The sequence below is a fragment of the Ovis canadensis genome, chromosome 1 (genome assembly GCF_042477335.2).
Source record: "Ovis canadensis isolate MfBH-ARS-UI-01 breed Bighorn chromosome 1, ARS-UI_OviCan_v2, whole genome shotgun sequence".
NCBI lineage: Eukaryota > Metazoa > Chordata > Mammalia > Artiodactyla > Bovidae > Ovis > Ovis canadensis.
Genome location: NC_091245.1, coordinates 102,115,458 through 102,183,937, shown reverse-complemented (window position 1 = coordinate 102,183,937; position 68,480 = coordinate 102,115,458). Strand labels below are relative to the sequence as shown.

Sequence of the window (68,480 nt, the reverse complement as noted above, 5' to 3'; positions counted from 1 at the left end):
TGCAGGTACCTTATTTTCAGTCTTCCACAAAGATGTCTTTGTTCTAAATACTGGACCCCCAAGATGGCCAGGCTGCCCTCTTTCCCCCTGAGGTCTCTCTGGTTTTGTTTCGTTTTGCCCATGCCATGCAGCATGTGGGACCTTAGTTCCCCAACGATTGGAGGCACTGAGTCTTACCCACTGGACCATCAGGGAAATTCCCTTTCCCTGAGGTCTTTAAACATGCTCCTTGAAACATCCACCTCAACTTGAGTGTTGATTCCCTCTCACTGCCTTACCTGCCACCTGGGCTAGGTTGTCATATCCCTGGGAAAACCTCCTTCCCTAATGGCTCCAGGTCAGTGACATCCTACACTTTACCTCTGGTGGCTCAGTGGGAAAGAATCCATCTGCCAGTGCAGGAGCCACGAGTTCAGTCCTTGGGTCAGGAAGATCCTCTGCGGGAAGAAATGGGAACCCACTCCAGTATCCTTGCCTGGGAAATTCCGTGGACCGAGGAGCCTGGCAGGCTACAGTCCATGGTAGTCACAAAAGAGTCAGGCATGACTTAGCGACTAAACAATAACAACAAACACTTCATCTCAGCTCGAATATATGCCACGTTATACTGAGAAGTCCTGCCTACTCTCAGCATCCAGCTTCTGCCTTAATCAACAAGTGACTGTAAAGGATGATCAAGTTTCAGGGAGCCTTGGGATTTACTGGGTCTTAACAGAGTTCAACGAAGAGCCTGCCAGGCTATAGTCCATGAGGCCTCAAAGAGTCAGACAAGCCTGAGCAGCTTAGCAAATAGCATGTACCAGAAGTCTCAGGCTTCCCAGGTGGTGCTGGTGGTTAAGAACCTGCCTGACAGTGTAGGAGACACAAGAGACATTCAACCCCTGGGCTGGGAAGAGATGGGCATGGCACCCCACTCCAGTATTCTTGCCTGGAGAATCCCATGGACAGAGGAGACTGGTGGGCTATAGTTCATGGGGTTGCAAAGAGTCAGTCAGACACGATTGAAGCGACTTAGCACTCAAACCCAGACAACACAAGTCTCTCCTAGGTTTCTACCCAAGGAGAAACTGTCCTTTTCGATAACCAAACTTCTTCGGAAAGAACTTGCCTTGGGGTAAGCAAATAGTTGATGAGGAAAAGTCCCTTACAAAGTCCTTTACAAAATGTCAGCTGGTAGGCAGGATGTGGTCCTGGTGAGTCACCACCTAGCACCCCAAGGTGGTCAGGCTCCAGGTGTCCTGACCTGTGGGGCGGGGTAGCCACCAGCTCGCCCAATGCATGACAGCCTTTAGGGGCTGGATTCCATGTCCCATCAGTCCCTGGGACATCAAATGCTGCCCCTAAATTGATGCCTCCAACTCCAAAGCCTCCCAACTCCCAGGCAAAAATAAAATGAAGAAAACAACCAACCAAACAACAGCAACAAAAAATTTTAGCTAGTAAATTCAGAAGGAGTGATAGAATTTGGATAGTACCAATGTGTAACCTCTAATGACAACTGGATCCAGGCAATAATCATCAGTGACTGCTAAAACCATTCAGTGAAAGACCAAAATGGGGTTTCATAATGGCTAGATCAGATGATGAAACCCGAATACACTATTCAACCTTTATATCACAAAAAGAGTACGTCCTAATGTGATGCAGAAGGAAGTACACAGCACCACCTATAAAGTATTCTTGCCAAAAAGTCAAAATTAAACTGATCAAGACTGAAGAGACATGGTCAGTTTACAGGAAACAAAAGAGACAGAGGAACAAGTTTTAAAAGTTTAAAAACAGGACCTCCCTGGTGGTCCAGTGGTTAAGAATCCACTTGCCAATGTAGGGGACATGGGTATGATCCCTGGTCTGGGAAGATCCCACATTCTGTCAGGAAGTTAAGCCCATGCACCACAACAACTGAGCCTAAATGCTCTGGAGTTGGTGAGCCCCAGCTACTGAGCGTTCTTGCCTACAGCCAGCGCTCTGCCACAAGAGAAGCCCCTGCGATGAGGACTGCCACTGGAGAAAGCTTGCGCAGCAACAAAGACTCAGAGCTGCCAAAAAAAAAAAACCATACAAATAAATAAAATTTTAAATAATAAAAGGTTATTATACTATAAAGGTGCAGTTATAAAAATGGGGAATGTGGGAAATTCTATAGAGCAAAGACCAGTTTCCTCAACAAATAAACTGAGAGAATATAGATTAGAAATATTTAAGAAACATCAACCAAAACCAAATGTAATGCAGTGTGTGGACCTTGCTGTTATTGTTTTGAACATATCACAGAAAAGTACATTTTCTTTCAGAAAATTGGAAAAATTTGGACACCCAATGGCTATTTGATGATAATAACAGATTATTTTTTAGGTGTGATTATGGCATTAGGACTGTGTTAAAAAGAGTCCTTATTTTTAATCATACTGAAGTATTTACATAAATCCTTAACTATTTGATATATGATATATTATTTGATATATATATATAACAGCTATAATGATACAATGAATATCTATATTAAATAATCTAGAGTGAGTGAGTTGGAGAGTGGAGGAGGTCTAGATAAAACAAGATTGGCCAAATGTTGATAATTCTTAAAGCAAGATGATGGGTAAGTGTATATGGGGGTTATAGTTTTCCTTCCTTTTTTCTATATTTGAAATGTTTTCATAATAAACATTGTATTTTTTTAAAGAAGTCTCTTCACCTACATCCTAATCCTGGCCTCATCTCACTATTTCTGCCCTTATATCACTGGAACAGACACTCCAAATACAAGAGAGGCCCTCCTGTCACCAGCAGTCTATGACCCAGTCTCCCCTAATCCCTGATATATCCACCATGACAAGACCTCTCTCTTCATGAAGATTCCACCCCATGCTCCACCGCTGGGCTACTGAGCAATAGCAAAGCTGAGCTTGCTACGTGAAAACTCTGGTCTATCACCCGGCATCTCCTGCCAGCACCACGGTCAGCTCCACAAGTCGGCCTAGGAAACCATCTGGAAGGTTCTGGAGAGTTTGCTAAGCCCAGGGACACCCTTCCACCCTGAGAAAAGCTGTAGCCTCAGTCTACCATGACAAAAGATGTGAGAGTACTGGAAAGTGTTCACCCCACTGCCATTCCATCAAGCATGATCAGCCCTCCCACACACTGTGGTTGGGTCCCAGGCAACTGCACTCATCTCAGGGACTAATGAGGATAATCCTCCTTCTTGCATCTTCCATGTGTTTGATTGCCTGGTTCCATGCTCTAAATATCTGCTCTTGGCCATTCTCCAGCATGCTCTTAGGAGTCCCTTCCCTGCCTTACTGGTTTTGATGCTTAGCAGGCTTTCTGCTCTAAATACTACCTGACAGACGAATATGTACAATATTTTGTAAGGTTAAAAAAAGTAAGTTGCAGGGACTTCCTGGTGGTCCAGTGGCTAAGACTCTGCACTCCCCATGCAGGGGGCCCAGGTTCAATTCTTGGTTGGGGAAATAGATCCCACGTATTGCAATTAAGAGTTCACATGCCGCAGTGAAGATTGAAGATCCCGTGTGCCACAACTGAGATCTGGCTCAGCCAAATAAATAAATAAAAACAAGTATTATTTTTAAAGTTAAGTTGCAGATATATGTGTGCGTGTGTATATACTTTACATATATATAGTAAAATTCCCACTTTTAAGAAGAAATTCAACGAAAACTTCCATTTAGTTAGACTTAAGTTTGTAAGGACAGGGTAATGCGTGTGGGATGCTACTGAGCAGAACATGTTACCTCAGAGGAGTGAAGGTTTTATAGTGAAACTTGACAAGATATTTCTAAAACTAATCTAGAAATTTAAATGCACTGTTTCAGTTATCTATTGCTGTGTAACAAATGACCTCCAAAACTTAGCAGATTAATATTTTCACTCACAAACCTGTAATTTAGAAAGGGCTCTCTGGGAACAACTTGTTTCTGTTCCACTCTGTGTCAGTGGGAGCAAATTAAAGGCTAGAGGCTAGAGCCGTTTGCTGGCTCACTCACTCACATGTCTGATGAGTGATGTTGGCTGTCACCTGGGACCCCAGCTGGGGCTACGACCTACACAGGGCCTTTCCATCTGGCTGCGTGGCTTCCTCACAACGTGGTGGCTGGTTTCCAAGGGCATGTCCCAGGAGACAGGAAAGAAGAAACGCTATTACCTGTTCTAACCCAGACTTGGACGTCATACAGTGTCACTTCCACCACAGGCATTTATTGAGACACTCACAAAGGCTAAATTAAGGGGACAAGAAACAAATTCGACCTCTTGATGGGAAAGTGGCAAGGTTCTCGAATACCACGTGGAACCAGAACTGTTATTGTGCCCATATTTGAAAAATATAATCTTCCCTATGTAGGAATAATTTTTTTCAAAACTAATTTATTTTAACAAAATTAATAATGGAAAACTTTCAGCATTAGACATCAAAACACACTGTTGCTGTTGTTGTTTAGTCACTAAGTCATTTCTGACTCTTTTTCAACCCCATGGACTATATAGCCTGCCAGGTTCCTCTGCCCATGGGATTTTTCCAGGCAAGAATACTGAAGTGGGTTGCCATTTCCTTCTCCAGGAGAGAGGGCTTCCCTGGTGGCTCAGACAGTTAAGAATCTGCCTGCAATGCAGGAGAGCCAGGTTAGATCCCTGGGTCAGAAAGATCCCCTGGATGAGAACCCAGGATTCCCTCATTCTTGCATCTCTTCATTCCCACTCCAGCATTCTTGCCTGGAGAATTCCACAGACAGAGGAGACTCGTGGGCTACAGTCCGTGGAGTCACACAAAAAGTCAGACACAACTCAGCAACATTTTCACTTTCTCCAGGGGATCCTCCCAATCCTGGAATGAAACCCAGGGATGAAACACATTACTTGCATTGGCAGGTGAATTCTTTACCACTGAGTTACCAGGGAGGTCCCCAAACATACTATATAATTACATTAATTAAAATAGAGTGTTATGGATAGACTATTAGACAAATAAAATCAACAAAAGAGAAAAAGGCCCAGAAATAGGCCCAACTATAAAAGGGAACTTAGCATAGGATAAAAGAATAACATTATAAAAGGAAATCACTATAATAAGAAGGAAATGATAAATATTTTGAAATGACTGGCCATCCATTTAGGAAACAAATGAATTAAATTAGGTCCTATGGAAGACATTATTGATTGAGTGGCTGCTGAACAATTATTCCCAAACCTTTTTCCCTTGCATACCAGAGGTAACTTATATCCTTAACTTTATGATATGATATTATTACTTTTCATTTATTTTTTTACCAGATATATAAATCCATAAATCATACATTATTCAGTTTTGCCTTCCATTAAATAGCTATTCATTGCATTGTACTGTATATTTTCTTTTGCGTTCTTTCACTGTTTCTAAAATTCATCCATGTGGACATGTGTAGCCATGGCTCATTCATTTATACTGCTCTCTGACATTCCATCATATGAATGTACTACAATTCATCACTCCACTGCAGGTGGGCATTTGGGTGTTTCCAGTTTTGCTAATGCAATCAATGGGACTATAAACCTTACTCCTGTTTTTAGGGCATATCTGTAGGGGTAGGATTGCAGAATCATAAGATATTAACACATTCGACATTACCAAGTAATACAAAATAGTTATACAAAAACACATGATTTCTCAAAATAGTTATACCAAGTTATACTTTTCACCAGCAGTAGATGAGAGCTCCTGTTGATCCACAGCCATGTCAAATCTCAGTATTGCTAGACTTTTAAATTTTTGCCAGTTTATTAAATGATATCTTCATGTGGTTTTACTTTATATTTTCTTGATTACTATAGAGAATGAATAACTTTCCATATTTATGAGCCATTTCTGCTTCTTTTATAAAATTCCTGTTCATTTTCTCTGCCCTTTACTCTATTTGGTGGTTCATCTTTTTATTTGTAGGAGGTCTTTATAAATTCCAGATAACAATCCTTTTCAGTTATGTCTTGAAAACATCTTCTCCAAGTTTGTAGCTTGACTTTGCATTCTTTTTATAGTAGTTTTAAAAATAAATTTGTTTTTAATATTAATGTATCTAAATTGATCCGTATTTTCCTTTACGGTTTACATTCTTATGTTTGTTTAAGAAATTCCCTCCTAGGACTTCCCTGGTAACCCAGTGGCTGGGACTCTGAGCTCTCAATGTGGGGGGCCCAGGTTTGATCCCTGGTGGGGGAACTAGAGCCCAGAAGCCACAACTGTTAGGGGAAGCACACTGATTGAAACCGCCCACCCTGGCCAGCACCATAGTAACCATTTGCATGAGCTGTTTTACCACAGGAGGTCCTGGTAAGGAACAGGGAACTAATAAGCCTCCACCAACCAGAAGAATTCCGGAAAGGTCAAAAGGAGACACCACATGTCCCGCCACCTCCCAGAATCCTTCTCTCTAGCATCCATCTTGGCTGAACAAGGCATGCACCACCAGGAAGGACTCTGAGTCAGAATGATTGGCTAAAGACAACCCAGAAACTAATCCCATCACCATAAAACCCGAGACTGCGAACCACGCGGCAGAGCAGTTCTCCTGGGTTTCCTTACCCTGCTGCTCTCCACCCAGGTGCCCTTTCCCAATAAAATTTCTTGCTTTGTCAGCACCTGTGTCTCCTCGGACAATTCATTTCCGAGTGTCAGACAAGAGCCCAGTTTCGGGCCCTGGAAGGGGTCCCCCCTTCCTGTAACACAACTAGAGATTCTGCATGCCAAAACTAAAAAAAGATCACATGCAAGGGAGATTGGAGATTGCATGTGCCATACCCAAACACATAAGTAAAAGTAAATATTAAAGAAAAAGGAAATTCCTTCCCAATTTTAGTAAGCAATGTACAACAGTGCCTAAGAGCAAACTCTGAATCCAGACAGCCCAGTTCAGATCCTAGGTCCATCACTTACTGTGTAATCTTGGGCAAAGTATTAATCTCTCATTACCTCAGTCTCCTCGTCTGTAAAATAGGAATAATCATTGTATCTATCTGATAGAGTTGCTATGAGATTAAAAATATAACATATATGAGGCCCTAGAACAACCCTCAGCACATATTAATGTTAATAAATATTTGCTGTTATTATAATGATGCTTATCAGACAATTTTTATTGTTACTTCTCAGGGCAAGGACCATCATACTGTTACCAAGTCCAATCTCACTCTGCTCGCTGCACAATAGACCAATGAATCCAAGAGACAAGGCTAGCGCCTCAAAATCACCATCTTATTGGGGTCTGGATGCCAGGTTGTTTTATAGATTAGAGAGAAAGAAGCAATGAGGAACTGAAGTCAAAAGGCAGAATAGAGATGGAGATGCAGTGGGGAAATAAAATGAAAGGCTCTTCAGTCTTGCAAAACATCTTCAGGGGAATGTCCAGCCTTCAGAAGGGGTGTGTTAGTCTCTTCTATTCACAGGTGGGCAGGGACAAACTAAACAAAGGCACTTTTAGTTTACAGTCAAGCAGAGGAGCAGGGTCCTCCAGGCAAGCCATGGAGTATAATTATAATAATAAAAGCAAGTCAAAGAAACAGTTTTCAACATGGAGTCAGAATTGGCTTCCTTCCTGCAACAATACCTTATTATACCTTATTCAGCTTTGTATCCTCAGCTCTTAGGCAGAAATTTGGCATAAATATTTAGCTGCCTGTTTTCCCCATCTCTAGCCTTCCCACCTCCCAACCCAACCTGGCCTTTCTACAGTGCTGTCAAAATAATTTCCCTTTCACAGCTATGATACTTTTCCTCCCTTTCCTAAAGCTTCTGATTATTCTCTGCCACCTTCAAATTCCTAAGCCAGGGCTTCTGCGGTGGTTCAGTGATATAGAATCCAGCTGCCAATGCGGGAGACACAGGTTCAATCCCTGATCTACATGCATCAGAGCACCTAAGTTTGTGCACTAGAACTACTGAGCCTGTGCTCTCGAGCCTGGGAACCTCAGCTACTGAGCCCACATGCCCTAGAGCCCCTGCTCAGCAACAAGAGAAGCCTCAGCAATGAGAAGCCCACGAAGCAACAAAGACCCAGTGCAGCCAAAAATAAATAAATAAGATTACTTTTTCAAAAAAAAGAATGAAATTCGTAAGCCAGTATAATTAACCCCAAATTCTTTTTCCATTTAAAGTGCTTTACATTCCACTTTGTATCAAACTGGTGTTTGGGGTATCTTTCCATCAGTCTATACCCATATTTGTACATGAGCACCTGAAAATCTGGATAAATGCAATCTAGGGCAGTATTCAAGAGAATGGCCTCGGAAGGCAGAGGGACTGACTTTGGATCCTGATTCCAGCACTTACTACAATGTAACTCTGGACAAGTCCCTTCACCTCTCCAAGTCTGCTTCCTTGTGTGTAAAATGGAGGAAACAATAGTTCCTTCTTCAAAATAAGGTATTTAACGTTTGGTCTGGTATCTGGCACGCAATAAACAAATAAATTTTAGCTGTTGCTAGAAAACCTTCTAGGCAGTATATTTGTATTTCTAGGCAGTATATTTGTATTTCCCCAACTCCACAATCCCCTGGGTTTGTTCCCCCAGGACCCACCAAAGCTGGTAGTAGGGAAATGCAGGCTGCAAAGGGCGATGATCACAAAATCAGGCTTCCCAGATGGCTCAGTGGTAAAGAATTTGCCTGCCAATGCAGGAGACCCCAGAGACATGGGTTCTGTCCCTCGGTTGGGAAGATCCCATGGAGAAGGGAATGGCAACCAACTCCAGTATTCTTGCCTGGAAAATTCCCTGGACAGAGGAGACTGGTGGGCTACTGTCCAGGGGGTCACAAAGAGTCAAAATGACTGAGCTGCATGAACACATGAGGAGGCAACACTGCTCTCCTCTTTACAAAAACACAATGATGATGAGACTGGAGAACTGCAGGTCAGGACTACAAACACAGTTTTGGGTGTAATGTATCTGCTGCGCAAAACAAAAAACTGTACATCCATTCAAAGGGTGGTTAACCTTGAGTCCCTGACCTCTTAAATTAGATGCACCATTTGGCCTGTACCTGTGTTTTCATGGCAGAAGGTTCATTGTTCTCATTAGACTCATGACCTTAAAAAGCCTTAACCAAAAGGGAGAGGGACGCTTGACCGTTCAGTACAATGTTTTCTGAAACGAAAAAGTCCAGGTGGGAATTCAGCACTCCTTGGGGAAGTCAGTCAAAATTCCATTGTTCACTGACTGCAGAATTGCTGCTGCTGCTGCTGCTTCAGTCGTGTCCGACTCTGTGCGACCCCATAGACGGCAGCCCACCAGGCTCCTCTGGCCATGGGATTTTCCAGGCAAGAGTACTGGAGTGGGGTGCCATTGTCAGTCAAAATTCCATTGTTCACTGACTGCAGAACTAAGGGGATGCAAAAGCAGCAGCGACTCTTTGGAAGGAAGGTACTTGCGGGAAACTAGGAAGACTAAGGGCACTTTAGCTTTATGTGGTACAGCTGCTGAGGTTAAGAGGCCTGCATCAACTGAGGAATGTAAGCTTGTGCTTGCGGGTTTCTTCAGAGTCTCTGCAAGCACGTGTTGGGTGGTGGGGATTAGGGGGAATAGTTCAACTTGTTTTTCATCAAAAGCTGGTAATGTGAGTTTCCAGCGACTTCCATCACTACTACCTATAATTTTCTAGCTATTTTATCATCCATTGAATCTTTTCTTCCAGTAGCTCTGACTCCCGAAGGCAAAACTGAAACACGGAAGGAGAAAGCAAAGAAAGCTTCAAAAGGAGGAGAGCGTCCGGTCTTTCGTCCTGCGGTCCCTTTAAGAGAAGAACCTCTTGGGACCGGCAGTCCCAACCGACCCCAGTTTTAACCGAAACCTAACCCGGACTTCCCCCTCTTGACTCAAATAAGCCCAACTTTGGATTTTCCCTCCCCTATTGACCAATCAGATTCTGTTACCAGGCAGATTTTAGCGGCCGCCGGTGCGAGCCCGGCGCCTTCTGTCTCCGGGTGGCAGCAACGACCAATCGTAGAGCAGGCCGTCCGAGTATCTAGGCAGATCGGGGCCGTTCCAGCCATTCAGAAAAAAGGAAATAAAGCAACGCACGAGCCCGCTGGGCCAGGATCGTGGGGCTGGGCTGGAGTGAAGGTGGCTACGAGGTAGTTTCTCTTTCTCCCTTACCTTTATTGTTGCTTGTTTTGGAAGGTGACTGTTCAAAGGTAGGGAGGGGGCAATATGAGTTGGGAGGAGAGCAGAGAAGATTCTGGCTGTTTTTTCAACTGCTTCTTCACCCATGTGCACGTGCCCCGAATCTAGGACCCCTTTCCCGCAACCGGGTTTTCTACGCCCAGCACAGGAGTTCCGCTACCCTGAACCCCCTACTTTGCAGCAACGCGGGATTGAATGGAGGGGGAAGGGAGGGAGTGGGGGCGCGCGTCGGGAGGGGAGGTGAGGGCGATGACGTAGGGGCCGGCGACGTGGGGAGGGGGAGCTGCGGGGGAAGCCGTGGCGAGATTAAGTAATGAGAAGTTGGGCCCAGTTTTTTCCAAGCCTGGATGGGCAGAAAATGTTCGTATCCTTTCTGACCTCCCAGGCAAATTCAGTGGTGAGGAGTGTGTTAGAGAATTAGACAACTTTATCTTGTGGTGGTTGTTGAGGGAAAGGAGGGCAGTATGGGGTCAGAGGCAGGAATGAAAATTTCTCTCTAACGTGGATTTCCAATCCCCCGTTTCTCTTCCTTTTCAGTTTTCCACATTTAGGTGGGGCAGACAGAATGGAGATGGTAAAGATCTCTTTGGGTATATATGGGCCTGGAGAAGTAATGGAATAATTTCTAATTTTTGGAGAAGGCAAATTATAGAAAAAGACCACTGGGGAAATTCGGAGGCTTTCTTTCTGTTTTTCTGTCTTTCTGGGTAGAGAGGTGAGGAGTGCCCTGGGACTTCCAGCGGGGAAGGGAAATCTTGTTAAATCTTCTTGTCCTGTCTTCTCTCAACTCTAGCCCTCATGCCAGGATGGCAGAAGATGAACCTGATGCGAAGAGCCCAAAGACTGGGGGAAGGACTTCCTCAGGCAGTGCTGAGGCGGGGGAACCGACCACCCTTCTTCAGAGGCTCCGAGGTACCATTTCGTAAGTACTCATCACCATCTCCAAACCTTGTTTCAGACCTGGGTATAGATGCCTATAGCACTTCCCTTCCTCTGTATTAGATGACCTGCACCTCCCCAAGCGAGTGCATCTGACCAGGGGAGATTTTCATCATGGTAGCAGTTCTTGAGCACCTGCTAGGCTGTTCAGACCCCTTCCTCTCCCTGGCAGTCATCCACAGGGATGGGAGAAATCTTTTGTATGACCTCCAGCTTTTTCCTCTTCTCTACAGCAAGGCCGTGCAGAACAAAGTAGAGGGGATCCTGGTGAGTATTTTGGGGAAGAAGGCAAGAGAGATGGCATTGGTGGGGGGGATGAAGATGGTACGGATATGGGTTAGAAAGGTTTATGCAAGGGAGTCAGTGCTGTCTACCCTGTCAGAAGATAAATGGCTTTACAACTTGTTATCGCTTTGACATTGAGCATCTCACTTCATCTCTGTGACCTCTTGTGGAGAAGCCCAGTAGGAATCAGAGCTGATCCCCGCCACTCCCCTTCTCACCTTGGTAATCCTTAAGGGCTCCTCAGGGCACGTTGAGCACCTAGCCTCAAATCATTTCTAAGGTCCTTTGTCAGCCTGACACTCACTCACTCAGCTAGACTGTTTAGTAAGGATCAGAGGATCCTACCTTGGGTATTTCTTGACCTTATAATTTTTCCTGCCTCTCTGTTCCTCCTTACCTCAGCAAGATGTACAGAAATTCTCAGACAATGACAAGTTGTATCTCTACCTTCAGCTCCCCTCGGGGCCCAGTACTGGAGACAAAAGGTAGGTTTGGTGCTGGAATTTTAGATATCAGAGGTGCTTATTTTTAAAGAAAGGGTCCCTAGGGGTGGTCCCTGGTGGTCTAGTGGTTAAGACTTCACTTTCCAATGCAGGGGGTGCGGTTTCAATCCCTGGTTGGGGAGCTAAGATCCCACGACTCCCGACCAAAACGTAAACACCAGAAGCAGTATTGTAACAAATTCAATAAAAACTTTAAAAAAAAAGAAAGGCTCCCTTAAAAAGGGCTTGGTGAATAGGAAAAGTCATAACAGCTCTCCTTAGTTGGGAATAAAAGTTGCTGTCCTGCCTTGGTTTACCAGGGAAAGATGAATTCTGGATGCACTGATTCAGTCCAGCCCTACTGAGTGATAATCTGGATGGATGGAACCAGGGCAACTGTTGGGATGTTAGTAATATTTGTCTCTCTTATTTCTCTTGCAGCTCAGAGCCAAGTACACTCAGCAATGAGGAGTACATGTATGCTTACAGGTGGATCCGCAACCACCTAGAAGAGCATACCGACACCTGCCTGCCAAAACAAAGTGTTTATGATGCCTATCGGTGGGTGGATGGGAGCGGGTAGATGGGGTCTGGGAAGGTGGGCCTAGGACTATCCCCTCCTCCCTGGAGAGGCCCCTGCCTTTATGGAGCCTAACTTCAAGGGTTTCCCAACCTTGATTCCCAGGGACCCTCTGAACCCACCCACAAACCTCCTGCTCTGAGTATTCTTCCCACTCTGTCCCTGCCTCATTCAGGAAGTACTGCGAGAGCCTTGCGTGTTGCCGCCCGCTCAGCACAGCCAACTTTGGCAAAATCATCAGAGAGATCTTCCCTGACATCAAGGCCCGAAGGCTTGGTGGCCGGGGCCAGTCCAAGTATCCTTGACTGGAGAGGGTGGGCTGGAGGACCTGGGGAAAGAAACTTAGGATGAGGATGTGAAGAGCTGGAAGTGGAAACAGCCCAACCTTCCTACTTGGGCACCTCCAGTGTGTTGGTTACCCCTTAACTTATGTCAGATATTGCTACAGTGGCATACGAAGGAAGACCTTGGTATCTATGCCGCCTTTGCCCGGACTTGACCTAAAGGGCTCTGAGAGTGTAAGTAACAACCCTCCGACTACACTCTTCTCCCCAAGGTAGATGGCAGAAGACTTCGGGAGATGTTTTGAGGCCTGACACAGCCTAGGTCGTTTGGCAGTTTCTCAGCCTATAGGATATGCCCTTCTGCCTACGCTATGGCTGAGGCAGAGGAGGAAGAGAATTTGGGGGTTTCTGGGATGGGATGATAGAAGCTACTGCCATCCCTAGTCTGGTCTTACGGTCAACACTGGTGCCTGAGAGGGGCGGAAGGGCCTTTGTTCACAGTGTAATTGGGCGTGTCCTTCCCCTGTTTAGCCAGAAATGGGCCCAGAAGTAACCCCAGCACCTCGGGATGAGCTGGTGGAAGCAGCCTGTGCCTTGACCTGTGACTGGGCTGAACGAATCCTGAAACGGTCCTTCAGTTCCATCGTTGAGGTTGCCCGCTTCCTGCTACAGCAGCATCTCATCTCTGCCCGATCTGCACATGCCCATGTTCTCAAAGCTATGGGACTCGCTGGTGGGTGGACGCTGTATTATGTTCTGAGAAACCTTCAGCCACTTTCACCCTTAAAGGCTCTCCCACAGATGAGGAGAGAGACACCTTCTGTTCCTAGAGACCCTTCCCAGACATGCCTTAGCCCACCTCTTTCCCCTGCCTCTCTACCAGTCAGTTAATCAGAATCACCTCCCTCCTCCATTTTGTTCTTTCCTTACCTCTTTTCCTTTTCTGGCACCTCCGCAGAAGAGGACGAACATGCCCCTCGGGAACGGTCATCTAAATCCAAGAATGGGGTAGAGAACCTGGAGGGCGGTTCTCATAAGAGACCAGAGAGACAGGCCCAGGTGAGGAAGCTGATGCCCTTGACCTTACTCTCCTGGGCTGGGGGTGTAGTATACCCTTTGCCCAGTGGGTTCAGTACTTTTTCACGTCCTGTTCCTATATTCCCTCCATTGTCCAGTCTTCCCACTTACTATGTTCTTCTCTTTACTTTTTAGCCTCCTAAAGAGCTAGACCCCCGGGCTGGGGCTGGCCCCTCTGCACGTGGAGAGCGAAAGAAGAGTGTAGTGGAGAGCCCGGCGCCAGTAGCCAATAACCCGCAGGTTAATGCCCTAGTGGCGCGGCTGCCTCTGCTCCTCCCCCGAGCCCCTCGCTCACTTATTCCGCCAATCCGAGTCTCTCCACCCATCCTGGCCCCCAAACTTTCTTCAGGCACTCTGAAAATGGCTGCACTGCCTCTGCCCAGTAGGGCTGGGGGACCCCAAGCAGCTGTTCCCATCATTAACATGATCTTACCAACGGTTCCTGCTTTGCCTGGACCTGGACCTGGGCCTGGGCAAGCTCCCCCTGGGGGACTCACTCAGCCAAGGGGTGCAGAGAACAGGGAAGTGGGCATAGGTGGTGACCCGGGACCCCATGACAAAGGTGTCAAGAGGACAGCTGAAGTGCCTGTGAGCGAAGCCAGTGGGCAGGACCCACCAGCTAAAGCCACAAAGCAGGATCTAGACGATACAGGAAGTGATGCCAAAAGAAAACGGGGGCGCCCTCGAAAAAAATCAGGTGGAAGTAGGGAAAGGAATTCTACCCCCGACAAGTCAGCAGCTGCTGTGGACTCGGCCCAGTCCTCAAGGTTACCACGGGAGTCATGGGCCTCTGGAGGGGAGAGCAACTCAGCTGGAGGGTCAGGGGGGCCAGGGCCAGTGGGAGAGGCTGAGAAGGGGGTGCTTGCCCAGGGTCAGGAGGATGGTGCTGTTTCCAAAGGAGGAAGGGGCCCCAGTTCCCGTCATGCCAAAGAAGCAGAAGATAAAATTCCTCCTGTCACCCCCAAAGTGAGCGTCATCAGGGGCAGTAGAAGCCAAAAGGAGGCTCTTCATTTGGTCAGGGGAGAAGTAGACACCTCCGCACAGGGTAATAAAGACTTAAAGGGGCATGTGCTTCCGAGCTCCATTCCCCATGAGCGAAAAGACCCCAAAGCAGCACCCCCATGATAGGGATGTGGGAAGGAGTGTTTATAGCCCTATGTTAACTCTACCTGGCTGCCTAGGAGAGGCCCTTCTTTGCACTTGCTTCTCACTTGGCTCTTCATTCTCTTCTGTATAGACAGCTGAGGCACCCTGTCTTACACAGTGCCTGATTTTTGCCTCTCACCTTTCCAGCTCAGTCCCCTTTGCTTTAGAGTCACTAATCTATAGTGACCCCTCTCCTGGATCCCTGCACTATCTTGTGCGAATATAGGGATGAAATACTATGAATGCCTAGGCTTGGAGTCTTTTGGTTTTAAGTCATAGAAAACCTAACTCAGACTGGCTTAAAAACAAAGATTTATTCGCTCATGTGACTGGCAAGCCCAGAGGTAGGGCCAGCTCCAGCTGATCCAGTGACTCTGCAAGTCTCTAAATACCTGATTGCTTTTTCCCCACCACTCTACCTTCTGTAGGATCATCTTAAGCCTGGTCCATTTCGTGGCTGCCAGCACTCCTGGGATTCCATGTTTCCTCTCTCATGTCCAGCCAGAAAGAGAGGGCATCTTTGTGCCAGGAATCCTAGCAATAGCCCTAAGATTCACTTCGGTGAGGTCAGCCTGAGTCACATCCCTAGCCAGTCATTGGTATATAGCCAGTCATTGGAGATTGGTATAATAAATGCTAATTTGCTTATTCACGCTACATCATGGCCTGTACCTTTTGAAAAAAAAAGGCAGGGTCAGCCTACTTAGAATCACATAGATTCCTCAATGGGGACTGGGAGTGGGGAGTTCCCGGGGAGTCACCTGACACCTGGCCATTGCTATGAAGTAGGTGTGGTTTTAGCTTGCTAGGCTGAGACCAGTTATCTTCCTTCCTTTTTTTCCAAATAGTCTTGAGTTTTCCTTACAGCAGCTGTAAACCTCTTTCCTCTTCTTCTGGTCTCAAGGAATGAGAGGGAACTCTTTCTCGTTTGGAGACTAGCTCTTTAGTCTCATCTGGATAACAATCCCCCTTTTTCTTCCACCTCCATCCTGAATTTTAGTTTTCTCCTCATTCCCAATGCTCCACTCTACTGCCTCTTTCACCAAGTAGAGTGAGATTTACTCCCTAGTCATTTCATTAAATTCACTCTGTATCCACCAGGTGTCAGTCTCTTGTCATGTAAGTGTCAGGATTTAGCTGGACCGGGATTGTGGGTTTAGGCTGTGTGTATGGAAGGAGGTAACTTGCCTATCAGGGAGCACCAGTAGGAAGGGAATCCAGGTATATATTTGGGAAAAGCAGTAAACCAACCAACATTATTAATTAAGGACCTACTTTATCTTCTGCATAGGGTAGCTTCCATCAGGGATTCTCCATTTTCTTTCAGGGAGCCTTCATTCATTTGTTCATTTATGTCCACCATTGCAGATTTTTAAAAATTATATGTAATGTTTTATATCTATATAGAATATATTTAACGTGAATAAGTTATAAAGCATAATAAATGACCCATCACCCAATATGTACATTAAAACATTAGAAATACTACTGAATTTCTTGTGTTCTTCCCCTAGCCTAAGCTCCTGGCTCTCCCTAGAGGTCACCACTATCTTCAATTTTGTGTTTATTAACTACCTGCAATATATACATTATATATATATATATATATATCTCCTTTCCATTTATGTATATACCCTTTAAAAATGGTTTTGCTTTTTAGCTTTACAAAATTTTATTCTCTAATACTCCCCTGTGGTTTGCTTTTTTTTCCCCACATAACATTATTCCTGAGATTCATCCATGTTGTAGATAGCTATTATTCGCTCATTTTTATCTATATAATATTTCAAGTGCATAAACCACAATTTATCCATCCGTCAGTGGACATTTGGGTTGTTGCCAGTTTTTTGCGGTTATAAATAATGCTGCTACTAACATTCTTGTACAGGTTAGTGCCTTTGTTTTTAGTAAGCTTTCTAAGGCTTCTGAGATGGTTCCTTTGGTCTGTATACCCTCTGAGTTGGAAACTGTTTCCTCTTGTCTCATTCTCTAAAAATGTTTATATTAGATTGAAATGAACCATCCTTTGATCGTTTGATAAAACTTAGTTGGTAAGCCATCTGAGCCTGGCATTTCTTTGTGGGAAACATCTTAATGATTAATTCAATTTCTTTAATAATTATAGGCTATTTGGGCTTTCTATTTCTTCTTGAGTCAATTTAGGTAAAGTGTTTTTCTAGAGTTTTGTGCATTTTACATCATTTTTTAAAAATGAAATTCCTTCCATGTTCTTTTTTGCCTTTGCTCCCTGGGTGGTCTTCTCCTCCTTTGCATTTCTGCTGTTTACTTGTGCCTTCTTTTTTTCCCCTTTGACCAACTACACCAGAAATTTGTTTTACTTGTTTGATTTAGCTGCCACTCTGAGCTTTGTTGATCCTCTCCCTTAAATATTTGTTTTCTACTTCATTAATTATGGATGTTATCTGTGGTATTTCCTTCTGCTTTCTTTAGATTTAATTTTATGTTCTTTTACGTTGACTCTTTGCGACCCCATGAACTATACGGTCCACGGAATTCTCTAGGCCAGAATGCTGGTGTGAGTACAGGGATCTTCCCAACCCAGGGATCAAACTCAGGTCCCTTGCATTGCAGGTGGATTCTTTACCAGCTGAGCCACAAGGGAAGCCCAAGAATACTGGAGTGGGTAGCCTATCCCTTCTCCAGGGTATCTTCCTGACCCAGGGAATGAACCGGGGTCTCCTACATTGCAGGCGGATTCTTTACCAACTGAGCTATAAGGGAAGCCTCAAATATTTGTTTTCTACTTCACTAATTATGGATGTTATCTGTGATGTTTCCTTCTGCTTTCTTTATCTTCTTTTACATCTTAATTTTTATCTAATTAATTTTCAAGCTGTCTTTTTTTCTATTACAAGTTTTCAAGGACCCACTTCCCTGTATTCTCCACATTTTTCTGTTTAAAAATATTTATTACCTAGTTCTAAGAATATTTAAATTACCTTTATGACTTTTTTGATTCGTGATTTAGAAAAGTTTTCTAAATTTCCAAAATCTAGATATTTAAATTTTTATCTTTTTGATACTAATTTTCAGTTGGATCATTTGTGCTCAGGAAATGTGGTCTCTGTGATAGCAGTTCCTTGAAGTTTGTCAGGATTGTTATATTCTGGGGCTTCCCGGGTGGCTCAGTAGTAAAGAATCTGCCTGCCAAAGCAGGAGATGCAGGTTCGATCCCTGGGTTAGGAAGATCTCCTGGTGAAGAAAATGGCAACCCACTCCAGTATTCTTGCTTGGAAATTCCCATGGACAGGAGTCTGGCAGGCTACAGTCCATGGGGTCACAAAGAGTCAGACTCAACTTAGTAACGAACAACAGCAATTTTATATTCTGTAACTTACCTTGGATATCTACCTGTTTTGTTGTTTTCCGCTGATTTTCCCATAGCAGCTTGTTCTCTGGTATATTTTGTATTTTTGGATTTTGAGCTCCTATTTTGTTAAACTTCATCTAAGGAAATCCAGTGGACCTAAATTGGGGGTACTTTCGTTCAGAGAGAATTTGCACTTGTTTCTGCCAGGTGACAAAGGGTGCTCCTTACCTGGGACTGTGTTAACCCTTCAGGAGTCCTGATTTAACTCAGGAGTCCCAGATTTTCTCCCCTGCTTTGGCTGGGCCCAGGGTTTAGCCTCTGCTCATGGTACTGATGCTAGCATTTGTCCCCAGAGCAGACCTGCTTCTCCTGCTGCATGTTACTCATTCTGCATAAGTGTTCAGCTCAATGTTATTTTTCTCCCGTCCTTTAGTGATCTCTTCTACTTTTTGATGAGCATGACAAACATGTTTACTCTAATTTATCCAGGATCCAGTGGTATTCTAGTGAGAGAGCCCTTTCTCTCCTCCATGCTGCCAGAAGTAGAAGTCCATTACTATAGTTTGGGCATTTTCCTTCTTGTTAAGAGCTGGGCACTTGTTGGAAGCTAGCTGACTTAGCACTGTCCTTAAGTCAGTAATGATCTCAGCACAGTGTGAGTTATGTTAGCAGTAAGCACAGAGAGTGGTGGGAGCCCAGAGAAGTAGACAGGGATCAGAAATGACTTCCTAGTAGAGGTGAGTAGGACAAGGACAACTCATAAAGCAAGGACAGAACAACAGAAGACATGATACAAAGAACTGAATCATGATACCCACTCTGCTGCCTAAGAGCTGTAAATTCAAAGAGATTGAGTAATTTGGGAAGGCTTCATGGAAAAGGTAGCCTTGAGTTAAGCCTTTAAGTAGAGCTTAAGTAGATAAAAAGAAGAGGAAGTCATTCCAGGAAAAGCAGGAGTTTGGGGATGTGGGATGTGAGTAAAGACATGGCAGTCTAACCCAGTAAAAAGACCTGTTTGGCAGAAAGGTTCTGTATGAACAAGAGAGAGAAATCAACTGGAAGAAGAACGCACAACAGTTGAATGAATGGGTAAAAGTTATCCAGTGATGGAATTGAAAGTACTCCATTGATTGAATGAATGAAAGGTATGAAGTTTGCATTAGAGGATGGAGGAGCTGAAGTCAAAAAGAACTCCCCAGACAGCTGTTGCCATTATCTGTGTGGGAGGAAATGAGGGACTGGACCAGGTTGCTAACAAGTTGGAGGTGATAGGCATATGGAAAAGTAAACCACTGGTGATAGGATAGAAGCTTCCATGGGAACAGTGCCCTCACCACGATTGGGTTTGGGGATATATCCATTCACTTTAGGAGACCAGACCATTGGGTGATTTTATGGCAACCCACTCCAGTGTAATTACCTGGAGAATCCCAGGGACGGGGGAGCCTGGTGGGCTGCCGTCTATGGGGTCGCACAGAGTTGGACACGACTGAAGCGACTTAGTAGTAGTAGTAGTATGGGGTTTTAAGTAACCTATTTTATATTTTTACCCTAATATTTTAAAAATCTAACATGAAACAAGTTATTCTTTTCTTGGTCAGGAAGTCTTCAGTTGGTTAGATGAAGGGCTAAAGGAAGGTTTTGGGGACTGCCTACTGCTTCCTCTCTACCATTCCTTATTCTCTCCCCAGTACCCTGTTCCCCAGTCCCATTGTTGTCTTTTTTCATTTTAGCCCTAGCATAAAGTAAGTCAGAAATAAAAATTTGTTACTTATTAAAACTTGAAATAATCTTTTGCTATTAAACCAAGGCAAACTCTATATGTCTAGTCTGTGGCCTCAAATAAATGAATGTATTGTTAATTTTTGTAGGCAACAGTCAATTTTCTTAAAAAAAAAAAAAGCAAATACCACATTGACTCACATGCTAAACGGGGGGGTTAATATCATTATATATTTGTCTGTATATTTTTTCTCATGGTTCATCAGTAGGCCTATTCCTGCTTTGTCTAGGATCATTCTGCTCCATCTTATGAGGTAAAGCTAATTTTATATGTATATATATATATGTACATATATATATACATGTGTGTGTATATATATATGTATACATATATGCAGTATTTCTTAAGACATGTTTGTGAAGAGGCATTTTACCGGAAAGAGCATGAGTTCAGTTTTAATCTTAACTTTACCACTTTCTATAGGATTTTGAACATTATTTAGTCCAGTTTTTTTAAACCAGATTCAAAAACAGATGGCAACTCTGTAGTCGGTTATGAAACCAATTTAGCAGTATGCAAAGCTAAATGTTTTGGGTCCATTAGTTAAAACTCCATGCTGCCAATGTGGGGGGTGGGGGTGGGGTCAATCCCTGGTCATAGAACTAAGATTCCATATGCCTTGTGCCATGACCAAAAGATAAAGTAACTTTAAAAAAGTGAAATAGAGTAGAAAGTATCAATGTGCATTGCATACAGTACAGTAGTTGCATATCAGTTCCTGAAACTTATTTCAGTGAAGACCATGTCTATGTGCTCTTCAATGGTCATGATTTAAAAATTGATTTCTTATTGTGGGTTGAAGTAAAACAATTTCAAAAACCAATGACTTAGCCATTCTGAGGCTCAGTTTCCATAAAATAACATCTGTTTCACACAGATATACTGAGGAATAAATGAGGTAGCATTAGTATTTATACACAGTAGGAGGCCAAGCAATAATTGCTAGTAGCTTCTTTTTCTTTTCTCTGGGGAAAAAAAGCCAATATCTATGGTTCAGGAAAAAAAAATACTCTTTATAGTTTGTTTAACCATAGGGGTGTTTAATATATAATTGGAGCTGTATTATGACTTGGGTCCTCTAGTTTTACCAACTTTTGATGAATAAGCCAACTTCTTTCCTCAATTTGATGACATTTAAATAAATAAATCAACACAGCTAAAAGCTGGTTCTTTGAGAAGATAGACAAACCATTAGCCAGACTCATCAAGAAAAAAGGGAGAAGAATCAAATCAACAAAACTAGAAATGAAAATGGAGAAATCACAACAGGCAACACAAATACAAAGGATCATAAGAGACTACTATCAGCAACTATATGCCAATAAAATGGACAACTTGGAAGAAATGGACAAATTTCTTAGAAAAGTATAACTTTCCAAAACTGAACCAGGAAGAAATAGAAAATCTTAACAGACCTATCACAAGCACGGAAATCGAAACTGTGATCAGAAATCTTCCAACAAACAAAAGCCCCAGACCAGACAGCTTCACAGCTGAATTCTACCAAAAATTTAGAGAAGAGCTAACACCTATCCTACTCAAACTCTTCCAGAAAATTGCAGAGGAAGGTAAACCTCCAAACTCATTCTATGAGGGCACCATCACCCTAATACCAAAACCTGACAAAGATGCCACACAAAAAGAAAACTACAGGCCGATATCACTGATGAACATAGATGCAAAAAATCCTTAACAAAATTCTAGCAAACAGAATCCAACAACATATTAAAAAGATCATACATCATGACCAAGTGGACTTTATCCCAGGGATGCAAGGATTCTTTAATTTCTGCAAATCAATCAATGTGATATACCACATTAACAAATTAAAAGATAAAAACCATATGATTATCTCAATAGATGCAGAGAAAGCCTTTGACAAAATTCAACATCCATTTATGATTAAAAAAAACCCTCCAGAAAGCAAGAATAGAAGGAACATACCTCAACATAATAAAAGCCATATATGATAAACTCACAGCAAACATTATCCTCAATGGTGAAAAATTGAAAGCATCTCCCCTAAAGTCGGGAACAAGACAAGGGTGCCCACTCTCACCACTACTATTCAAAATACTTTTGGAAGTTTTAGCCACAGTAATCAGAACAGAAAAAGAAATAAAAGGAATCCAGGTTGGAAAAGAAGTAAAACTCTCACTGTTTGCAGATGACATGTCCTCTACATAGAAAACCCTAAAGACTCCACCAGAAAATTACTACAGCTAATCAATGAATATAGTAAAATTGAAGGATATAAAATTAACACAGAGAAATCCCTTGCATTCCTATACACTAACAATGAGAAAACAGAGAAATTAAGGAAACAATTCCATTCACAATTGCAATGAAAAGAATAAAATATTTATGAATAAATTACCTAAAGAAACAGAAGACCTATATATAGAAAACTATAAAGCACTGATGAAAGAGATCAAAGATGACACAAATAAATGGAGAAATATACCATGTTCATGGATTGAAGAATCAATATAGTGAAAATGAGTATACTACCCAAAGCAATTTATAAATTCAATACAATCCCTATGAAGCTACCAATGGTATTTTTCAGAGAACTAGAACAAATAATTTCACAATTTGTATGGAAATACAAAAAACCTCGAATAGCCAAAGCAATCTTGAGAAAGAAGAATGGAACTGGAGGAATCAACCTGCCTGACTTCAGACTATACTGCAAAGCTACAGTCATCAAGACAGTATGGTACTGGCACAAAGACAGAAATATAGATCAATGGAACAAAATAGAAAGCCCAGAAATAAATCCATGTGCCTGTGGACACCTTATCTTTGACAGAAGAGACAAGAATATACAATGGAGAAAAGACAATCTCTTTAACAAGTGGTGCTGGGAAAACTGGTCAACCACTTGTGAAAGAATGAAACTAAAACACTTTCTAACACCACACACAAAAATAAACTCAAAATGGATTAAAGATCTAAACATAAACCAGAAACTATAAAACTCCTAGAGGAAAACATAGGCAAAACACCCTCTGACATAAATCACACCAGTGATTTATAGATCCTCTATGACCCACCTCCCAGAATAATGAACATAAAAGAAAAAATAAACAAAGGGACCTAGTTAAACTTAAAAGCTTTTGCACAACAAAGGAAACTATAAGCAAGGTGAAAAGACAGCCTTTAGAAGGAGAAAATAATAGCAAATGAAGCAACTGACAAAGAATTAATCTCAAAAATATACAAGCAGCTCCTGCAGCTCAATTCCAGAAAAATAAGCCAATCAAAAAATGGGCCAAAGAACTAAACAGAAATTTCTCCAAAGAACACAGACAGATGGCTAACAAACACATGAAAAGATGCTCAACATCACTCATTATCAGAGAAATGCAAACCGAAACCTCAATAAGGTACCATCTCACGCCAGTCAGAATGGCTGCTATCAAAAAGTCTACAAACAATAAATGCTGGAAAGGGTGCAGAGAAAAAGGAACCCTCTTACACTGTTGGTGGGAATGCAAACTAGTACAGCCACTATGGAGAACAGTGTGGAGATTCCTTAAAAAACTGGAAATAGAACTGCCTTATGACCCAGCAATCCCACTGCTGGGCATACACACCGAGGAAACCAGGGCTGAAAGAGACATGTACCCCAATGTTCATCGCAGCACTGTTTACAATAGCCAGGACATGGAAGGAACCTAGATGTCCATCGGCAGACGAATGGATAAGAAAGCTGTGGTACGTATACACAATGGAATATTACTCAGCCATTAAAAAGAATGCATTTGAGTCAGTTCTAATGAGGTGGATGAAACTGAAGCCTATTATACAGAGTGAAGTCAGAAAGAAAAACACCAATACAATATACTAACACATATATATGGAATTTAGAAAGATGGTAACGATGACCCTATATGCGAGACAGCAAAAGAGTCACAGATGTAAAGAATAGTCTTTTGGACTCTGTGGGAGAAGGCAAGACTGGGATGATTTGAGAGGGAACCATTGAAACATGTATATTATCATATGTGAAGCAGATCACTGGTCCAGGTTCGATGCATGAGACAGGGTGCTCAGGGCTGGTGCACTGGGATGACCCTGGGGCATGGAATGGGGAGGGAGGTGGGAGGGAGGTTTTGGATGGGGAACACATGTGTGCCCCTGGCTCATTCATGTCGATGTTTGGCAAAAACCACTACAATATTATAAAGTAATTAGCCTCCAACTAAAATAAATTTATTTAAAAATAAATAAATGGCATTACTTGACCCTGTTAGTACTTTCCTGCCCTCACACCCCAAGGTGCCATATGCATACATGCTTTCCCATCAAAGTAAGAGGCTTCACGCATATATAGGCCAGTATGGGTTCCTATAGGGTCACCGTGTACAGGTTACCCATGTACATCTATACCTGTAGTGACTCCCTAGGACCTAAGACAGAAGTGTTTTGTTTTTTTTCTATGAAGACAGAATATAAAAAATAGTTTCAGTGTGGTGAGGAATTTTGGATAATATTATGCTTTTAAATATGGGAAACAGAATAGTATTTAGTTTTGTAATTTAACAAAGAGACTGAGGGAAAAAGAAAAGCAAATAGGAAGCGGGGGAATAATTTAGTCAAAATATTTATAAATATTTTTATTTTATTAATTCATTTATGAAAAATAACTTTTACCAAAACAACAATAAATCTGATAATTGGCACTGTTACACATTTTTGGAAATCTGCTTAATGCTTGACTGGATTCTCATATCTGCTTCTGCATTCAATTTGTTGCTACATAAACAAATATAAACATTTTTTCCTGTGGTGGAAACCAAGGATACGGCTAGGAAACAAAAATAAACTCATTCTTGCCTTGAGGAGCTCAGATTAGAGGGAGTTGGAGACCCAGATAAAGAGGGAACCAAATAAAACTCCAAAAGAAGACAGAAAGCAAAGTCATAGATGCAAAGAAACACATAAAGGCCCTTAGAAACTTGAAACAAAATCTACCTCACAATAGGGTGTGTGTGTGTGTGTGTGTGTGCGTGTGTGTATGAGGATGAGGTGGGTCTCAGTTAATAAAGGACTTACAACTGCCATACCTACAAAAAGTTCCTAAAGTTTGAACAGAGATGTTACTGGAAAGTAGAAAAACTTCCTCCAATAAAAAGTAAACTGTACGTCTCTTTTTACAATGTTTCAAAAAGCTAGTCCTTCAGACCTTGGAATCCCTATCCTTTGAGGGGATGGACATGTGACATTTCAAACTCTAGGCAAAGCAGGGTCATCACCTCTCCATTCTTGCTCCACAGCTGACGAGGAGCTGGCCAAGAGCTGCTGGGCCTGACAGGTGGACTGGTGATTCCCCACTCCAAACCAGTGGTGACAAATTTAAACTATCTTTGGCACTCTTGGCCTCTTTCTCTGCTCATCTTTCATTACTGTACTCCTGCTTTAACCTAGCTTATCAGCTTGTCTTCTCATGAGCGAATTCCCTTCAGAATGCTCCCTCATCTTTCTTGTTCCACTGGATCATTTCCAGTATCTCTATGACCTGGCTCACAATATTGAGAAAACTTTCATAACGTTATCATATACAGAGCGGCCTTCTGTATTAACCATATGTTCCTTTAGCAATCAGGTACCCTATTTGTTCTTTTATAAATACTGCACATTTTACATAGGTATTTTCAAGCTTCTTTCATTTATATTATTGTCCCTGTGCTGGCATCACCAAGATGATGGACATGAGTTTGTAGGCTTTGGGAGTTGGTGATGGACAGGGAAGCCTGGCATGCTGCAGTCCATGAGGTCGCCAGTTGGACATGACTGAGCCACTGAACTGAGCTGCGCTAAGTCATTTCAGTCGTGTCCAACTCTCTGCAACCCCATGGACTGTATGTGGCCTGCCAGGCTCCTCTGTCCAGGCAAGAAAACTGGGGTGGGTCGCCATTCCCTCCTCATATTATTGTCCTGATCATAGTAATCTGTCCTCTCTTTTAGTCCTCACAAAACCCTGTAGGGTGTTAATATACCTGGATCTACTTTGTACACATAGAAACAGAGGTTCACAGAGGATAAATCAGTCATTTCAAATCAAACAACCTTCAAGTGGCAGGGAGGGTGGCGTCGAGGATCTGGGCTCAAATACCTAGCCTCAATGTAGACTATTAAGTAAGGTCCTATGAGGGGCAGAGGTTACGTCTGGACAAAAGTTCTGATGGAAAGGGTTCCTAGTCAGTATGCTAACTGACAAATAGAATCACACAAGACAACACCAGAAGTCCATTTGCAGGCCGATTTTTGTTTATTTGTTTAGATTTTACATGGTTTGGTTTTGCTCGGAAGGCGTGATTATGCCCTCCAAGCTTTTGTCATTTCACTCACCTTTCCCAACCTGGCCCAGTCCAGCCCCTCCCAGGATGGATCGAGGTCCGAAGGCTGAAGGCCAAAGGCTGCCCAGGCAGGTGGTGACCTCGGAGGCAGAACCGCGGCCTCGAGTCGCGCCGCTAACGGCGAAAGATTGACGCGGTTGGACAGCGCCATTCCCCAAGCGATAAGGGGCGTAACCTTGGCGTCGTCCTTAAACATGAGTAAGAATAGGATAGTGAAGGTGACTATCTTCCCAGCCTGTCCTTTCTTTCTCTTTCTGCTGTCCAGCTCGGCCCCCAGCGTCCGTCCCCCGACCTGATTTACTAAAGGAGTCGTGTGGAATAGGGGAAAGTCACTGACTGCCATTACGGTAACTCGGTTGCTAACTCGAACAGGCTCATTTACGTATAATTTGCACGTTCCACTGTTTACTGAAGTACGCGGCAAGCCTGTACTTCTCCTCTAGCAGGGAACCCACGCCCGCCCGCTACACCGCCGCCTTCTGCTCTAAGCCGGGAGCCCCTGCCCCTTTATCCAGAAAATCTTACTTCCCTTTCGACTTCCTTAGCTTCGCAAAAGCTGCCTCTTAGGCCCGCCTCCCAAGGCTTGGCCCCTCCTCCCACCCGTAAGCTCCTCCCCTGGTCCTCTCCTCCTCCCCGGCTTCCAAATCTCTCTTCCCGCCCCCTTCTCTATTTCTGAACAGGCATGTTTCAGGCAGCTTACCCGACTCCTTAGATTACTATGGGATCCGTAGGGTCCTGAGCGTCGGAGTAGCAAGAAAGCATAGCCCACGAAGGGCCTGAATTCAGAAGAAAACTCGAGATCTACTGAGGAATTTATTTATTTATTTTTAATCCTGGTGGTGCGAGGGAGGAAGAGAAGGTTGTGAGGCCCGGTCGAACGCGCGGCAGCGCGAAGGCCCCCTCAGGCGGCGCTGAGGGCAGCCCCGCAGCCGGGGCCTGGTGCAGCCGCCGCGGCCGCTGTCAGGGAAGCGCAGGCGGCCAATGGAACCCGGGAGCGGCCGCTGCTGCTGAGGCGGCGGTGTCGGCAGCCCGACCCCGACCGCCCGCACCCCCTCCGCCGGGGTCCCCCGGAGGTAAGCGACTCCTACCCTGTGAGTGCCCCTTGCCCTGTGTGTGAAGGGGTCCCTCTCCCACCCTGTCCAGCACAGCCTCCCCCGCCCCCACACCTGGGTTCGACTACAAAACTATCCTCCCGGTGGCACCCGCATTCCGGGTTCCTTCACCCGTTCTTCCCGAACCTGGGGTCCTCCTCTGCTTTTTGGCTTCCTCTTCTGTTTAGCTCCTCCCTCTGCCGGGGATTCCCCCCTCCCTCACGCTTATCCCTGTTGCCTCCGTCCCGAATTATCTTAAGTCGTCAAGCCCTTCCACATCACGATGCCTTTTATAGGGTCCATCCTTGTTTGTCTTTCCTCATTGTCTGTGCCCCAGCCCCTTTCCCCACGGCCTCCGCCTTTATCCCTTTTCCTGTTTTGCCCCTTAACTCCGATGTCTCTGTGCATCCCCAGCCCCTGGTTCCCGGGCCTCTGTGGCCGGCTCTTCCTCTGCTGCTTCTGATTCCATTACCTCACTGCCACCCACCCACCCAGCTCCCGGCTTCCAAGAACTGTCTATTCCTTCTCCTTAAGGGATCTCAGGCCCTCACCATCATTCCCAAAGTACTGTTTACATTCTGCTTTGACCTTAATCCTTTCTTCTTAGAGTACTTAATGATTCCTGTAACTTTCTTTAGCTTTTCTCGACCCTTCCTCAGATCTCCCAACCTCTGGAGGTTTGTTCCTGTAGAAGAGAGATCTGACAGTGCTCCTTCCCATTCAGGATTTCCAACTTTGACACTTCCCTCGAGTTTCAAGGGTTTTGCTGATCCTTGTGGTATTGTTTTGCCGGTGGTCTTTATGTGTTCTCTGTCCCTCTGCCTTTACATACCACTTATTTCAGGATCAGCTAAACCTTGAGCTAAGAAGATGTGTTGGGAGGAGGGGGGAGCCTCAGCTGTCTCAGGCTTTTCTCTGGACAGAGGGTGTTTCAGAAGGATGGAGCAAGTTTGAAGCAGTTCCTATCAGATTACACTTTGCTGGAGGAATGAATAGGCCTGCATGGAAACTGAATGAGGTTGTGAGAAATTTTGTTTTGGATAATTTAATTTTAGGCTTGTCTTAGAGGGATCACAGAGTATAATGTCTTCCCACCCCTAAGAGGAATCGGTTTACTCTCTGTGGCTTTACTAGAATGGTCTTGGTTAATTCTGTAAGAGCTTAGGCCTGGAGTGGATTTGGTCAGGGGGTAACTGGGAAAAGGAACATGAGCCAATGGAAAGAGCATGTATATTGAAAATCAGGACTCCTGGGTTTAGGATGTGACGTCTTCGCTTGACCTTTAGCGTGACATGTTTTGGGAAAATGGTCCACTTTATAGGCATAGGTACAGTAATAGGGGTATAGCACAATGTGGGGGAAAAAATTTGACTTCATTATTTGTTTACAAAACACAGGGTTCCTCAGACACAAGGTATTTATTAGTAGTGATTCAGTTCTGAGAATTTTCCTTCATTCTGGCTGTTGAACCTTTCTAGTCTCCAGCCATGGGAGTAAATCAGTTTGAAAGGCAAGCTCCAGGCCTGACTCTTTCATCTGCCTTGATTTGGTTCCCCACTGCTTTAAGTTGCTGACCAGCTTTGCTGTTCCTCTTGTTCTTGAGCCATAACTCCAGATTCTGTAGGCGTAAAGTACGTTTGTGGGAAAATCCTTTGAGGAATCTGGCTGGAAAAGAACAGTTGAATTGAGTTGGGACTTAGGAAGCTAGTTGCTCACCTGTATGCCATGTCTCTCTCTTGGCCTCCAATAGTGAAAAGAACACGTGAAGTTCCCTTCATCTTCCTACTCTAAGCCTGTTTGAAAGTAATCATGCTGCTTTGTCCCACTTCCCCCTTTGTCTGCCTCCTCGTTAGCCAGCCAGTGTCCGATCTCGTAAGCCCCCTTTTTAGGAGCAGCTTTGCTCCTTGGGAGCACCCCTAAAGAGAAGTCATATTCCTCCTGGTTTCTCTGCTTCCTTCTCAGAGCTGGGTCCACACTGTGTGAGAACACATTTGCTGAACACTATCCAAAGCAGAAAATTGAGATTGTCTAATTTGGGGAAGAAGCTTGAGAGGGACCAAGTGGCATGAGACTGGAGAGAGCCTAGTTCAAGTGCATTTGGAGTTTGTGGAGGAACAGTTCAGAGAGAACTGAGTATACAGGTTGCTTTCTTTGCCATCTGTCAGTTACAGCAGGGGCTCCCAGAGCTGGCTTGGGCTGTCTGGCTGGTATCTGCTTATACCAGCTGAACAGATTTCTCTGCCTCATTCAATATTGACTTAACTTTCCTGAGACCACTGTTCTCCCTTTCCCTGATGCCACTCTGCCTTGGGGCCTTGGGTAAGCATTTACCTGGTTCCTGGTAGGGCTTGAGCTTGTTTGATGGCTTGGTTCTGTATTTCTAGAAGGGAAAGGTTGTACTCAAACTCCATGTTTACCATTGAGGTTAAGAGGGAAGGATGAGCTGAGACCTCCTTAAAGAAAGGTTTGAGTTAGACTTTGAGACATGAGGAGGGAGTCCTCAGGAGCAGAACAGACAGCTTAAGATGATTAGAAGTCCCTTTTGAAGAGCAGCTTCTTTTTCAAAATTATTATTAAAGACTGATGTGCATTTGGAAACAAATCCAATGGTACTTAAAGAATTTATGATGAAAATCAATAGTCTCTTTCCCTTCATCCCTACTCCTAAAGATAACCTCTTCTCTGAAAGTTATTGCCAGAGCTTTAGATAAAATTTTTGTTCTTGTTTGGTTTATGAATTATTACAAAAGAAGACTGTGTTTTAGAAGATTCATACCTCGTGTTGATATGTTTTTGTTTCTACTGGAAGCCTGAGTACCTTTAAATGACATATTTGAACCTCCTTGCCGTTAACTTTTTTAAAAATTATTTATTTTTAATTAGAGGATAATTGCTTTACAATGTTGTGTTGGTTTCTGCCATACATCAGTGTGAATCAGCCATAGGTATACATATGTCCCCTCCCTCCCACCTCCCACCCTGTCCATTAACTTTTAATAGCGTCTCTTAACTACCTCCCTTGTAGGATGAAGATATTGACTCCACTACTCTTTTTTCCAGTTCATATGATCCATCTCTCCATCTCAAAGGGATCTTTCTTTTTTTTTTTCCAGAGGGATCTTTTAAAAGGTGATGGAAAATTGAGCTCACCTTTCTGTTTGGAGGTAGAGCAATAAATAAGATGGTCTCTTAAGGGTCATTCTATGAAAATATAGGAACATATTAAAAACATGAGGACTGATCTGAAGCAGTCATGCTTATCTAATTCATGGAAAAAGATTTCAAGAAGGGGATGGTGATTAACTATGTGAGGAAATTGATCTGGGGCCCTTTACACCTTGTCCTAGCAGAGACCAATCCACCAAGTCATTTCATGGAGGCCAGTGGAGGGTTGTTTGTCTAGATTCTTTTGAGGTGATGAGAAGCAAGAAGCCAGGTTAAGTGATAGCGTTCCCTACCCCCAGAACCTTCTGGAGACTTGGATGCTCCATCACAGAAGACATGCACGTGTGCCTCTGTCCTCCTTCCCTGCTGTTCTCTGCTTGGCCCTGAGCAGCCCTCTGATGCTCACCTGAGGATTCCCTTCTTTGCCCAGACATCAGGTGTGGAGCCAGTTGGTTGTCAACATTCCCCGTCCCCCTCCCACACACACCCCTTTCCGAGAAGCTAGCTGCTGGTCTGGGCCATGGTAGACCTCTTCAGTTCCCTTCTAGCCTCACCAGAAGGCCACTTTAGGCTCCCAGTGTGAAATGTGGAGCCTCAGTTGTCTGTGTCCTTGAGAACCATAGGAGTCTTTTGATATTAAAGGTTTGGACTTACTTCTCTGGGGTTTTTCTTGTTCTCTGACTTTTAAAAGGGGAAAGGTGGTGAATACAGAAACCGTTTCTTCCTGTTTTGCTTTCCAGTCCTTTCACTCTCTTTAGAATAGTTACTCATCAAAGCTGTATTTACTTTGCATTTCAGAATGAATTAACTGATGTTAAAGACCATATCTGGATTTAGGTTTTAAAAAATCCATTTATTTCTTATTGCCTAAATTGCCAAAACAACCTGCATTTCCTTCAGCTCCTCCTTCTCCCCATGACTTGCTTCAGAGGCAGGCAGTTCCTGAGACTCAGGAAGGTCAGGAGGGAGGCCAAGCTCCAGTTTGGTGGTTTCTAGTGGCATAGCTGCCCTTTACAGGAGAGGAGTTTGCTTTTCCTCCTCCTCTTGACATTATCTGTTCCCTGGGGAGTAAAGGCTGTCAAATGGGGGACCTGTTCTGTTCAGTGGGCAAGTCCCCTAAATATGTGATATGGGATTTCCAGCTCAACCCTGGGATAAAAGAAATGATGGCCTCCTTGCCTTCCTTCTTGGTGCCAGTAGTAATCCCAGTTGTGACCATTTCCAGATCGTCTGCATTTCCTAGTGAAATCTGAAATGCTGTATGTGGGAGAATGTCTGAACTTCTTTTCCCTTGGAAGTTTTGAAAAGTGGTCTTTTAGGAGCTTTTGGTGTCTTGAAAATCTCTGGAGTAGAGGAAAAAAGAATCATGTGCCAAGCATAGAGAGATAAAAAAGAAAAAAAGAGTTGGTTGTATAAAGTGATTTGAGTCTGTTGTGTGAGTGTCTAAGCAGACCTAAAGGGTAGTAGTGGTCCCAGCTGAATTTGAGGAATTTGAGAGCCCTCTGGTGCAGTGTGCTGCAGAGTCGCAGCAGGTACTGATTAGCACTTCCCTCTTCTTATTCCTGTGCACCCCACAGTTGCGAGTAGAGACAGGTCCACATGGGCAGAGGCAGCCATGCCGCTTCTGCTGCTCAGAGGCCACTGCCTCATTTGGGAAAGAGCATAGTGAAAGAATCGCCACCTTCTTGCTGATTCTAGTCTCAGACTGCATCAGAGAAATTCAACTGGGGGATGAACTTCTTGCTTGACAGAGTTAGGAGAAAAATAAACTGAAGTAGCCTTTTTTTTTTTTTAATACTCCTTGAGAGCTTAAGAGTTCTCCATCCATCTTCCTGCACAACATTAGTGGTTGACTGCTGGGGGAGAGCAAGCTGGACTATATATGTTGGGCAGATGAAGGTGACTTTGAGTCTTAAAATTTCAGAGATTCAAGAAGAGGCCCTGAAAAAGTAGTGGTGGAAACTCAGGCTTTGCAGAGTGACTAGCGAATCTGTGTCTTGAGCCTCCTTCCACTTACTTGGGTTTACTAGGGTCAAACCCCACTTATCAGGTTCATTGATGCCACTATCAGTTGGAAATTACCTGCCTTCCAGCTCCGCAAGTGCTTCTGCCTTCCTCTTGCTCATGCTCTTGAGTGTGACGTGGCCTCATGCTATTTGTATTTTTGTGAAGAGGCCTCTTGAGTCCTTTGCTACCTACAGCCAGACTCTGGAGCTACGTCAATCTGACATTGATATAGTGTACCTCTCCCAGTCCTTGCTTTGAGATTTCCTCCTGTTCTGCACTGATTCTCCTGATCTGGATTTAGTGAGTCTCTGAAGAATCATTCTAGGCAGGCAGTGGCTTTTATCAAGTGTCCTCTCACTGACTTTCCTTCTGATCCCTCCAGAGGGGGATTGTTGGTTGTATGTTTTCTTCTCCTTTGAACATTCTGGACACGTGGCCTCCAGCCTGATACCTTTTTGTCTTCTCACAGCCCCTCCAGTTCTTGGAGTGTGTGTATGAGGATGGGAGAAAGTAGGGTTGGGATAGGAGAGGGCTCACATAAATGTTTTGGAAGAGTCTCGAGTAACAAATGTTAACTAAATCACTCTCCATATAAACAACATAGGCGTGTGCATGTGCGTTGTTTATCAACCTTTTAGGTGATTAGGATTTAACTAGCACTTGTAGCAGAGAAGGCAGTGGCACCCCACTCCAGTACTCTTGCCTGGAAAACCCCACGGCGGAGGAGCCTGGTGGGCTGCAGTCCATGGGGTTGCTAAAAGTTGGACACGACTGAGTGACTTCACTTTCACTTCCATGATTGGAGAAGGAAATGGCAACCCACTCCAGTATTCTTGCCTGGAGAATCCCAGGGACGGGGGAGCCTGGTGGGCTGCAGTCCATGGGGTCACGAAGAGTCGGACACGACTGAGCGACTTCACTTTCACTTTTCACTTTCATGTACTGGAGAAGGAAATGGCAACCCACTCCAGTGTTCTTGCCTGGAGAATCCCAGGGACAGGGGAGCCTGGTGGGCTGCCGTCTATGGGGTCGCACAGAGTTGGACACGACTGAAGCGACTTAGCAGCAGCAGCATTTGTAGAGTATTACTGTGTGCCTATACAGACTTCCTTGTAGTTCAAACAGTAAAGAATCTGCCTGTGAGGCAGGAGACCAGGGTTCGATCCCTGGGTTGGGGAGTTCCTCTGAAGAAGGGAATGGCAATCCACTCCACTTTTCTTGCCTGGAGAATTCCGTGGACAGAAAAGCCTGGTGGGCTACAGTCCATAGGGTCGCAAAGAGTCGGACACGACAGTGACTAACACACACACACACACGCTGTGTGCCAGGGACAGACATGTTAATTCCTTTTGCATACATAAAGTTACTCATTCTGTTAATACACAGTGACATTAAGAAATAGACATGTTTCTTCCCATTTTACAGTTGAGGAAACAAACTCAGAAGATAGGAGGTTTGCCTGAGTTTACACACATACTGGCAGAGCCAGGATTTTGAATCTCAGCCTGTTTGAGTCCAAGTGCAGGAGTTTTTCCACTATCCTTCAGCTGCCACAGCGCTGGAGGAAGGGAGCATGATGTCATGTCCTCAGACGAGCAGAGAAATGGCACACCTCAGCAGGGTTGACGATGGATGTTTCTGAGCTATTTCCTTCTCAGTAAAGCCTGGTGTGTTTGCTGGCCATTATTTTTTGGGTGCTTTGAGTCTAAAAGGGAAGGTAAGAAAAGTATCTGTAACTGGAAAAACACATCAAGATTTTAGCGCTAAATAAAGGTGAGATATTCAGGACCTGTGTATGGAGTGTTATATGAGGAAGAAAATACAGTTTAAAGAGGAAAAATTAAAGGTTACTGGCAAGGCATTTGAGGGAGATATGGGAAGAACATGGAGAGAGAAGAGCATTTGAAGAGTTGGGGACAAGAGAATTAGGACCAGAATTGCTTCCCAGTCTCTCTGAAGAATTTGTAAACCTAGATAAACATAACACACATAAAGCAACATTTGGCAAATACAAGTTAAGAACAGAGGCTAAGATGAGTAACTAAGCACAGAAGGAGTGAAGAGTAATGTAGGCATCGGAGGCAGAAGGAGGGAGTCAGGGTAAGCTTCCTGGGAGGGGATGACTTTTCATCTGTGTTTGAATGAGTCCCAGAAGACTTAAAGAGGGGATGCCTGGGAAGGTTTCCTGGCGCGGGCCAGGCCTGAGGTCGGCACCACTAATGGTGTGTGTGTGTGTGTCTCCCTTTCTCTTCCTTTCTCCCTCCTTCCTTCTCTAGCTTGCAAGCTCCAAGTCTGGCTGTGGCCATGGGAGACACGGTAGTGGAGCCTGCCCCGCTGAAGCCACCTTCCGAGCCCGCTCCTGGCCCGCCAGGGAATAATGGGGGCTCCTTGCTAAGTGTCATCACGGAGGGGGTCGGGGAGCTCTCGGTGATTGACCCTGAGGTGGCCCAGAAGGCCTGCCAGGAGGTGCTGGAGAAAGTTAAGCTCTTGCATGGAGGCGTGGCCATCTCTAGCAGAGGCACCCCACTGGAGCTGGTCAATGGGGATGGTGTGGACAGCGAGATCCGTTGCCTGGACGACCCACCCGCCCAGATAAGGGAGGAGGAAGATGAGATGGGGGCCACGGTGGCCTCAGGCACAGCCAAGGGAGCAAGAAGGCGGCGGCAGAACAACTCCGCCAAACAGTCTTGGCTGCTGAGGCTGTTTGAGTCGAAACTGTTTGACATCTCCATGGCTATTTCATACCTGTATAACTCCAAGGAGCCTGGAGTGCAGGCCTACATCGGCAACCGGCTCTTCTGCTTTCGTAATGAGGATGTGGACTTCTATCTGCCCCAGTTGCTTAACATGTACATCCACATGGACGAGGACGTGGGTGATGCCATCAAGCCCTACATAGTCCACCGCTGCCGCCAGAGCATTAACTTTTCCCTCCAGTGTGCCCTGTTGCTGGGGGCCTACTCTTCAGACATGCACATTTCCACTCAGCGACACTCCCGTGGGACCAAGCTGCGGAAGCTGATCCTCTCAGATGAGCTGAAGCCTGCTCACCGAAAGAGGGAGCTGCCCTCCTTGAGCCCAGCCCCTGACACAGGACTGTCTCCCTCAAAAAGGACCCACCAGCGCTCTAAGTCAGATGCCACCGCCAGCATAAGTCTCAGCAGCAACCTGAAACGAACAGCCAGCAACCCTAAAGTGGAGAATGAGGATGAGGTAAAATTCCCGGGCGGGACGAAGGGGCAAGCCAGGTGGCATGGAGTCAGGATGTCTGGTTCAGGGTTACTCTCCGTTTCACTCCTTCCCTCTGTTTCATTTCACCAATTAAAGATGGAATGTTAGAATGGAAAAAGACCTTAGGATTCATGTATTCCAGCTGCCTCATTTTACAAAGGAAGAACTCAGAGACCCAGGGAGATAAAGTGACTTGCCTCAGGTCGTATAGCTTAGTAGCAAGGCTGATCCTCCTGACTGTCCAGTGGGTTTTTACTAAATTGCACTGCCATCCGCTTACTTCCTGAGAACTGTGGCAGAGACCCTCCCCAGCCTGACTTGAACCCTGGGATATCTACCAGGACCTCTCAGAGCAGCAACCATGGCAGGGAGAAAAAGGGGTTCTGTGTGTGAATTCTGTGTGTGCTGGGGGAGGGGAGATGATAAGCAGACCCTCAGCTTCATTCTCCTGGCCACTGCTCTTCATAATCCCTCTTCCTCACTCCCTGGAGATCCTGCTCCTTGTTGACATAAGGGTAAGGTTCATTCCCTATCACTGAGGCATCTGCAGAATGCCTTCCTGCCTGCCTTTCCTTGGGGGAAGGGCTGTCTTGCTTGTCTCTTTCCCATATCATTTGGGAGAAGCACAGAAGGGAGAGGGAGGCATTCCTGATACGGAGTAAATCTTGGGCACACCCAGTGTCGAGTCAAGGACCTGAAGCCTGAGAAGAAAAAGCAGCAGTTGGGGTGTCCCATTTAGGATACAGAGTGGGGTGAGGTAAGCCATCAGCTGGTCACGTTGTTCAGTGTCCGACTCTTGGCGACCCCATGGATGCTGCATGCCAGGCTTCATGCACACCATTTATTCCACATCTGGACAGAGAGCAGGGACACTTGCCCCATGAACAACCAAGTGTTAGTGACCTACCTGACGTCCCTGCCAGAAAGTGGTCCGCCATTCCCCACCCCACCCCTGACTCCCCACTAGCCAGGCTCCCATCTGGCTGCCAGCCTAGCCTTAGGGAAGAAGGGAGAAAAGACCGAGGCGTTTGCACTTGCTGGAGAATGCGTGTAGCCATGGTGCTGGCATCTGCCTCTCTGGGGCCCACAACCCACCCACAGTTTTGATACAATGGGACTTCTTTCAAGTAAAGAGAGGTCAGAGTGACTGGGGCAGGGAAAGGCAGGAGGGAACGAGAGTACAGAGCCTGGTCTGTCTGGAAATTTGGTGTTGTGATGGTAATGGGAAACTAAAGGAGCTAACATTTATTGAGCACTTAGTGCGTGCCAAGCACCATGTCAAATATTTTACATGTAATCCTCGCAACAGCCTTAAGAGATAGGTATTATTTCACCACTGAGGAAACAGGTTGGATGATTTGCCTCAAGTCTCTCAACCAGTGTCTGTCACACCCAGCCTCAGCTGTCAGAGTCCATACGGGGAAGAACAGCCTAGGCCTTAGCCATGAAGGTTTCCACGCCCATGCACAGGCAGGGCCCAGCTGTTCTCAGAACCAGAATGGACCATTTTCATTTCCGGTTGAGCTTGGCAGGAAGCCCAGGGTCATGAAAGGAGGCTGTGGCAGAGCGAGAAGAATCATCCAGAGCTGGTGGGACTAAGGTCGTGCAGGGTTTGGGAGCTCCTCTTGGGGTCAAGCCTGTAGTAGTATGAGTGTGAGCAGCTGTAAGTGAATCCCTCGGTGCCTCGTGTCAGGCGCCTCTTGGCTTTTCTCCACAGGCATTTTGTAGTACTCATCCTAGGACCAGGAAAACGGAGGCCTCGGCCTTTTGTCCTCCGTGCTGATCCTTAGTCCCCCTTGCAGCCCACTGCTGCCTAGGATGGGGTTTGGGGTGACGCTGAGACGCAGGTGTTCTGTGGATGCTAAAGTCCTCTAGATTGGCCCCTCCAGCTGCCATTCTTCCCAACCTGGCTCCTGTTTCTCGGGTCAGTAGATCCAGGACGAAAGGAGACACCACTCCCGGGTGATACGACGCTAGCAGAGAGAGACACCAGAGTCCCCTGTGGCTCCGCAGGAGCTGCGAGAGAGTCACCAGGAGCCTAAGCGTTGGAGCCTTCAGCCAAGAGGTCTCTCCAGACCCCTTTGACTTTTCGAAGATACATCTTTCAAGGCCTTTGTCTCCCAAGCACTGGTTTTCTTTCTTCTGATCGTCCCCCTCCCCTGTCATGCAACATTCGTTCACCCAGCCTGTAGTTCTTGAGCTTGTCCACAGCAGAGCCTGTGCTGAAGGCAGCAGGGGGTGCAGGATAGAATGCTGTCCTTTCCTCCAGGAACTTCCAAGGTAGTAGGGAGATCCCATTATCCAGGAAGTTGCTTGGTTTGTGACTCTTCAATTTTATATCCTGAAACTTTACTGAATTTATTAGTTCTAGTGGTTTTTTGGTGACTCTCCTGAAATGTTGATTCCTGCACTTGAGGAGGAAGTATACAGCTCTCTGAAACAAAACACATGATTATCTAAGGTCTGAACAGAGACTTTCAAAGGAGAGACACCCTGCTTGCCCTCTCTGGCTTTCCCCGTGGGTTCTGAGTTTAATACTGTGCCCCCACCACCAGCAGGGACCCTCTGGAGGGTGAAGCGAGGCCTCCAAGAAGAATCCCAGGTGCTCATGCTGTCTCTTCCTGCCTAGGGTCTCCCAGCAGAGTGCTTCTCTGCCCAGATCTCACAGAGGGTTCTATTTTTTAATGAGGAATCTACACTCTCCCCTACAAGTAAACAGCTCCAGCACTGATTTCTCCCATCTCCTCCCATTCCCGCTCCCACCCCCCGCCCCAGCCCAGCCCTTCAGTTTTTCTCAGCCTCGTCAGGGAGCTCTTAAGTGGCGCAGGTAGTTTTCCTTTCCAGTTGTACCCACCTGGTAAATATTTTGGCCTAGGGTGGGGGCTCAGCGAACAGAGCGATTTAGATCCTACCCCCACCCGACACGTTCCCCCTGTACTGTAGATCAGCCTTGTCTTCTCAGGGCTGTAACCTTTGTACAGAGAAATCTGCATATCACACTGGAAGGCCAGGAGGCCTTCCAGCCCGATAGAGTGTGATGTCAGCTTCTTGGCCTCAAGCTTCTCTCCTTAGAGCTGACTCAGGTTGAGTGACTCAAGTCTCCAGAGGAGAGAGGAGCAGTTCACGATATATCTCCCTGCCCCCAAGGCTGTTAATGAGTCAGACAGGACCATCCTGTCTGTAGAAGCAGCTGGAGCAGGGCTTGTGGAACCCATATCCTGCCTACTGTTCCTTCCCCACCCAACTCCTGGGTAGAGATTGAGCCAGCAAGTCATCATCAACTTCAGCATCCTAGCTGCCTTGGTGCTCCCTCCCACCACCACTCCCCCTCAAGCAGAAGAGCTACGGCCTTGGGAGAGTGTTCAGCTTGACTTCTCCTTCAAAGTGCCACTCTTCCCAGATTCTTTAAAGAAAGACCCGACAAGAGGGCCTCCAGCTGGAATCGAATGTAAACCGTGGAGTTGAATTAAGTGGCTGCTTGAAATTCTGATCGCAGAGTAGCTCAGTGACCACTGCCCTCCTGCCCTGGGAGCGGCTTTGACTTTGTCTCCCGAGTCCAGGACCCTCCCTTCCTATGTGCCGTGTACCCACATTGCCCCTCTCCCTGTCCTGGGAGACCTTGGTGGACAGAACTCAGGGTGGGCCTGTGCACGAGTGCCCCGGAGCCACTCAGTGACTTGCAGCGCCAGTCCTCGGCCCCGTTTTACTCGCAGACACTAATAAGACATAGGAATGGGGTGGGTTTTAGCTAACTCTCCTGAACTGGGGCCAGGACGGCTGCTGTGGAGCAGCCAGCCACTCAGCTTTCTCAGATGGATTCAGCTGGGACCTGGCTTCTCAACTTAGATCCAAAAATTGTAATTTATCAAGTGTCACATGAAACAGCCTGATCGGAGGCCTACAGAAGTTTGGTAGGTAAGAGAGTTACTCATCCTTAACTCCCAGCAGCACCTAGCACAGACGTTTCATGCTCCTGGGTCCCTGCTAGCCCTCATCACATGATTCAAGGGTGGGATTGGGTTTCCCAGGGTGATAATGAGGCTGATTAGAGAGGACATGTACCTGGCACTGAAAGGCTAGCTCTTCTGCATCCTCCTTGACGTCTCCAAGAAGCTGGAGGAACGTGGGATTTCTGGTATGGGAGCCATGCAGCTTGTTATATTCAGTCTCAATGGTGGTCTCCATGGAGAAGGGGTTGGTTGAGAGCATGTGGGTGAATACCGAGGAAGCAGGAAAGCTTTGCAGCATCGAGGTACCTGCCTCCCTGACAGATCCAGCTGTAGGAATTTTTCCTAGAAGGAAGACTTGTGCAGGCAAGAACAGAAGGGCAGGAAATGAAAAGCAGAGGCCACTACCTCTTCAACCCTTCTGACCTCAAGGTCTACGCTAGCTTTCTAGTATCTTCCACAATGTCAAGAATCTGGGCAAGTGGCATTTGTGGGCTGACTTTCTTTCATTAAAGCAGAAAGGTAGAGCTACATAAGAGAAACAGTTATGATCCAGGTTGGAGCTAAATTCTTTGCCTTTGTCTCTCTCCCTTCCCTCCCTGCCCCCTTCTTCTCCCCTTGCCCTCCGGCCCTTTCCCAGGAGCTCTCCTCCAGCACCGAGAGTATTGATAATTCATTCAGTTCCGTAAGTGGGGCCAGGCTGGGACTGGGTGGCAGGCTCCCCCCATGGCCGCATTTCCTCTCCGTCCCCAGGTCTTCTGAGTCCCCAGGTCAAGGCTGGAGTTAAAAGTTGCCTTTTCTTCCTGGGACTCCAGCCCCTCACTCCCAGGCCTCTGAGACCTGGAAGAGCCCCTGTTCTTCATTGCCAGTGCTGAGGGGTCTCAGTTGATCCTTCTCCCAGGACAGCTGGGTTGCAGTGCAACGCAGCCCCCAGCTCCTGGTTCTCTAGAGCAAACAGCTGGGAGAGAGGTAGAATTTATCCCTGGATTAAAGCCAAGAGCAGCTTGGCAGAAACCCCCAGGATCCTGTTTCTCCCACCCAGCACCCTTTCCCTGTGGCTTCTGCCGTCAGACCATCAAATACTTACTCAGTGTCTTCTGAATGCCAGGCCCCATGCTGGGTGAGCTGACTGGAGAAGCAAATAGGATTTGGCCTGAAGGAACGTTGCGCCTCCCCACACCAGTTTCCTTTTTAACTTCACGTTTCTTCCAGGTCTGAGTTCTTCCCTTTCCCAGCCCCCTGCCCAGGATGTTTCATAACCCTCATTCTCCTTTCTTGTTCCCTCTGGACTAACCCCTGACCCTCCAGTCCCACAGGGTCTCGGACCTTGTTGCTGGGCAGAGACGTGAGAGGAAATGCTGGACCCTCTGGGAGTTTGGATGATTCTTTTACATTTTACTTTTGATTTGTCTTCCCAATCGGTTTTCTCTGTTCTGTGCTGATCCCCTTTCAGTCATGACTCCTATCTCCTCCCATGTGGCAGTGCCTCTCTCTCGAGGCCTGGGGTCATATTTCCAACATGCTGACATAACTTAGGGGCTCCCAGCACAAAGGCTGAATTGAGGATGGGAAGGAATTCTGTTGTTTCTAATCTGAAATAACTATGAATTGGTTGGGGTGGAGGGTCTCTGGGACCATGACCGTTTGCCACCTGAGTGGATGGATTAGGGGATCAGGATGAATGAAGGAGTGAGTCTCCAGATCTCCTCTTCCGTTCTTTCTCTCTCTGAAGCCCCTAGGATATTTCCAGGGACCAGAGGGCTAGTTCTGTTGTCTTCCTGTCTTTATCTCTTTTTCGACTCTGCCTCCCGAAGCATTCCTGGCTGATTCAGACACCCGGGTCTTCATTACTGTGTGGGGCCCTGGGCCGGTCCCCTGTGGGTAGAGCCTGAGAGCTGAGCTGTGCCTTTGAACCCTGGCTCTGAGCACATGCAGAGGTGGGCCTGGTACTGCCCAGCTTTCCAAAGAAGCTCTTTATGGCAATGTGAGGGAGTGAGGGTAGAAATTCTCACTCGGGAAACTGAGCTTGACACACAAAGAGGGAGAGAAGCCTGGTGAGTGAGATACTACTGTTTCTATTTGAGGAAGAGATACTGTTCTTGCCTAGCTGAGGAGAGATGGGCCAGGGAGCTGGGTGCCTATCTTGATAAAATGCCTCTTAAGGTGGAAGGACTTAGGCTGGGAAAGGAGCCCTTTTCCATGTCTAGCTGAGCCCATCTCTTTCCCCATCCCCACCTGACTCCCAACACTGACTTTGCCCTTTCTGAGAATGCAGTGCCCAGCGTGAGCAGCCAAGCCCACAGAAGGGAGCAAATGTGGGTAGCCTAGTCCCTGAGAGGTAGGGGAAGAGGATCCAAGGAGGAATCACTGAGAAAGACAGGCCTTCAGGGCCGGCACCAGGGCCTGAAAGGAGCTGTCTTCTCCACCCACCTGTGCACACCTCCCAGCCTCCATCTGCTTTTTCTTTCCCCGTTGATTGTTCCCTCATTAGTGCAAAGTCTGCTCATCCTGCCTCATACCCTGCATGCGCACTGACCCTCGGTGAGAGATTGTAGGGTGGACAGGGGGGTGCCGTGGAAGCAGCGAAAGTCACTTGACTGGACTGAATCCTCCTTTGAAAGGGGAGGTGCTGATTCACAGCTCCCCTCTGGAGCTCTGTGGGCCTGCTGGACACCCAGCCCAGGGATCCTGCAGGGAGAGGGATGGCCTCGTTGCTGAGATGGGTGAAGCGCTTCAGGTGTGAGCAGCATTTCTGTCTGGGTCCCTGGCTGACCTGTCTGGATGCCATCCTCCCGTCCGTCTGGAAGCCTTGGGACAGTTCCTCGGGAACTCAAGTCCAAGAGAAGTGGGGTGCACCGAGTGGCCTGGAGTCACACACCCGCTTCCCGTCAAGAAACAGCCTGCGAAGGAGGGCAGTGCTTGCTTTTCTGCCTGCTCCCAATTCAGGTTGATGGGCATGGGTGGGATCTCCTGAGAGGGCCGAAAGGTATCCCTTCCCTGGAGTACTGGAGACACTGGGACCCCTGGCCTGCAGGGCTAGTCGTGACTGAGTGGGAGGACCACTTTTTTCTATGGTTTCTTCACCATCTTTTACTTCACCCCACCCCCTGTAGCCCGTCAGACTGGCTCCTGAGCGAGAATTCATCAAGTCCCTGATGGCGATTGGCAAGCGGCTGGCCACGCTCCCCACCAAGGAACAGAAGACACAGCGGCTGATCTCAGAGCTCTCCTTGCTCAACCATAAGCTCCCCGCCCGAGTCTGGCTGCCCACTGCCGGCTTTGACCACCACGTGGTCCGTGTGCCCCACACCCAGGCTGTCGTCCTCAACTCTAAGGACAAGGTAGGTGGGCTTGGGCCTCAACCAGACCCCTCATCTGACTCTACTCCCGTGGCTGTGTACAGGCCTAGGGAAGCCCCCCTGGCATCCTGGACTCCTCCATAGCTCATATGCACCTGTCAGCCTTGACTTCACCTCTGCTCTGTTGTGATTCCAAGGGCCCGCCTATCCCTGTTCTTGAGCTTTGTTTTTCTGGACCAAAGAGGCCTAATGTGTTCAGCTTGCCTCCTGCTCTGTCTCAGAGGAGAGCCACTCTCCTCACCACCCTCTAGTCCTTCTGGGAGCTCTTCTCCAGCCCTTCCATAACTCTTAGGCTTTCCAGGTACAGCAACAATAAAAGTAGAGAAATGTTTGTTTCTAAGACCTTTTCTGATCACAGTGGGCAGGGAGAAGGAGAGAAAGGTGCCCAGTTCACGTTGGAGAGAATTAGCTGAAGTAGTATGCTGGTTGAAATGAGTACTAATGGTTCAGATGTTTGTTTGTTTTTTCCAGAAGATGTATTGAAGATTAGAATCCTGTTTGGCACAGTGCCCAGCTTTTTTCTAGTCTTTCTGTTTTGAGGACAAGCCCGAGGCATTCAGGCCTCTCTGATGGGTGGTAATTGATAGTTTGGGGTGTTTTGGTCAGGTGTACCCTCTGTACATTTTGAAGCTCAGCTGAACATTTGCTAGACTATATACTCTCAGCCAGACTCTTACATATGTATTCAAAGGATCCGTTCCTGCCCTCAGTAGGACATTCCTGGTGTCTGGGGACTGAGGGAGGTGGGCTGGTGCAGGGGTCAGTGGCAGGACAAACTGTGTTACCAGGGTTGTGGTCTTGGGGAGCGGCGGTGGAGGGACATTACAAATACTGTTCTCACCACCCCAGGCTCCCTACCTGATCTACGTGGAGGCCCTCGAATGTGAAAACTTCGATACCACTAGCGTCCCCGCTCGGATCCCCGAGAACCGGATTCGGAGCACCCGGTCTGTGGAGAACCTGCCCGAATGTGGCATCACCCACGAGCAGCGGGCAGGCAGCTTCAGCACTGTGCCCAACTATGACAACGATGACGAGGCCTGGTCGGTGGATGACATAGGCGAGCTACAGGTGGAGGTGAGGGAGCTCCAAGGAAGTAGTACTGGGCATAGGACCTGTTCGCCAGGCGCTTTCAATGTATTTGAGACAACACAACACTCCCTGAGGCTGCTGCTGCTGCTGCTAAGTCGCTTCAGTCGTGTCCGACTCTGTGCGACCCCATAGACGGCAGCCCACCAGGCTCCTCCGTCCCTGGGATTCTCCAGGCAAGAATACTGGAGGGGGCTGCCATTTCCTTCTCCAATGCATGAACGTGAAAAGTGAAAGTGAAGTCGCTCAAGTCGTGCCCGACTCTTAGCGACCCCATGGACTGCAGCCTACCAGGCTTCTCCGTCCATGGGGTTTTCCAGGCAAGAGTAGTGGAGTGGGATGCCATTGCCTTCTCCAAAGAATGAGGCTGGAGAGGCCAAAATGGGCCAGATATAAGAAGGATCCTGTAAGGTGCAGAAAGAAACTGGGATTTTGTTCTGGGGTTGTAGGGATCCAGAACAGGATTCTGTTAGAACTATGACCCAACCAGATTCCATTTTGTGAAAAGGCAGACTCTACTTGAGCTGGCAGTCCAATTGGGGAGACCAAATGCAGACATTTAAGAGAAAAAAAAAAAATCTGTGTGTAAGATACACAACACAGCAGTGTGCAGAAATGGCGAATGGTGTTAGGAGAAACGCACTGGCACAAGGGAAGGAGAAAAGAAGGGGCTTGACATGGGCCTTGGAGGCTGACATTGTATAGAGAGAGGTGAGGAGATAAGATTGAATGGCTTAAGGCTTCCCTGATGGCTCTGTGCTAAAAAGATCCGCCGCCAGTGCAGGAGACACAGGTTCAATCCCTGGTCAGGGAAGGTCCCACATGATGCGAAGCAACTAAGCCCCGTGTGCCACAAGTGTTGAACCTGTTCTCTAGAGCCCAGGAGCCACAACAAGAGAAGCTGCCACAGTAAGAAGCCCGAGCACCACAGCTAGAGAGTGGCCCCTACTCGCAGCAACGAGAGAAAGCCTGCACAGCAACAGAGACCCAGCACAGTCAAAATGAATAAAAGATGGGATGGCTTAGTTTAAAGAAACGCTCAGAGGAACCTAGCCTGGAGAGTGCCTGTTCTGGACCCTAAGGAAGACTGCATTCCTGGCCTGGGGAGCTCTCAGAATAAAGCTGAAAGTTCAGCTTTCTGTGATGGTCTTGGCAGTGGTTTGCAAACTTGAATGCATTGGAAGTCTTCTGGAGGCTTTGTTAGGAATTCATATTTCCGGATCCCATTCCCAGTCATTTAAATTCAGATCGATGGTGGCTTGGCATCTGTGGTTTAGCAGCATTCCAGGTCATTCTGATGCAGCTATAGTTGACACATTGAGAAACACTGCTAGAGGGTCTGGGGGCGGAGCGGGGAACCTAGGTAGTGTAGGGTCCAGGAGATGCATGACCTGGGGAGGCTTCTTGGAGCAGAGATTGAAAGGGAGGACTGGTCATGCTGTGGAGAGGGCAGCATGAAGGGTGATCTGAAGAGGAGGTGGAAGAGGCAGCCTGTGCTCAGCGCTTCTGACCTGCAGTGCCCTGCTCTCCCCAGCTCCCTGAAGTGCACACCAACAGCTGTGACAACATCTCCCAGTTCTCCGTGGACAGCATCACCAGCCAGGAAAGCAAGGAGCCTGTGTTCATCGCAGCAGGTGACATCCGGTATGGCCAGACCGTGCGGCCCCTCCTTTCTCATCCCTCTCTTAGGCGCCGCCTGTCTCTGTTCCCATCCTTTCTGTCAGCCTATAGCTTCCTGCTTCTCTCTCACTCTGTTCTTGTCCTGAGGCCACCAAACTAGAGGGAGTGAAGGTGTGGGTTGAGGAGTTACTGGGCTACTACAGAAAGTAAATTTTAAAAGGACTCCAAAGGAATGAAAGCACCAGAGGAAGGTCTGAGCGTTTCCCAGAGTGGGTCTGGGAAGACGCATTGCTCAGAGAAGGAGGAGATGGTGTGGGAAATGCAGATGCTGGAGCTGTATCTGTCCTGATGCAGAATCCTGGTAGGAAGATGGGGAGGGGCTGCTAATCTGCGTTTAACATGATTACAAACCACCAGGTGAGCAAAGCCATCAGTGGTTTGTTTCCTTCCATGAGTCCTTCTTAGCCCAGGTTTCTATCTCTGTGTGCCCAGAGTTAAGGAAACAGTGCAGGAAATGCCAGCATAGACAGGGACAGGAGGCTCTGGGGTAGCTCCTCCAAGCAATGATACAGTTTCTTCCTGCTAGACGTCGCCTTTCGGAGCAGCTGGCTCACACCCCCACAGCCTTCAAACGAGACCCAGAAGACCCTTCTGCAGTTGCTCTCAAAGAGCCCTGGCAGGAGAAAGTGCGGTGAGTTGGGTGGGGATCCACCCTCCATATTCTGTCAGTCTCCTCTGAAAGATCCATCAGGCCTCAGGCAGTCTGAGTCCTTCCCTTGAGGGGGGTTTGATTTGAATTTTTCATAGAAGTTGTGTCTCTGTCCTCAACCTGGCATCACCCCCTGCTCTTTTTTTTTTTTTTAATATATTTTATTTTATTTTTGGCTGTGCTGGGTATTCATTGCTGCACGTGGCGCTTTCTCTACTTGCAGAGAGCAGGGGCCACTCTCTAGTTGTGGTGCGCAGGCTTCTCATTGCAGTGCCTTCTTTTGTTGTGGAACACAGGCTTGAGGGTGTGTGGGCTTCAGTAGTTGCTGCACATGGGCTCAGCAGTTATGGCATAGGGCTTAGTTGCAAGATCCCACATGGGATCTTCCTGGACCAGGGACCAAACTGATGTCGCCTGCATTGCAAGGCAGATTCTGAACCACTGCACCACAGGGCAGCCTGGAATCACCCTTGGCAGGTTTTGCTTCTCTTCACAGGCGCATTAGAGAGGGTTCCCCAGGGCAGCCTGGAATCACCCTTGGCAGGTTTTGCTTCTCTTCACAGGCGCATTAGAGAGGGCTCCCCCTATGGCCATCTCCCCAATTGGCGGCTCCTGTCAGTCATTGTCAAGTGTGGGGATGACCTTCGGCAGGAGCTGTTGGCCTTCCAGGTGTTAAAGCAACTACAGGTAAGAGAAGAGGGGGAGAAAGAAGGGAAACTCAGCCCATCTACAGATGTGTGAAGTGATCACACAGGTCCTTCTGCAGGAACTCTGCTGGGGACCAACTTCCTGCCTAGGCTGAAGTTGGATTTCCATTAAACTAAGCTGGTGCTTCTCCCGAGGAGTAAAGCCCCAGGAGCAGCTCCACAGCGCTCTCTTGTGGCCCTTTTGTGGCTGGCACCTGTTCTGATCACAGATCAAAAAACTCCCAACTGATTTGCAGCAAGTGGTTTGCGGTGGGCTGAGATGTCAACCCCTGACCCCCAGGGTGGATGCCTACAAGCAAATTCACCTGTTTAATCAGTTCTTGATATAAATATTTTCATTTTCTGGAGAAGATTCCTCTTTTTCCCAGTTGTTTGAACTGGGATTAACAGCTCCCATTTGCCCTGCCTGGGATGTGACAGTGAGGTCTCCTCTCCCCTCTCCCTCTTTTTAACTTCTGTCTATAAGATGCCTTTTCCTACATGCCACCCTGCGTCTGGTCAGACCCTGGATTTCCTTTCAGAACTTCCTGGTCCTCAGTGGGATAACAGGGTTTTACTTACTCGATGGCCTAGATTCCAAGGCCACCAAGGATGGGAACTGTCTGAGATTGGGAACAGAAGGGATGTTGGCCTCATCCTCTCATTTAGAGTCTTAATGCCACTGTGTGCTTCCTCACAGTCCATTTGGGAACAGGAGCGAGTACCCCTGTGGATCAAGCCATATAAGATCCTCGTGATCTCGGCCGACAGTGGCATGATTGAACCGGTGGTCAACGCTGTGTCTATACACCAGGTGAAGAAGCAGTCGCAGCTCTCCCTGCTCGATTACTTCCTACAGGAGCATGGCAGCTACACCACTGAGGCCTTCCTCAGCGCCCAGCGCAATTTTGTGCAGAGTTGTGCTGGCTACTGCTTGGTCTGCTATCTGCTGCAGGTCAAGGACAGGTAGGTGAATTCCTGTCCCTCATCCTTAGCTTTTCTCTAGGGTTTCCTGTCTCCCCATTTATTCATCACCACCTTCCACTGCCAAGATATGAAGATGAAACAAACACATTTTAGGTCGAGACAGATGTATTCCTGTGCTGTTAAGGCAAGGAGGCAGACTGACAAGTACCAGGGCAAGGGGCAAAGAAGTGAAGCATTTATGGGAGGAGCAGGGGTCTGAGCATGCAGAGTCTTGAAAGACAAAGGAGAATGAGGACAGAGAAAGCTGTGGATGGAAAAGGAAGGATGTTCCAGGCAGAGGAAACAGCTCGAGATCCTTTAAGCACGAGCCACACTGCATGGCACAGTAGTAACAGTGACGTCACGTAAGTCGAGGCTGGATTAGTAGGGCCTTCATAAGGCCCAGGAGGTTTATTCTGCAGGCAGAGGAAACACCGTGAGCCAGTCTGTGTTGAGTGAGTGTGCCCTGTGGCACTGTGGGCAGGGTGGATCAGTGGACCTTCAGCTGTCAAACAAGAGGTGATGAGGCCTGGTGTGAGGGCAGTGGTAGAGACTGAGAGCAGAGAGGAGCAGATGAATATGAAAGACACGGTGGACACAAGTTGAAACTCCCAGCTCTGAATTCTCCTCTTGTGGCATATGATTTCCAAAACTCAAGTTGTTTTGCGCAGAGCTGCCATTTCTGCCAGTATCATGTGACCTTTAGGAAGCTCGTCTTTGCACATAGGTGAACAACATACCACACAAAGGTTGTTACACCCTTGAGGCCCTGTTTTTAAGACTGTCTCCAGACAGTGACTCAGGGTCAGTACTGGACTGCAGCTGTGAGTTGTGCCTCTCAGGGCACAGGGCAGCTGTCCTGGGAAAGCACTAGCCCAGTGGCCTGTGCTTCCAGGGTTCCCAGTGGCATGGCAGCACATTAAGGTTAGCCAGCGGAGCCGCTTATCAGAGATCTAGCATCTGTTAGGTGCCTGCGATGCCTGACATTGTTTAAAATTGAAGTATAGTTGATTTGCAATATCATGTTAGTTTCAAGTATACGGCAAAGCGATTCAGTTATGTATATATATGTATGTGTGTGCGTGCATACACAGAAGCCTGGTGGGTTCAGTCCATGGAGCTGCAGAGTCAGACACGACTTAGTGACTAAACTGTGTGTGTGTGTGTGTTGCTTAGTCGTGTCCAATTCTTTGCAACCCCATAGACTGTAGCTCACGAGGCTCCTCTGTCTATGGAATTCTCCAGGCAAGACTACTAGAGTGGGTCGCCTAGAGGATCTTCCCAACCCAGGGATTGAACCCAGGTCTCCCACATTGCAGGCAGATTCTTTACCATCCGAGTCACAGGGATATATATACACAGACACACATACATATTCTTTATCAGATTCTTTTCCATTATAGATTAATACAAGATATTGAATATATTTCCCTGTGCTATACAATAAATTCTTGTTTATTTTATATAAAGCAGTGTGTATCTGTTAATCCCTCCTAATTTATCCTCCCTTCCCCTCTGGTAACCATTGATTTTCTGTGTCTGTGAGTCTATTCCTGTTTTGTAAATAAGTTCACTTATTACTCTACCATAATATTTATCTTTTTGTCTGACTTATTTCAGTTAGTGTGATGATTTCTAGGTCCATGCATGTTGCTGCTAATGGCATTATTTCATTCCGTTTTTATGGCTGAGTAAAACTTGGTTCCAAGCTTTAGACTGTCTCTCAAGAGTCAGGATTTGGAACCCAGGGCCCAGAGAGCCTAGAGCCTGAGCCCCTATGTTGAGTAAGTGGGGGCAGGGAAGCAGGTGATACTCAGGCCTCTGGGCTTTTCTTTAGGAAACTAATATATTTAAACGATGAGAGTCCATCCTTTAAAAGTGGAGGAAGAGACGGGCAGCTGGTAAATCTTTCATTATAACTCAAAAAAGAATAGAGGTAGTTAAGTCCTGAATGGACTCATCCACTGGTGAGAAGCCTCAGCAGTGAAGGGGCCCCCGAACGAGTGTTTCAGAATGAGGGCCCTGCAGCAGTGCAGCGGTTAAGGAGGGAAGCGTGACTGCCCTTCATCCACTGGCTTGGGGCCTTTCACAAGTCAGTCGTTTCTTCTCTCAGGGCTTGTCTCCTCACCTGTAAAATGCGAGGCTGGACTAGGACATCTGGGGCTTTCTGGCTCTCAAGATTGAGTGTTGCTGAATTTGTTATGCTTCCCCAGAAGGGTAGAGACTCAGATGGGACTGGGTTATCCCTCTGTCCCTCTTCTTTTGGCCAGTCAAACCAACCCCAGAGAAGGTGGCCTCAGACCGTGAGCTCTTAGCCTAACAAAGCCTCTTTTGACTCTGAGGAGGTCCCTTATGGGCCAGGCCTCACATGCTTAGCATGTTAATTTTTCCCCTCCGACTGGCCATTCATATAGGAATCACAAAGACCTGGGATTTCTCTCTTGTCTTCATGCAGCTAGCCTGTAGGAATTGCCTCCTGGGAATTTTTTTACATAAGTGGTTTTACCAGACAGTTAAAGCTGACTCTTTGAAGCCCCCACACTATTTTACATTTAAACTCCACTCAGCCTGGGATTGCTGTTCCCTTCCAGTGGGGTTTCTGATTTGCAGTGGGCCAACAGGAATTACAAACAAAACACAGGTAATTAGGTTGTAACTGGCCGCCTCCCACTAAGCCAAGTGCTTGGCCTCTGTGACAGCTGGCCAGAGTGCAGAGGCTGGCTTTTCTAGCTTTCCAGTTCTTTACTAGATTGGGATTGGGTGCTTAGAAGCGCGATTATTGGGAAATGGGGATAATCTTAAAACTCTGTTATTGTTAATGATAGCAAGTGAGACCCCATTGCCTTTGTTAGCAGTCTACTTTTCTAATTTCCTTTCTTCCTCCTGCCAGCTTTGGGTTCTAGGGGCTGGACCCAGAGTTCAGCAGGAAAAGTGGCAGGGCCCTTGCCTGGTGTCGTGTGGCCAGTGTGTTGCAGCTTCAGCTCCCACCTCAATCGGACTTCCTACTGTCTCTTCCTCCCATCTGCCCCCTCCTCAGACACAATGGGAACATCCTGTTGGATGCAGAAGGCCACATCATCCACATCGACTTTGGCTTCATCCTGTCCAGCTCACCCCGAAACCTGGGCTTTGAGACATCAGCCTTCAAGCTGACCACGGAGTTTGTGGACGTGAGTGAGGAAAGAGAGGTGCCTCACTGTGGTGTCATGGGAGGGGCAACTGGTAGTCTCTCCGCAAGTGGGAACAAACAGATCAGAAATGGGAGTAAGTCAGGGTGAGGTTGGATGTCCTGGGAGGCTTCCTGCCTGGTAAGAGGTGGGTACGTAACAGTTCGGCACATTTACCTAAGGGAGGAGTTGTGAGCTCCCTTGCGCACACAGCTCTCTCCTCGCAGGTGATGGGCGGCCTGGATGGCGACATGTTCAACTATTACAAGATGTTGATGCTGCAGGGGCTGATCGCGGCTCGGAAACACATGGATAAGGTGGTGCAGATCGTCGAGATCATGCAGCAAGGTGGGCCGGGGAGAAGCCTGTGTTCTGGACAGGGTGGGACCCATAGTGCCTCGGGATTCCCTCTATGTTGGGTCCCTGGGGCATGGAGCCTCCAGAAGGTTGATTCCACCTCAAGACTGGGGGTGGGGCTCCCAGCTCTGATCCAGTGCCCTGCTTCTCCTTCCACATATTCCTCCCGATTCCTGACAGCTAGTCCTGCGGGTGGGAGGGCCGAGGCAACAGAAACTACCTCCTGTGTGCACTAAGAGGGGGAAAAAAGAGGAGTCCCATCTCCAGCCTCCTGGTCTCTTCCTGTCTCCCCATCCTTTGTCCCACTCTGAGTGTCTCGTTCCATTGCTTGGCTCTTCACCAACTCAGGTGTTTTCAGTCACCACCTTGCTCCGCCTGGCCTCTGACTTCTGATGGCCCTGTCCTCAGACCCCTTCCCTGGGCCATACTCACTCCTGCTCAGAGCCGAGCTGTGTTCTTCTCTCCTCTATCTGCTCTCACTGCTGTTTCCTCACTGCCTTGCCATCTATAGTCTTTTGTCCAGGATCCCTCCTCTCCCATCTTCTCTGGGCCCTCATCCCCATTTCCCCCTCAGGGCTTTGGTGTCCACCCATTCTGAGCTGCCAGTCTCCTCCTCCCCATCCCTGCTCCCACCCCACAGGTTGTCGCTGTTGCTCAGGAGCATCCCCGTCTGGCCCCGTGATGACGGTGGCCCAGGTCATCTGTGAGTGTCAGACGTAGCATAGGCAGAGGCCTGCAACCAGATAAGTGCCCAGCTCAGGGCCCGCTCCCCAGACTTCCCGGCCCTCCCTCTGGGTCCTAAAACTGCTCCCTCCACCCTTCCTGGAGGAGATGCGGTGCTGACTCCCTGCCCTCCTCTGCCCTTGTGCCCTTACCTAGAGGCACTTAGGAGTGTGGGATGAACAGGGGCTCAAGACAGGGCCTCTCGCCGGCCCTCCCTTCTCTGCCCAAGCAGACCTGCACGCACGCTGTCAGGGTCTGAGAGGGAGGGCAGGGCAGCAGGCAGCCTGGCTCTCTCCTGTTACACTGCGCCTCCCTCCTTTCCTCGTGTGACCCTGTTCCTCGCTGCTGCCCCCAGGCTCTCAGCTCCCTTGCTTCCATGGCTCCAGCACCATCCGCAACCTCAAGGAGAGGTTCCACATGAGCATGACCGAGGAGCAGCTGCAGCTGCTGGTGGAGCAGATGGTGGACGGCAGCATGCGGTCCATCACCACCAAACTCTATGACGGCTTCCAGTACCTCACCAACGGCATCATGTGACGCCCTCCTCTTCAGGCCCCAGCGCGATGGGGGGGTTCAGGGGACCCTCCCTGGGAAGGCCCTTGGAGAAACCCTAAGCCAGGAAGCCCCACCCCCCAGCCATCCACCAAGGGGAATGGAAGGCAAGACATACAAAGGATCATGTGGTAACCGTAGAGCTTGCCGGGGCGGGTGGGGAGAGCCAGCTGCGGGGTCCAGACTGACTGGGGCTTCCTTGCCGCCACCCCAGCTGTGTCAGTATTACCACCTGATGGACTCCAGGACTCACTGCCCTCCAGAGAACAGAAGTGATAAGTGTGGGGGGCGCTGGGGCCTCGCTTCTCCTCACCAGGGTCCGAGAGGTTCTTTCCACAGGCCATCTGCTTCATGTATTCTGGGTCCCAGGAAGAAAAGAGTAGGTTCTTGGTACTGAGGACTTGATCCTGTGGTTGGCCTTTGGCCATGCTGCTGCCTGACTGTCCCCTCCCAGGGACTGAGCCCTAGCCCGAGTTCCCCTGGGTAGATGGGCTTTGGCACAGGGTCCTGCCCTTGCTGAGGTCCCCCATCCCAGAAGTGAGGAAGGGAATGATCACGGCCCCTCCAGTCTGAGGGTACTGGCCTAGCCTCGGGGAATTCCTTGCCCTGATCCCTTCCCCACACCCAGGGAGCTAGCTCTCAATTTTTTATTTTTTTGTTTGAAATAAAGTCCTTAGTTAGCCATCTGTGTCATTTCTGAGATGTGTTTTTTTCAGGGGTGGGGAGTGGACATGCCTGTGTTCAGGTTACAAAAGGAACTACACAGAACAAGGGGAAGGCTGCATTTTCCCTGCCTGTCTTGGTCAATAACCACCTCATCCCCCAAGAAGGGCCTTCCCAGCTTTGTCACTCACCTCCCTCCCCGACCCTTCCACATTGTTACATAAAAAGAGGAGCTTGAATGGGGATTAAACCACAAGCAGTTTTAATGGTCTGGTTTTCTCCCTCCCATTCCCCCACTGTTAGTATTATTACTACAAGAATAAAGGATTCCTGAGAGCCTGTCCCCTCCTCTCCCTGGGACCCCCTTGACAGGACTCACCCCCACCAACCCCCCCTCCCCCCTGGATTTCTGGGGAAAAAAAAAAGTGAAAGGCACTGCAGGGGTCGGGGCTGGAGTGCCAGTGAGTCTGAAGGGCATGCTGGGACCGCCATCCGTGCCCACAGAGGTGAGGAGTGTGTCCCTGACCACCCCAGTATCAGGCCTTCCCATCCTCCCACCCCCACCCCCCCGGTCCCACATTGGGGGGGCTGCAGCAAGAAAATAATTAGTGTTGGGCTCAGAAAGAAGGAATGGAGGACCCACTCTACTAGGACCCAATGGGGGGACCGCAAGTAACTACCATCCTCAAAAGCTGGTTGTCCTTGGGGGTTAGCGGAAGAGGAGCTGAACAGAACGTGAATTATAATGGAACTCCCCAGCCCAGCGACCAGGCAGCAGCAGTGACCCAGGGCTCCCGAGGCAGAGGGCGGGGGCTCAGTCCAGGCCTGGGCCCTAGTTGTCCCCACTGCCCCCTTGCCGAGCCCTGATGAACGCCATGCCATGTGTGCGGAAATGGGTCTTGAGGTTGAGAGGGCTGTCGCAGCTCTTGCCACAGACCTTACAGGTCAGCGGGCCTCCTGAAGCAGGCAAGGGTGACTCTCCACCATCTGGGTCGGACCTGGAAGGAGGGGGGGCCTCTTCCTCCCCATCCCCCAGGCCTAGGGCACTGGCACTCCCCACACCCCGTTTCTTCTTGTGGCTGATGAAACGGTGACGGCTCAGGGAGCCAGGTGAGGCAAAGCACAAGCCACAGTCGAGGCACTGCTGGGCGCCACCGTCCACCCTCAAGCCCACCACGAGGCTCTGTTCCGCCGAGCCGCCGCTCCGGTAGCGCAGGGGGCCGTGGCCGCCCGACCCGGGTGCACCCCTGGGGGACTTGGCTGGCGGTGTCGTGCTGTCAGGCTCCTCACTGCAAGAGTCTGAGGACTGGCGGCGCTTGCGTCCTGGCCCCTGGAGAAGAGGAAAGGAACTGGGTGTCCGGGGCCTCCCACGGCCCCGGCACCCCCACCCAGCACCCTGAGGCTGTGTCCACGTCCGCGCGGCAGCGTGGGCCTCCGCCTACCTGGGCTCTGGCACCAGGGCCCCGAGCCAGGGCGCTCCCCCGGCCAGGGGACTGGGCCCCGAGCGGCAAGCCGTGCCGGACCTGGACGTGTTTCTCCAGGATCAGGCGGCTGCTGAAGGTGCGCTTTCCCTCTGTGCAATACCTAAAGGGGAGAGCGGGCGGGTGGGCGCCGGGGCACAGCCCAAAGACCAAGGCTCGCGGCTTGAGCAGAGGGAGGCCTCAACCGTCAGTCCACTCAGACCTAAGAGGCAGGCGGGAAGGTTGTTTTGGGGAACCAGGGTTGGGGGCACCCTGCGAGACAGAGAAGAGGACAGGGGCACAGGGGTGAAGGTTACCTGCAAGGGTAAACTCGCTTGATCCCCTCGTGGTTGACCCTGACGTGGCGCCTCAGGCTGGGGGCCGAGCAGAAGGACCGCTCACACAGGCGGCAGGGAAACTTCTTCACCGACTAGGAGAGCAGCGGGTGGGGGATCTCAGAGCCAGGCTCCCATCCGGGACCCCATCCCCACTGCCGCACAGGCCAACCCCAGGGCAGCCCCCTGGCTCCCAGGGGGCACCCCCTCACCTTGCCATGCTCCTTCTTCATGTGACCCACATACTCGTCACGCTCAGGAAACCAGGAGTGACAGAGGCCACAGGTCCAGCCGCCAGGGCCCCCGCCCCCGCCCTTGATGCCTTTGCTCCCCAGTTCTCGCCGGGGCCGTTTGGTTGGGCGAGGGGGCTCGGGAGAGCTGGGCGGCTCCTCCTCTTCTGAGGTTGAAGACGATTCCTCAGTAGGGGCAGCGGTTCCTGCCCGAGACACAGCCAGCTCCTCGGGCTCTGTCTTGGGGGTCAGAAGGGCACCCCCAGCTCCTTTCCCAGTGGTCTCCTCCCCCGGGCGCCCAGACTGATGGGTGTTCTGTGAGAGGGAGACAAGACATGTGGCTGTTGGGGGAGCGGGAGGAGGGCCTGGCTTTGCCCAACTCCTGGCCTCTCCCTTGCTCCCATTTCCAGAGGGGTGTGTGATCTTAACCCCGGACTGATAGAGCTGAGCACCCCACCTCTGTCTCTTGACTCCTGTACCTTGAGATGTTCCAGCATGGTCCTTTTTTGGGCAAAAAGCAGAGGACAAGATGGGCACTTAAAGACGCTGACACGCTGGGGCAGCAAGTGCTGGTCAAAGTGTGAGGAGAGGAGGGGTTTGTGAGTGAAGACCGTGTCACACATGGCACACTTGTAGATCATCCTGTGTGGAAGGAGAGGACAGTGCTGACATCCTGCCCCATCAAGGCCCAATCCCACCCCACCCCTATGCTCCCTCCCCAGGTCTCACTTGGCCTGCTGTGTGTGGAAGCTGGGATGCTGGGTGTAGAGGTGGGCGTGGGCACTGGGTGCAGACTTGAAGGCCATGGGGCAGATGGGGCACTTGTGGAAAACCTCGCAGTGTGACGTCTGGATGTGGGACTTGATGGAGTTCACACCCCCAAACACCACTGCACAGCTGGGGCACCTTGGGGAGAAAGTCAGAGGCACGGTGGTGAGTGGGGGGCGTCCCTGCAGCCACCCCCAACCCCACACTCATTCTCGGGGACCAGGTGGCCTGAGAAGTTAATCGGCAGTGGAACATGAGCAAGCGGAGGAAGGAAGGAGCCACAGGACCCGGTCCCGGAGGGCAGGCCTGCGGAGGTAGAGCTGGTGCTCCAGAGGTGGCCCTGCTCGCCCGCTCCATGGGGCCCGCCCGCTCCATGGGGAGCGACGGAAAGGCAGGGAGCTCAGGCTGCACTCGCCAACACAGCATGGCTGGTGATTCAGCAGGAGAGACGGGCTCGCCTTCTAAAAGGCTGGTCCCAGGAGCCACGAGACCATCAAGTACAGGAGGAAAAGTGTCGACATATGGGGAGGAGGTGTGGGAGGCACCTGTATCCTACGCGGCGAGAGAAATGTAGGCAGGCCTCCCGGAGATGGGTCTGAAAATTGGCTTGCAGAAAGTTGCCCCCACACTCAGGACAGACGTGGGGAGGCCGGTTCTTATGCATGCGCTGGTGGGCGCTGAAGCTGCAGCGGTTGGGAAGCATCATGGGGCAGGTTGGGCATACCTGTCGAGGGGGTCGAAACAAGGTGAGTCTGTGAGGAGGGCCCTGTCCCCCTTTCCTTCTAACCAAGCCCCCACACCTTCCTAGACCCTGTCCCCATGGCACCTGGCTGTCCCCTTCCCAGGGAGGGGCTGTGAAAGGCAACTCACGTTGCTGGTGGCCCCAGGGGCAGGGGGCCCGAGCTGCTGGAAGTGGGCAGCCATGCCAGCCTTGTCGCGGCACTGCTCCTTGCACTCCAGGCAGCGGAAGCACGTGTAGGTAGAGGTGGCAGGGGTGGCGGGTGGCTCCGTTGAGAGCGGCAGCACGGGGGCCTCGGCGGCAACTGCAGTAACGGCGGATGTGGTGACGGCCCCTTCACCCTTGCCCAAGGCGGGCAAGGCTGGAGGTCCGAGGGCAGGTGGGACAGCCAGCAGGGGCGTGATGTCCGGCTGCCCCACCATCTGGTCCAGGGCCACCGGCCTCATGACCAGGTGTGAGCACTGCATAACGAGCCCCTTGTCCTTGTGCTCACGGGCATGCAGAAGCAGGCTGCACTTGTTGAAGAAGACCAGGCGGCGGGCGCAGTGATTGCAGGTGACCTCAATGCGCATGCTCCGGCGGTCATAGTGTCTCGCCAGGCTCTTCTCCAATGAGAAGGCATCCCCACACTCGAGGCAGCGGTAGCCTGTGGGTGGCAGGGCCAGCCCGGCCTCAGCCGGCGGACTCAGGTTCGGCCGGTAGGCAGGCAGCAGGTTCTTGCTGTTGAGGATCTTGTTGAAGGCCTCCACCAGGCTGGACTGGGTCCGTGAGATCACCGTGCCACCTGCTGCCCCCGGCCCAGTGGCCGGCTTAGAAGGCTGCACCATTACCACCGAGGCGCCATTCACCTTCTGCCCCCCTGTCCCCAGCCCTGTCCTCCCCTCAGCCTTGGGCAGGGCTTGGGGCACCAGACCCAGCACATTCTTAGGCATCATCTTAGGGCTGGTGGCAGTGCCCCCAGGCAGAACCACCGCTTTGCGGGCCACGCTGGCAGCCATCAGCATGGCAGTACTTGCATTCTGAATGGTGGCCACAGGCAGCACAGTGCCCTTGAGCCTTGTGCCATCACCCAGTTGGACACTCACCACCTTCGGACCCTCGGGGGCTGGGGTTGCTGGGGACAACTTCAGGAGGTTAGCCTCCGCCAGGAAGCCCCCCTCAGCCAAGGGGGTAGGGGGATCAGGGTCTGAGGGGACCCGGGTTACGGTCCTTGTGATATTTCCGCAGGATGTTTTAATGGTCTTGATCCGCACCTTGAGAGGCCGAGAGGAGCTGGAGGCAGGGGAGTCATTGCTGTCCTCATCCGCAGCCTCAGCTCCACTGGAGGGACTCTGGGGACTTCCCAGGGAAGACTTGTCTACTGGTCCCTCATCCTCCTCTTCCTTCAGGGGCTGACAGCTGGGCTCTTTAGGGGAGGCAAGAGGGCTCTGGTGCCCCGGAGACTTCTTGAAGAAGGACACCCCTGCCACCTGGGAAGGGGAGGCACTGGCAGGGACTCCCGTGGCCTCAGGGCTAGCGCCTGAGCCTGGCTGGGAGAGGCTCTGGGGATGAAGAGGGCTGCAGCTTTCCTGCTTCAAGGCCCCCAGCAGTGGGGGAGAAGAAGGGGGCAGCAAGGCTGAGCCATTCTCCCGGGTCAGCTCAAAGGGAGAGGAGAAAGCAGGTGGGGTCAGGGCCCCTTCCCGAGGTGGGGAGGGCGCAGAGGGAGGAAGGGGATCAGGGTGCTCCCCTGGCTCAGGCCCAAAATGAGCAAACAGATCCAGCGGAGCTTTGCCTTCCAGGGACTTTTCTTTCCAGGTACCCCCACTAGGAGGAGCTGGAGAGCGTGGGGTTCCTGGAAGGGATGGCTCAGGGCCCCCAAAACCATTCTGCATCAGCCGAGATCCCAGAGGGCCTTCCTTCGTCACTCCCCCCGCCCGGGCCCCTTCCCCTCCTGAACTCCCAGCCAGGGACTCTGACTGCTCAGGACACACAGTGTTCTTGACGATGACGCTGACTGCTGAGACGTCCGGCGGTGGCAGGCTATGGTCAGAGGCCTGGGTGGGCCCCCCAGGGCCATCCCTGGCAGGAGCTGCTGTTGCTTCTCCAGATTCACCTCCTACACTGGGTTCAGGCTTCCCAGAGCCTCCTGGCCCCTCATTTTCTTCTGGCCCAGAATGGATGGCTTCATTTGCATCAATGTCAGGGATGTCAAAGGCAGCAAGGAGGTCATCAAAATCAGGGGTCTTCATGTCCCCCATGGCAATTGGTCCCAGACCTGGGGAGAACAGGGTTAAAAGTGAGAAACAGAGATGTCTGAAAGCAGGAACTCTGGACCTCCTCCCTCAGGATCTCTATATACATTCCCTCTCAGAAGCCCATGCACACTAACGGGTACACCTCCATCATAGTGCAAATCCTAGAGAGCTGGTGGAGGCACCTGTTTTGTCAAACCCTAAAACTGGAAAGGAAGGTAGCATGCACATTCCAGAGAAAGATCCATAGAAGATCCAGAGAAAGCAAAGGAAAAGAGACTTCTCAGAAACACAGCTAAGAGATAACAGAGTAGAGACAGAGGGAGCTCTGTGAGCGTCCTGGTTGAAACCACCACAACCCCTCCTGTGCCCAGCACAGAATCAATCAACTAATCAATACGACTATTAAGGAGGCGAATGTACACGATGCTCTAGGTTTAAAAGCTCATTCACGGCAGCATGGGATCCATTGATACTCTTAGTGGATCTTCTGGGGGTCCACAAAGATCTGAAAGGCCATATGCACAAAAAGGGCAGCAACTTAAGCCAAGATGCAAGGATTGATTCCAGTTCCAGCCTTATCAACAGCCTGCTGTATAAGCAAGTTACTCAACTGCCTTACTCTTGCTGTCTGAAACAGCGGGCAAGTAACTGGTTTATCATAGGGTTGCTCTGAGCATGATATGAATCCTAAACCTGAGAGTCAGAACCCACAGAATAATTGATTATTACAGCCAGGACAAGGACATGCCAGGCCGAGAAGGCACTGGGAGAGAATAAGCACTGGAAATCTAGGGCTAGGGTCAGAGATGAGAGTCTCTGGGGTCAGGGAAGGTCAAGTCTGGGCCACCTGGGGTCACTACTAGCACTTGGAGATCTAGCTCGGTTAACAGGGAGAAGTGGGTTCAGGGAAGTTGCCCAAGAGACCAAAATGGAAAGAATAAGACACAGGAACAGAAAGAGACAAAGAGAAGCAGCAACGGAAAACCGTGACGGCAGCCTGGTCACAAGGGCCCCAGCCTAGGCCTCAGCTGTCACAAACACCTGCTGCTCCCTCACCTACCTTCCCAGGAGTGCCTGGCCTTCCCCTAGCCAGCCCCGCCCCTGCCTCCCCATCTTGCTCTCTCAGGACTAGAACTCCAGGGTATGAGCTTATCCAGCACAGCTGCCACAATGGGAAAAGTCAGGCTCCTCACCCCTCTCATTTTTCCTCTGAGCTCCTCACCTCAGGTTATCCCCAACTCACACCCCTCACCCTAACCCTTTTCCCTTGGCACAGTGGGCCAGGAAGGTTCACCCAACCCCCACCTGTCCCAGTACAAGAAAAAAAAAAATCCCAAGAGACTAAAGCAGTACTAAACCAACAAGGTCGGTTGAGAGCCTGTGGGGCACCCAGGCCTGTTCCCTCTCTCCCCACAGTGTTTCTGTATCTAGAAAGAAGCAACTGAAGAAGTCTCTTTCCTTCCACATTCCCTGCCCAGGATGCAAGCCATTTCCCAGGCCAATTCTCTCACCTCCTTCCAGCCTTTAGACTGTAACTGGAGAGAGTCCCAGCAGGTGGCAGCTGGCATTGCTGGGACCAAGGTGGGGGTGGAGGGAGAGGGTACCAACTAGAGAAAGAAAGGGGAGTCCTCCCTTCATCCCCCTCTACTTAATTCTGCAGGCTCTGGGTTTAAACAAAGCCCTCCACCCTTGCGTCTGCCCTGCTGGATGGCTGCAGCCCTCCCCTGCCCCGGCGCCCTTCCCACCCTCAGAGGCCAGAGCCACCTTCTGCTTCCGCGCTCAAAAAAGTGGGCTGGTGGAGCACAGATCAATGGAGGCTATGAGAATACACCTACGAACTTGCCTCCCCCAAGGAACTCCCTCTTTGACGTCCAAGTGACTTAGAGGTCATCGGATAGTCAGGAACAGGCAGTAGATCAAGCAGCGGAGCTCAAGGCCGTAGAGGCTTCCCCCGCCCCACAGTCCAGGCCTTTCCGCGGCTGCTGCGCCCTGTCTCTTGGGCTCCAGCCCCCCTCCTTCCCTCCGTTCTTCCCCAAAAGCCAAAGGAAGGGGTTGAACAGGAAGAGGGTGAACTGGCTTGGGTCGGGTGGGGGCCCCGCGTCCCCTTCCCTGGCCCGGGGCCTGCTGCGCAGAGGAGGGAGAGGGGCCGGCGGCCGGGGGCGATTAGGCTGCCGCCAAGCTGGGTAACGGGCTGAATTAAGTCTCTGCCATCTGCCGAGGACCTGCGCGGGGAGCATGTCCAGGGTTGCGGGGAGGGGGCGGAGTGTACACGGGAGAAGTCAGAGGGGAAACTGAGGCGCGCCGCCCTTCTCTAGTTCTCACCCGCGTGCGAAGGGAAGGACGGGCCTCCGCCAGGCCAGGCCCTTAGGGAGCTGCCGCGCCGCACCTCCCGGCCCAGGACTATACGGGAGTAGGGGAGGCGTGGAAAGAGAGTGGGGAGGGGACAGTCTCTGCCTGACTCGCAGCTCTCCAGCCGGGGTCCGTCCCAACTCCGACCTCCCTCCCTCCCTGCGCAGCGCAGCCTCCTGCCCCCGCGGACTCCCGAGGCTCTCTCGAGACCGGAGAGGAATCGGAAGGCGCGTCGCGGCCCGGGGCTCGAGCCTGAGTCCCGTCCGGGCCCGGACGCTGACCCGCGCCCAGGCGGGGTGCAGGCTCCGCTCCGGCCTGGCCCAGTTCCCCCGCCCCCACCCCCGGACACGGACACCATTTTAGGTCGCGACATCCCGCAGCTTCCAGTCCCCGGGCCGCGCTTCGGACGCCTCTTGGGCCAGGGGCGCCAGGAGTTGGGGACCCCGACCCTCCCTCCACGTTTACCCTGCTAGGGGCTGTGCTTTCAACAGGCTGGGAGTTTCGCCTACCGGCCCCAAGGAACGGGGGCGGCGTCGGGGCCACAGTAGAAGCCATCCCGGGGGGCGGCCCGCGGGGGGGGTAGTTGACCAAGTGGGGGAGGGGCGGGGGTATTTACCCGCCCCCCCAGGGGGCGGGGCCAAAGGCGGGTATTTACCCCAGACACGCTTTCTTGTTCCGCTCCCAGTGCGGGCCGGGACCCGGCGGTCTCCCCACGGCTCCGGCCGCTACCGCCGCCGCCGCCGCCGCCCTCTCCACGACCGCCGCTACTTCCTGCTTCTCTCCGGTTCAGCCTCCCCCTCCCTCAGCTCCCTTGGCGTTCCCGGTCTGGGCTGCCCGCTTTAGCACTCGCCATTGGTCAATGCCCCCGTCGTTCAGTACTGCGCCCCGCCCAGCTCCACACTGCGTTGGCCTAAAGGGCTGCCGCTCTGAACCAGCTCCGTCCAGCCTTCCCGGCATCATTGGGCAAGAAGCTTGGTCCTTCTGGAGATGCTTCTCCTCATTGGTTGCGCCGGGGCCCACCTGCCCCCATCTGTGCGTCTCAAAAATGATTGCCCTCCGTGACTGTCGCTTAGAAAGAAACCAATCTGATTCCCTGCTTTCCTACTGGAGGCGGCGACTAACCCAGGTGCGTCTCCGCCCCTTCACTCCCTATTGGCCACGATCCAAGAAGCCTACAGTTCACTTATGCAAATTTCAGAACCACTTTTTATTTGTTGGGCACTTTGAGGAGAACCTCTTTGGGCCTGAGTGGAACCCTGATGTGTGGGTTCATTTGCACTGTTTTCTCAAGCAACACCCCAATGTCAGTTTTTCCGTGAAGAAGTCATAAAGTGGGACGTCACCGAAAGCATCACGTCATCTGGTTGACCATTTCCTCGCGGTTTTCCCACTATATAAACCGTCATATAATCTACTTGGATGGGATCCTCGCAAGGGCTAGCTCTGGGGCGATGGCGTCAACCACTGCTCCTCCCTCTGCAGGAGGGCTCGTAGCGGGGGTGGGATTCGTAGTGTGGAAGGAACAGGCACCTGAAGCCTGGGACGGGCTTGCAGACCGGAAGTAAGGGAGAGGTGACGTTAGGGTGCTGGCGTGGCCAGGTCCATTTCAAAAGGGATCTTAAAGCGGCACTGTAGTAGGCTTCCTAAACACGGAGATAGGGGATGGAGAAACCCTCCCCACCTCCGTTACCCATTTAAAGAGCTCTCGTCTTCCCCGCCCCCAGCAGGGATAGAGGGTGGAGTCGTGGCCGGTTTTCCCGCGCTTTGTGGCCCCGCCCCCTGAAGGCGGAGGAAGAGGAGGGATACTCCGAAAGTGATACTCTCTAATCGGCCTGGCGGTTTACAGTCCTTGGTGGCGGGGAGGGGGTGGTGGTTTCCAAAGAGTCAGACACGACTTCGCGACTAAACAACAGCAAGTCAGCAAGCGCTCGCTGAACTCGTTTGCAAGTCCAGTATACCAACTCATGCATACCCCAGCCGGCCGGCAAGCCTACCTATTCCGCCTTGCACACAGCCGCTGGAAACCTTATTAAGATGTTTCTGTTGTGCTTTCCAAGACTCCCGGACCCAGGACACTATGGCGCTCCCTGAGAGAGTGGGTAATAGCGATTGTATTGAAGTGTGAATCAGAACCTCCGGGTGGGAGTATAGGGCCACCATTTGTCAAATGGTTCCATCGGGCAAGTTGCTCAACCTCCTCAACCAAATTTTCTCATGGATAAAGTTGGGATTTTAATGCCCACCTGGCATGGTTTCTGTGATGATTTTAACGGTTTAGAATGTCAAAGTGCTTTGTAAAGCCATGGCAAATGGGATTAGGAACCCCCTCTCCAGCTCTGACTTTCTCAACGTTGCCTGCAGTTGTTCCAACTCACAGCTCCTCGTCCACTTCTGAACGAACTGACTAGAATCGCATACTGAATGTATGGGAACGTATGGGAATGCCCGCCGGCATTCCATTCTCCTCTCCTCTGAGTCTTCCCGTGCTGCTGTGCTTGGTCGCTCAGTCCTGTCCGACTCTTTGCAAACCCCATGGACTGTAGCCTGCCAGCTCCTCTGTCCAAGGGATTCATCAGGCAAAAATGCTGGAGTGGGTTGCCATGCCCACCTCCAGCAGATCTTCCCAATCCAGGGACTGAACCCAGGTCTCCTGCATTGCAGGCAGATTCTTTACTTGAGCCACCAGGAAAGCTCATGGAACCATAATTATGACTCATATACTGGTACTATTTTTGTTGTTCAGTCACTAAGCCAGGTCCCACTCCCTGTGACCACATGGACTGCAGCACACCAGGCTTTTCTGTCCTTCACTATCTCCGGGAGTTTACTCAAACTCATGTGCATTGAGTTGATGATGCCATCCAATCATCTCAGCCTCTGTTGTCCCCTTCTCTTCCTGCCTTCAATCTTTCCCAGCATCAGGGACTTTTCCAATGAATCAGTTCTTCACATTAGGTAGCCAAAGGATTGCAGCTTCAGCTTCAGCTTCAGCACCAGTCCTTCCAATTAATATTCAGGACTGATTTCCTTTAGGATAGACTGGTTGGATCTCCACGCAGTCCAAGGGAGTCTCAAGAGCCTTCTCCAACACCACAGATCAAAAGCATCAACTCTTTGGCACTCAGCTTTCTTTATGGTCCAATTCTCACATCCATACATGACTACTGAAAAAACCATAGCTTTGACTAGACAGACCTTTGTCAGCAAAGTAATGTCTCAGCTTTTTAATATGTCTAGGTTTGTCATAGCTTTTCTTCAAAGGAGCAAGTGTCTTTTAATTTCATGGCTATGCTCACCATCTGTAGTGATTTTGGAGCCCAAGAAAATGAAGTCTCGCACTGTTTCCATTGTTTCCCCACCTATTTGCCATGAAGTGATGGACTGGATGCCATGATCTTCGTTTCTTGAATGTTGAGTTTTAAGCCAGCTTTTCAATCTCCTCTTTCACTTTCATCAAGAGGCTCTTTAGTTCTTTGCTTTCTGCCATAAGGGTGGTGTCATCTGTATATCTGAGGTTACTGATATTTCTATCAGCAGTCTTGATTTCAGCTTGTGCTTCATCCAGCCCGGCAGTTCTCATGGTGTACTCTACATAGAAGTTAAATAAGGAGAGTGACAATATACAGCCTTGGTATACTCCTTTCCTGATTTGGAACCAGTCAGTTGTTCCATGTCCATTTCTAACTGTTGCTTCTTGACCTGCATACAGATTTCTCAGGAAGCAGGTAAAGTGGTCTGGTATTCCCATCTCTTTAAGAACTTTCCACAGTTTGTTGTGAATCACACAGTCAAAGGCTTTGGTATAGTCAATAAAGCAGAAGTAAATGTTTTCTGGTGGATACATTGTGGTATTTCATTGTGGTTTTCATTTGTATTACACTGTTTAAAAATGTTAAGCACCTTTTCATTACTCTTATGGATGATTTGTATCATCTCTTTTGTAAAGTGCTTTGTCCAGAATTTAATTGTTAGTCTGTTTATTTCTTTGTTTTGGGCCATGCCAAGTGTCATGTGGGATCTTAGTTCCCTGAACCCATCAGGGACGGAACCCACGCCCCTCTGCCAGTACAAGCGTGGAGTCTTAACTACTGGACTGCCAGGGAGGTCTATTTCGTTTGTTTTTGTTTTATCTTGTCTTGCTTTTTGATTTGTAGTTTTTTATATATTCTGGACACAAGCCCTTGTCAAGAATGTTAATTTCAGATTTGAATTGCACTTCTGCCGTCTTTTCAGCCTTCAGTCAGACTGGCAGAAACTTTTCGGGAAGTAACATCATGATGGCTGCCCAAGAAGAACCCCAGGTTCAGTTCAGACTTGTATTGGTTGGTGATGGTGGTACTGGAGAGCTACATTCAAGAGCCGACATCTGACTGGTGAATTTGAGAAGTATGTAGGTGCTGATTGGAGACCCTAAGTTGGTATTTGTTGCCATGCCTACTCTTGCCCCACCAGAGGTGCAGTATGATCATGATCTAGAGGTTGCTTAGATGACTGCTCTCCTGGATGAAGATGATGACCTGTGAGAAAGTGAAGTTGGGATCCAGAATCAGAAGTCCAGTTTTATAGGCAACTGTTCTGTGCTATCAGTGGTACAGCAAGTTTGCCACTTTATTATGTAGCTAAGCAGAACAAGTGCTTACTCTTTGAATGCTGAAGGAGATGGATGCGCTTTGGAGTGAATATGGCAGGTAAAAAAATATATACCTTCATTTTTGGACCTGTATGTTTAGGTCCTGTGGGATACAGTTATTTCCTCCTTGAGTTTCAAATATGAGACTGCCATAGGACTTCCTTGGTGGCGCAATGGATAAAAACCCACCTGCCAGTGCAGGGGACACAGTTTCAATCCCTGGTCTGGGAAGATCCCACATGCTTCGGGATTACTAAACCCATGCACCGAGCCCACGCTCCAGAGCCTATGCTCTGTAACAAGAGAAGCCGCCGCAAGGAGAAGGCCGAGCACCGCAACGAAGAGCAGCCCCGCTCCCCACAGCTGGAGAAAGCCGCCTCACAGCAACAAAGGCCCAGTGCGGCCAAAAAATAATATATATAGTTTTTAAGTTTTAAAAACAACTGCTGTAGTCACATCATAATGTTGAGAGGTGGAATCTTGTTTGTTACTGTCGTTCTCACTCCTTTTTGTTTAGAATCAGAATAAAGTAGTTCAAATATTAAAAAAAAGAGAGAAAGAGAGAATGTCAATTCCAGATATTTTCTTCCTGGCTGTAGCTTGCCTTTCTATTTGCTTTCTTTCTTTTTGGCTGCGCTGGGTCCAGGCTGGTGTGCTCAGGCTTTCTCTAGCCTCAGCGATGAGGGGCTACCCCCTAGTTGCCATGCTGGGGATCCCATTGCAGTGCTTTTCTTGTTGCAGAGCACAGGCTCTAGATAGAGCATGGGCTCAGCAGTAGTGGGCATGGGCTTAGTTGTCCCAAGGCATTTGGGATCTTCCCAGGCCAAAGATTGAAGCTGTATCCCCTACCTTGACAGGCAGGCTCTTAACCACTGGACCACCAGCGAAGTCTGCCTTTCTACTTTCTTAATGATTTTTTTTTGGTGAACATAAAGTTTTAATTTTTTGTGGTAAAAGTCACATATTATAAAATTAACATTTTAAAGTGAACAATTGAGTGGCATATTCATATTGTGTAACTACCACAGCTATCTAGTTCGAAAACATTTCATCACCCCAGAAGGAAACTCCATACCCATCAATCAGTTGCTCCTATGCCCCACCCTCTCAGTTCTTGGCAACCACCAGCCTCTGTTCTGTTTCTATGGATTTAACTATCTAGATATTTCACACAAATTGAATCATGCAATATATGACCTTTCATGTTTGGCTCCTATCACTTAGCAGAATGTTTTCCAAGTCCATCCAAGAAGTTTCTTTTTTGGGGGCTGCTCCACATGGTTTGTGGGATCTGAGTTCCCCAAGCAGTGATTTTACCTGAGCCATAGCAGTGAAAGCTCAGAGTCCTAAGCATGGACCACCAGGGAATTCCCAGAATTTAAAAAATTTTAATAAAGCTCAATTTATCAACCTTTCTTTTAGGTTAGTGTTTTCTACCTCCTGTTTAAGGTCAAGAAAACTTTTTTTTCCCTAGCAGGCTTGTTTTACTTTTAAGCTCATGAGTGTTAGTCACTCAGTGGTGTCTGACTCTTTTCGACCCCCCACCAGGCTCCTCTGCCCATGAAATCCGCTGGAGTGAGTTGCCCTTCCATTCTGTAGGGTAGCTCCCCAACCCAGGGGTCGAACCCAAGTCTCCTGCATCACAGCAGATTGTTTACTGTCTCAGCCACAGACCTCTTGTAAATTAATGTTTATATGTGATATGAGGTTAAGAATCAAAGTTCCATTTTTCCTCCATGTGGATATACACCATTTATTGAAAAGATCATCCTCTCCCCCCACTGAATTGCAATGGAGTAGTATTGTGTTCCTTTTTTTAAAATAAGTGGTACTAAAAAATAATAATAATAATAAATGGTACTTTTTTTTTTCAGGGTCAGGGGCTATGCTGGGGATCTTAGTTCCCCAACCAGGGGACAAACCCATGCCCCCTGCATGACAGTGCAGAGTCCTAACCACTGCACCACCAGG

At 48.8% G+C, this 68,480-nt stretch overlaps 3 protein-coding genes and 1 long non-coding RNA gene across 16 annotated transcripts; 2 read left to right on the top strand and 2 right to left on the bottom strand.

Annotated features, from left to right (window-relative positions):
- Positions 1 to 9,975: 9,975 nt before the first annotated feature.
- RFX5 (regulatory factor X5) lies at positions 9,976 to 16,050 on the top strand. Of its 7 annotated transcripts, none has more exons than XM_069542217.1 (10): positions 9,976 to 10,111; positions 10,954 to 11,082; positions 11,333 to 11,366; positions 11,787 to 11,869; positions 12,308 to 12,427; positions 12,622 to 12,741; positions 12,883 to 12,964; positions 13,262 to 13,463; positions 13,689 to 13,789; positions 13,943 to 16,050. In XM_069542217.1, exons 2-10 carry the CDS (start codon positions 10,967 to 10,969, stop codon positions 14,930 to 14,932), a joined length of 1,848 nt encoding a protein of 615 aa, XP_069398318.1. In that variant the 5' UTR covers positions 9,976 to 10,111; positions 10,954 to 10,966; the 3' UTR covers positions 14,933 to 16,050. The 7 variants fall into 7 exon arrangements, with proteins under 7 accessions (XP_069398318.1, XP_069398299.1, XP_069398283.1 ...); XM_069542198.1 differs by having other exon boundaries at positions 10,069 to 10,111; positions 10,954 to 11,072; XM_069542182.1 differs by having other exon boundaries at positions 10,092 to 10,171.
- A 10,275-nt stretch (positions 16,051 to 26,325) lies between these two features.
- On the bottom strand, positions 26,326 to 27,722 carry LOC138414528 (uncharacterized). Its single transcript, XR_011246880.1, has 2 exons — positions 27,133 to 27,722; positions 26,326 to 26,619 (listed from the first exon to the last, which is right to left on the bottom strand). It is a non-coding gene; the product is annotated as an uncharacterized lncRNA (long non-coding RNA).
- PI4KB (phosphatidylinositol 4-kinase beta) lies at positions 26,792 to 53,787 on the top strand. Of its 3 annotated transcripts, XM_069542121.1 has the most exons (12): positions 26,792 to 27,505; positions 34,972 to 35,908; positions 40,514 to 40,558; positions 42,987 to 43,214; positions 44,082 to 44,309; positions 45,856 to 45,965; positions 46,528 to 46,632; positions 47,214 to 47,337; positions 48,037 to 48,302; positions 51,340 to 51,472; positions 51,697 to 51,817; positions 52,905 to 53,787. In XM_069542121.1, the coding sequence occupies exons 2-12, from the start codon at positions 35,000 to 35,002 to the stop codon at positions 53,084 to 53,086; spliced, it is 2,451 nt and encodes an 816-aa protein (XP_069398222.1). In that variant the 5' UTR covers positions 26,792 to 27,505; positions 34,972 to 34,999; the 3' UTR covers positions 53,087 to 53,787. The 3 variants fall into 3 exon arrangements, with proteins under 3 accessions (XP_069398222.1, XP_069398232.1, XP_069398243.1); XM_069542131.1 differs by lacking the exon at positions 40,514 to 40,558 and having other exon boundaries at positions 26,936 to 27,505; XM_069542142.1 differs by lacking the exons at positions 34,972 to 35,908; positions 40,514 to 40,558 and having other exon boundaries at positions 27,083 to 27,505.
- Positions 53,788 to 54,003: 216 nt separating this feature from the next.
- On the bottom strand, positions 54,004 to 62,683 carry ZNF687 (zinc finger protein 687). 5 transcript variants are annotated; one of them, XR_011246879.1, is made up of 9 exons: positions 62,535 to 62,683; positions 57,428 to 59,550; positions 57,103 to 57,281; positions 56,519 to 56,695; positions 56,269 to 56,431; positions 55,772 to 56,104; positions 55,542 to 55,654; positions 55,207 to 55,447; positions 54,004 to 55,094 (listed from the first exon to the last, which is right to left on the bottom strand). XR_011246879.1 is itself a non-coding variant. In XM_069542076.1 (9 exons), the coding sequence occupies exons 2-9, from the start codon at positions 59,531 to 59,533 to the stop codon at positions 54,597 to 54,599; spliced, it is 3,711 nt and encodes a 1,236-aa protein (XP_069398177.1). In that variant the 5' UTR covers positions 59,534 to 59,550; positions 62,535 to 62,683; the 3' UTR covers positions 54,004 to 54,596. The 5 variants fall into 5 exon arrangements, 4 of the variants coding, with proteins under 4 accessions (XP_069398177.1, XP_069398185.1, XP_069398195.1 ...); XM_069542076.1 differs by having other exon boundaries at positions 55,207 to 55,348; XM_069542084.1 differs by having other exon boundaries at positions 55,207 to 55,348; positions 62,345 to 62,630.
- Positions 62,684 to 68,480: the final 5,797 nt, after the last annotated feature.

What these genes read in the sequence shown, in the direction of transcription:
- ZNF687 (XM_069542076.1), bottom strand. Translation starts at nt 59,533, where the DNA reads ATGGGGGACATGAAGACCCCTGATTTTGATGACCTCCTTGCTGCCTTT. An exon ending in CCATGCTGGAACATCTCAAG is followed by an intron (nt 56,105 to 56,268) that starts GTACAGGAGTCA and finishes TCCCTCTCACAG; the next exon opens with AACACCCATCAGTCTGGGCG. An exon ending in AAGCGAGTTTACCCTTGCAG is followed by an intron (nt 55,349 to 55,541) that starts GTAACCTTCACC and finishes TCTCCCCTTTAG; the next exon opens with GTATTGCACAGAGGGAAAGC.
- PI4KB (XM_069542121.1), top strand. Translation starts at nt 35,000, where the DNA reads ATGGGAGACACGGTAGTGGAGCCTGCCCCGCTGAAGCCACCTTCCGAG. An exon ending in TTGATAATTCATTCAGTTCC is followed by an intron (nt 40,559 to 42,986) that starts GTAAGTGGGGCC and finishes CACCCCCTGTAG; the next exon opens with CCCGTCAGACTGGCTCCTGA. An exon ending in AGGTGTTAAAGCAACTACAG is followed by an intron (nt 47,338 to 48,036) that starts GTAAGAGAAGAG and finishes GCTTCCTCACAG; the next exon opens with TCCATTTGGGAACAGGAGCG.
- RFX5 (XM_069542165.1), top strand. Translation starts at nt 10,474, where the DNA reads ATGAGAAGTTGGGCCCAGTTTTTTCCAAGCCTGGATGGGCAGAAAAT. An exon ending in ACAAAGTAGAGGGGATCCTG is followed by an intron (nt 11,367 to 11,786) that starts GTGAGTATTTTG and finishes TCCTTACCTCAG; the next exon opens with CAAGATGTACAGAAATTCTC. An exon ending in GGTGGCCGGGGCCAGTCCAA is followed by an intron (nt 12,742 to 12,882) that starts GTATCCTTGACT and finishes AACTTATGTCAG; the next exon opens with ATATTGCTACAGTGGCATAC.